Source organism: Tiliqua scincoides, chromosome 5 (assembly GCF_035046505.1).
Source record: "Tiliqua scincoides isolate rTilSci1 chromosome 5, rTilSci1.hap2, whole genome shotgun sequence".
Taxonomy (NCBI): Eukaryota; Metazoa; Chordata; class Lepidosauria; order Squamata; family Scincidae; genus Tiliqua; species Tiliqua scincoides.
In genome coordinates this window covers 104,087,564-104,159,423 of record NC_089825.1, presented here as the reverse complement: position 1 = coordinate 104,159,423, position 71,860 = coordinate 104,087,564, and the positions used below count along the sequence as shown (strand labels likewise).

At 44.2% G+C, this 71,860-nt stretch overlaps 5 protein-coding genes across 5 annotated transcripts in view; all 5 read left to right on the top strand.

Annotated features, from left to right (window-relative positions):
- LOC136652804 (olfactory receptor 5AN1-like) overlaps window positions 1–2,217 on the top strand; it is a 4,701-nt gene extending 2,484 nt beyond the window's left edge. The window contains exon 2 of the mRNA XM_066629728.1: window positions 1,237–2,217. Coding sequence (XP_066485825.1) covers window positions 1,237–2,217 — 981 coding nt within the window. The remainder of the gene's footprint in view (window positions 1–1,236) is intronic.
- A 3-nt stretch (window positions 2,218–2,220) lies between these two features.
- Window positions 2,221–17,414, top strand: LOC136652803 (olfactory receptor 13G1-like). The gene is made up of 2 exons (XM_066629727.1): window positions 2,221–2,343; window positions 16,455–17,414. The coding sequence occupies exons 1-2, from the start codon at window positions 2,221–2,223 to the stop codon at window positions 17,412–17,414; spliced, it is 1,083 nt and encodes a 360-aa protein (XP_066485824.1).
- A 30,920-nt stretch (window positions 17,415–48,334) lies between these two features.
- On the top strand, window positions 48,335–49,177 carry LOC136652802 (olfactory receptor 13A1-like). Its single transcript, XM_066629726.1, has one exon. It carries the CDS (start codon window positions 48,335–48,337, stop codon window positions 49,175–49,177), a length of 843 nt encoding a protein of 280 aa, XP_066485823.1.
- Window positions 49,178–51,047: 1,870 nt separating this feature from the next.
- On the top strand, window positions 51,048–53,398 carry LOC136652801 (olfactory receptor 13G1-like). Its single transcript, XM_066629725.1, has 2 exons — window positions 51,048–51,053; window positions 52,439–53,398. The coding sequence occupies exons 1-2, from the start codon at window positions 51,048–51,050 to the stop codon at window positions 53,396–53,398; spliced, it is 966 nt and encodes a 321-aa protein (XP_066485822.1).
- Window positions 53,399–70,087: 16,689 nt separating this feature from the next.
- On the top strand, window positions 70,088–70,930 carry LOC136652800 (olfactory receptor 13A1-like). The gene has a single exon (XM_066629724.1). The coding sequence runs from the start codon at window positions 70,088–70,090 to the stop codon at window positions 70,928–70,930; it is 843 nt and encodes a 280-aa protein (XP_066485821.1).
- Window positions 70,931–71,860: the final 930 nt, after the last annotated feature.

Sequence of the window (71,860 nt, the reverse complement as noted above, 5' to 3'; positions counted from 1 at the left end):
GGAAAAGCAATTGTCTGCATTCACTCCTGCAGGACATCTTTTAATTAATGGATGTTTGCTGATGTTTCTTTGGCATCTTTTGTTGGATTGTGATTCCTTCTTCGGGAGGGAACCATTTCATAGCTTATTTTACCATAAAAATCTCTTGTGGTCTTCCTAAATTGAAGAGCAGAATATTAATATTCTTCATATAATTATAACCATCATCATAACTGCTACAATGTGTTACTAAATGATAAAAATGTTGGCAAATAGAGATTTTATAGAGATGAATATTAATTAATAAATGTTTGTATTTATATATAAATAGATTAATTGAGAAAATATTTATCTATAAAGTTTTTATAGCATATATCATTAACAGCACAATTCTAATTTGCATTGTAACAGGCAGGCCAGTGGACCTGCGCTGTATACAGCACAAGTTTGGGGCTGACTGTGGCTACTGTGACCCTGGGGAAAGCCTCAGCGGCCCCAATAGGTCTACTCATGTCTGCACCATCTGATGAGGTGACGCAGAGCCAAGCAGAACAGAGAAGCCAGAACTCACTCCACGCTGCCCAGGAATGGGGGCTAGGATTTGGCATAGCCAGGAGTAAGTCCCATTGACTATCATTGTTAAAAGAATATACAAAGTAGCCTGTTATAAATACAGATCTGTCACATTTCCCCAAATGCAGTCACATACAACGGTAGCATCAAGTCTAATATATTAAAAATAAAATATTGAAATGAATGGGGACTTACCTGAAATTGGCTCACGACCCAACTACTGGATCCCAACCCATAGTTTGAGAAACACTGCATTAATGCATGACATAAATGTTGGCAAAATTTGGGAATTTTAGGAATGTGCAGAAGTTGAACCCTTTGAGATTTGTTCTATAAGAACTCCTTTCACTTTCCTTTGAAAATCTCATAGGGGTGTGTGTTTGTGACAGACAGACAAACAGACAGAGATGTAATCTTTGCTGAGAAATTCCCCCACAAAAGATGTTTGACGCAGAAATTGGAGAAAAATGGGCCATGATTAATTGAAACTACAATGCCAGCTGCTTTCTGATGCAGCTGATTGAAAAGTGCCTGCTGGAGAACTTGGCACTGCAAGTTCTTCTCCTTCTGGTCTGCTCAGTGGCAGCATGGCATGACATGCAGGGGGATGGAAAATAAGCAAGGAAGCCTCCTCCCGCATTTGTGGATGGAGCCCTTTTAATGAAATACTGTATATCTGTTTAGGTTACTACCACTGGAGATGCTGCAATCAAGAATCAATCAGTTAGTGAATTCATACTGGTTGGTCTAGCCAGTTCACCTGAAATGGAGTCACTTCTCTTGGGGGCATTTGCCTTCATCTACACTATGGCACTAGCTGGAAATTTCCTCCTCATCCTTGCCATATGCACTTGCAAGAAACTCCACACTCCCATGTACTTCTTACTCATCAACTTGTCCTTAGTGAATGTGTTGTCCATCTCAGTTACAACAACCAAAATGCTCCAGAATCTTGGAACACACAGAAAAAGCATCTCCTTTTATGGCTGCTTTGCACAAGTCCATCTCTTTGTATGGGCGCTAGTGACGGAAACTCTCATTCTAGCTTTTATGGCTTTTGACCGCTATGCTGCTATCTGCCACCCTTTGCAGTACACACTCATCATGAGGAAGGAAATATGTGTTGGAATAACTGTGAGCATTTGGTTTGTTGGACTGGCCCATTCTACATTTCATCTTGGTCTTTTGCTTCAGTTGCCCTTCTGCAGCTCTAATATCATTAATCACTTCTTCTGTGATATTCCCCTGGTATTGAAGCTCTCCTGCTCAGACACCAGCCTGAACGAGAGTCTGACTTCTGTGGCAGCTGCCGTGTTTGGAATCTGCAACGGTGGATTGACTTTAACTTCGTATTTTTTCATCGTGAGGACAGTATTCAGAATCCCTTCCACTCAAGGGAAGAAGAAAGCCTTCTCAACGTGTTCCTCTCATCTCATTGTAGCTAGTTTTTATTTTTCCTCAGGCACTTATAATTACATCACACCCAACTTTGGTTCTTTTTCAGAAAAAGATAAGTTCATTTCTCTCCTTTATACAGTGGTAACCCCTGTACTTAATCCCATTGTATATTCTCTGCGAAACAAAGACGTGAAAGAGGCACTCAAGAGCCTTAATGGGAGAGGTCTGCTGTTGCAGAGACCACAATGGATCTCGAAAAATGTCTAGATCATGATCACAAATATATTGAAGAGGAAGGACATTGTTGAGTTGGTGACAGTAGCGCAGTCTAAGGGTGTACCTGCAGTAGAGATATGTACACATTGTGACAGAAAAGTGAATATTGGTGACCAGGTAACATCTGAATAAGGAAAGCTTCTGCTTGTAGCCATGTTGCTAGGCCTGGGTATAAGGCCCCAGCTGTAACCAACTTCTAATTAGTTCATATCAGATCTGGGAGAACTGTGGAGGAGGCCACTTCACAGGGCCCTCAGATACTGTACCAAGCGGGCTTTAAGGCCAACCCGATTAACAGCAAGGTACAGCTGTGAACTTCTCAGGTTGGGAGGGGGATTCCACCATGAGCAAGGAGGCTTGTGGCACGTCCACCCCTAGAATGTTCGGCAGGATCCGAGTTCTGACTGGTGGAGGGGTCAGGAGACCTATAAAGGTGAAAGGAAAGGGCTTTCCTTTGTTCTAACTTTGTCTCTGGCTAAGGGGGCCTGAGCTTTGACTATTCTGACAAAATGAACCTGCCTTGACTGCAGCAGGGACTCTGGAAATGTAAGACTTTGGTGAGTGATAGTTAGAGTTGGGAGTTAGCTCTTTATTGTTTTATTAGTGCTGAGTATTGTATTGTATTGATATGCTCTACCCTAAATTCTGAAATCTTTGACTGATGCAGTGCTGCATCAGTATAACTATTCTTTAAATCTATATTCAATAAATCCTATCCATTACAAATGACTGGACTATTGGGACTGATGGAACAAGGGGACTTGGTTGTGGGAGCTAATCCAGTGTGACTGAGTTGGAACCTGGAGACTGTAGTGACGGGAACCTGCTCCTGGGCTCAAGTTGAGTCAGAGGGGCTCGGGCTGGAGCACGGTTCAAGGGGGTTCCCCAAAATTGGCCTGGCTACCAGGATTGAAGGCTCTTATGGTTGAAGAGTAATTGGCAACTGAAACTGGAGCGGCCTTAGGGATGTTAGGTGTCTGGATAGGTTTATGGCCACCTAATTACTTCTAAGGGCAATAAACGGATTACACGGCCCTCAAGGGGGAGGGTCGTGCTGAATGTCACACGCATCACTTTCTTGTTAATAAAGCTGAGGTTCACTTTTAATCCATTTCCTGTGTGTCACCTCTTACTTCTGGGTGTGGTTGTGTTGGGCAAATGTTGGATTGTCCCAGAATTGGCTCCTGAGAAAGGTGTAACGACAAGAACTGCACTGAGGCAAGGTTAACAATAGATAGAAAAGTGTATTAACTAGGAAAAAGATTTTAAGGTCTTTAACAAAGAAAAGAACACACAAAGAGTATGGTGTATTACTCTTACAGATAGAAAAGACCATCTTCAAAAGATGGTCTCAGCTATGCTAGCTACACGCTACCATGCATATTTCCTTCTCTTCAGCAGATGCCCAGGATGAAGCAGTAGAACAGGCAAGCAGGTCAAGGTGTAGTGTGTGCAGCTCAAGGTGTCAGGAAGTTTGCTAAAAGGCTGGATCCAAAGTTGGATCTTAAGCTCTTTCTTTCATGGTGGTATTTCAGATCTCTAAGTTCACCTCTCTTGTCAAGATCTGCCACTCAGGCTGCACCTGAAGCCTTTTAAAGACCTTGCAAGGCCTTCTTTGTGGACCTGAGAAACCTAGTCTTCAGTCAGGTCAGGGTTGATTGACAGGTGCTGGTTACTGCATGAACTCTTTTCTTTCAGGTGGAATCATGCTACCTACTCCCCCAGTAGAAGATGCAACTAAGAGTGAGGCAAGGTTACCTTTGACCAGTGGTGGGATTCAAATAAATTAACAGGTTCTATGTCCTAATGAGCAACTCAGCTTCAATTGTCTGCCGCAAAGGAAGTTGAAAGACTACGGCTGCACTCCTATACTGTACAGTACACACTTTCCTGGGAGTAAGTCCCATTAAACATAATGGGACTTACTTCTGAGTAGACAGGCATAGGCTTGCACTGTAAGTTTAACCAAGTTACTGTAACTTTAACCCAATGTCTAAATCAAAATTGCAAGGCTGCAATTCTGTCCTCCATAGTCATACTTACAGGCCTCTGGCCACTAGTTTCCAAGGAGGATAAACATGTGGCTGAAATGCACACTTCAAATGGACATTTTTTTCTTGAATTCTCAAGGCAGTTGTATAATGAAATAAGGAAGGCACCAAGAAGAGGAGGTGGGAACTGCCAGGGCTGCAGGCTACCAACTTCTGGAAACACCACAGCAGCATAGCACCTTCACATCTGCACAAACCAACTTGCTGCACTGGGCTTTGAGCTGGGCCACCTTCCTTCTCAGTGGGAACTTGGTGATTTTTACCAGAGCAGTCAATCCTCTCAAGGATCTGGTTCACTTTTAGTGGTGAACATCTGGTCAGCAAAAGTGCACTGAGCACATAGTCTGACACCTCATCAACCAAAAGCAACAACAGCATAGTAACATCTTTACATCTCCCCTTCTTTTTTGTTCTATTACAGCATTCCTCAGCATCTGCCTCTCACCCGCTGTGCCATTTTGCATGGCCCACCTCTAGGAAGTACAAATGGAAGTAACTGGAATGACTTTATCACCAGTTATTTCCATACTAAGAGGCCAGACATGATGCAACAAACAATGGTAAGAGGCTCAGGCTACAATCCTATCCACTTTTTCCTGGTAGTAAGTCCCATTGACTATAATGGGACTTACTTCTGAGTAGACATGCATAGGATTGGGCTCCCAGGGTAGATGGGAGGGCTTTTTTGAGTGCAAGAAAAGCAGAACTGAGCCTCCTACCACTGTTTGTTGCATCGTATTGCTGGTTTCAATGCCAGGCAGTGGAGGTCTGGGGGGGGGGGGTCCTGCCATGAGTACCACTGGGCACCACCTCAAGTACCACTGGTGGTATGAGTACTACTGGTTGAGAAATGCTGCTCTATTGCTTTTACCACCCAGCCCCCAAAAGAATTCCAGTGAACTCTAAAGCTTCCCCCTCTAACTTCCAACTCTGCAATCCAATGCACGTCTACTCAGAAGCCCAACAAGTTCAAGGGGAGTTGTTGACTTCCAGGGTTTGAGAGAGAATGGCAGCCTTGAAGGACAGTTTCACTAATGAGCAAAAAGGTACTATGAGGGGACTGTTCTTCTAGGTTGCTTTCTGACAGGCAACAGCAGATACCCATCACTTTGGTCTACTCTAGTGGCGATTCTCCCACAAGTTTGAGGGCTGCTACTGACCAGGTAGTGCAAAGCAGGGGCCTGCAGTGGGTGGGGAGGCAGGTGAGGCAGAACCTCCCCACCACAGTCCTTTGAAAGTGTTGCAACTGTGTAGGTGCCCAAGCACCCACAATCCAGCCTAAAAATGAAAATTAACAGCACATGTAACAAGCCTTGCAGGTTTTGAGGTTTACCCTGATCACAAGTTCTTCCCAGTGCTTCTCCAGTTCTTCTTCATTAGGTGATAAGACCTAAACCCAATTGGCAAACTTGTTCAAAAAATTTTCAATTTCTAGTCAGCCTGCCATTTGGGGGGGGGGGGGGTAACCTAAAGGAACTTTTCTGCTAGAGAAGGAGCAATGCTAACTGTACCATCCTCAGCACACTTACCTAGGAATAGCAGCCCAATCCTATGCAAGCCTACACAGGAGTAAATCACATTATATAGTCAATTGGGCTTGCTTCCCAGGTGTGAGTAGGATTGCAGCCTAAGGGCTATCCAACTTTCCAGAGCCAATGCAGCCACAAGGTAAGGGAACAAACATTCCCTTGTCACAAGGAGACCTCCAGGACTTGGTGCTGGAAAGTTACAGTTAAGAGGACTTAGGACCCAATCCTATCCAATTTTCCAGTGCAGCTGTACCAATAGCGCATGCACTGCATCCTGTGGTGGGGGGCAGGGAACATTTGTTCCCTTCCCTCAGGGCTGCATTGTGACTGCACAAGTGCTAGAAGAAAGCCTCACTGAGCACAATAGGACTTACTTCTGAGTAGACATGCATAGGATTGTGCCCTAAGGCTGCAATCCTACTTCCACTTTCCTGGGAATAAGCCCCATTGGCTATAATGAGATTTACTTCTGAGTAGATATGCATAGGATTATGCTCAAAGGCTGCAATCCTATCCACACTTTCCTGGGAGTAAGACCCATTGAACACAATAGGACTTACTTCTGAGAAGACCTGCATAGGATTGTACCCTTAATGAAGTAATGTTTTGTGCCACATTCCTGCCTTTTTTTAACTTGAGGAATTTCAGCTGTGGGAGCATCGCCTCTATGTGTCTGATAGTGTATTATACAATCGTTGTGTAACAACACGTTGTTTTGCATTGAAAAGATCCCAGGCACAAAACTGCATTCCCAAACCCCAAGGATAAAAACCAACCCCATGGTGCAGTCCTGTGCTTGTGGGAAGTAAGGGCACAATCCCTATGCCCGTCTACTCAGAAGTAAGTCCCATTATAGTCAACAGAGCTTACTGCAACATGAGAGCCCAAGCCTATGCATGTCTGCTCATTATAGAGTCTCATTATAGCCCAAGGGGCTTACTCGCAGGAAAGTGTGGCTAGGAATGCAGCCTTTGAGCACAATCCTATGCATGTCTATTCAGGAGTAAGTCATTATAGCCAAAGGGGCTTACTCCCAGGAAAGTGTGGATAGGATCACAGCCTCAGTGAGGAGGATGAGATGCTTCCTTCTTCACCTTCTGATTGACAGTCGCTGCAATCCTAACCATACTTTCCTGAGAGTAAGCCCCATTGAACAAAATAGGAGTTACTTCTGAGTAGATCTGGTTAGGATTGTGCTCAGTGCCTACCCAGAGGTAAGTTCCATTGCGTGTCCATGGACAGATGGGGGCGGTGGAGGCTCTTTGGGCGGGAGCTGCTCCGGCACCCTCCTCTTTGTCCCGATGGCACCCCCGACCCACCAGGAGAGCTGAGCCCAAGGAGCCTCCAGGCGCAGGAGCAGTCTACTCACCAGTTGGCCAGCTCAGCCGGGGAGGGGAGGCGCGGGGTGGGCAGCTGGGCTGCTTCTCTCGCCCTCGTCAGCAGGGAGCTCGCAAGGGCTGGTGAGCGGCAGCCGGGGGAGACTCCAGTTGGCCGCGTCCAGCTCGCCCCAGCAGCCTCGGCACCTGCTGGGAGTGACCCCCTTTCCCCTGGGATGGGTTGGCCCCACACGGCTGCTGCCCCCAGGAGGGTTAGCCCTGACATTTCAAGGCGCGAGCTCCCTGGCCAGCTAATGGTTCTTAGAACCAACAGCTGGATTAGGTAGGGGTTCTATAGAATAGGTGAGAACTGGCTGAATCCCACCACTGACTTTGACCCTAGACTATAAAGCCACTAGATAACCCAGTCATACTATAGCATACACACAATGGTAAAAAGCTGCTTGTTGTTAAGAAAGAATCATTTTGCAAAATGTCTAACTGAAGCTGGGACTTTGGGGCCTCAAAGGCTGTGTTATATGGCGGAAGGTGACAGAATAACCAGGGTGACAGCAACCTGGGTAACATACCATTTGTGCAAAAGCTTAAAAGCCACATTGCTAAAGCATGGAAACACAGAGAATGGTAAAAAGTTGTTTGACTTCATTTAAAGCAGAATTGTTAGTCTCACAGAAGCTGCTCACAGAAGCTGTTTAGGCCTCACAGAGTAAACACTCTGGAATGTGGGAAGAGATAACGAAGCTAGGCAACAAAGAGATAGGCTTCATTTTGGCAGAAGTACACACGTTTTAACAAGGACATTCACTCTGCCTGTATTTACTTATAACTTATATTCTAAATTCATGCTTTCAGAGCAAAAAGCACATGTAGGCAAGAGCTAGGACAAAATAGTCTTTGCCCTAAATTGTAATTCACATATGGGGACATAGTAGCCATAGAAGTAGTTCTTAAGGAACCAAAAGGTTGCTTGATTTTAGAAAAGTCTTAAGAGACACTTAAGAAAAGACAAGAAGCTTTTAGTTTTGCAGAGAGGCTCCACAGGTGTTTAATGTTTGGATTAACACAGGAGAAAGGTATGCTGATAAGATAATGGTACCAGGCAGAAGTACATTGTGTCATCTCTTTTAATGAGGAGACCTGTCAAATTAATTTTAATTGAATTGCTGGATGTGAATAAGGTTTAACACTGGGTAAATGGTATTGTAGCACCCCCTACCGGTTTTCGAAAACTTTGTAATTCAATATGTTTAAATGCCTAATTTTACCTTTTATGGAAACCTGTAACCTATTAGTTCCAGGTTTCCTGTAGTTCCAGTTTCCTTTTATAGAAACCTGTAACAGCCTATTAGGAGTTTGCCCCATCTATGATGTGGATTTTCAGCGAATAGGAAGCCTAGATTTTCAGACAAAGAACCGAGAATTGTATAAAAGTTCTGGAAACTCCCAAAACCAGGCTCTCATGCTTGGAGACATTAGTCCCATGAGATGCCCATTGCTTGCAATGAAATAAAGCCTGCAGACCTTCACTCCTGAGTTATTCTTGAGTTGCCTTTCAACCTTGCAACAAGAGCACAAAGGTAGTTTACACAAAGTTCCTCAGATCATGGCTTGTGCTTGTTTGGAAGTTTTAATATCTTTCCCTGTGAACCAAAACAAAACACAAGAGGTCTCTATTCCAACCTTCTATACCCAATGGACACCTAAGCAAGCATAGGGGCTTTTGTGGGGTGATCTCATCAAGGGCCTTGATTTGTACATTGATGGCCCTTCATTTCTCCTACTCGGCTAAAGATTGGTGTTTCTATTATTTTGCGTGCTGCCAAGCATGAAGCAACTAACTTGATTCATCTAGAGGTCATGGCCTCAGGAGACATTCAACTTGAGATTAGATTTAGCTTACAGAGTTTGTGGTGGCAGCCAGGATTGGGGACCAATCTTTGCTGTTACTAACAACTTTGTTTACTCCAAGTCTGGAAAATTATTGGACATGGAGTTTTGGCCTTATCCTACGCAAGCCTTAAGCTACTGGAATATTCGTAAGTCCCTTTATGGTTGTTGCAAAAAGTGACATGCCATTCAGTGGGGCCTGGCTGTGGCCACAAGATGCAAGTGGCCAGCTCCACGTGCCAGTGAACCAGAGATGCCTGCCAGTGCCAGTATGTTTGCAAAGGGGGTAGGAAGGAGGTGGGGGTTAGCAGAATGGGGCCAGATGGGGGAACAGGACGGTGATAGGGCCGGGGAGAAGGCAAATTGGGACTGCAAAGGGGGAAAAGACACTTCTTTATGCCAAATTATGCCAAAAAATGTGTGGGTCAGCAACCATTTTATGGGAACCCAACTCACTGGTGTTATTTTTTCAGCTGTTCTTAAAGAAATATTATACACAGGCCTCTTAAATTTCACAAAATGGTTAGCAAGCCAATGGCAAAGCTCACGCCGCACAGTTCATATACAGGCATGCAACACTTAACAACGGTGGTCAAAGCACAACAGAGAGGCTCTTAATGAGGCAGTCAGTTCTCCCAAAGTCTGCAGCAGAGTGTCTGTTTACACAACAGAGAACAGGTTCTTAATAAGGCAATCAGATCTCCCATAGCCTGCAGCAGAGTGTCTGCTTACACAACAAAGAGGCTCTTAATGCAAAAAAGAGACAATCTTATCTCCAGTAGCCTGTGCAACCAGCTAGTGTCTGGCAGGGAGAGTCTGTTTACAGAACAGGTTGGGCTGAATGTTTGCTTAATGACCTAATCACAAAGCAACTGAGATTGGAGGACATATCCCTGTTGTTAAGGGGCACACGCCTGTATAGTAAACATATCTCAACCAAGTAAAAATACATTACTGCAAAATACACCAGGTCAGGATCAGAGTACCATACTACCATATTTTTGCCATAGATTTGTAATTTAAAATTAAACATCCATATTATCCTTGTTATGCAAATTAAATTATATAATGTTGACCTGAGCAGTAAGTGTTCTCTGCCTCCCCAAATCACCCATTGTTCAGAAATGACCTCCAGAAGCCTACTGACATGCCTCAAACACAATGTATCTACCTACTGTCAATATGGCTTAATTCATTCTTCAATTAAACAAAAGACAAGGCCAAAGCCTAATCCCAAGCAACTTTAGCATCTTCTTTTTTTTCAGCTTGTAACAAGGAAGAGGCTACATGAATTTTACAATAGAACAGTATTGTAAAATTGACTTTCTTGACTTAAGAATGGCTCCCTCTCTTGAGACTTTTCGGCGAGGCATGAAGACCCTTCTGTTTAAACAAGCCTTCTGAGTTCTCGGCCTTTTAAACATTTTTTCAACATCTTTTAATTTCTTACAGGCCTGATTATTTTATGACTTGCTGCTCTATGCTCTTTTTACCTTTTTATTACTTATTATCTGACTACTGTTTTTATGATATGTGTTAATATGCTTTTATCTGTTTCTAAATTATGTTGTTAATCTGTTTTTTAACTATGTTGTTTAATCTGTCTTTAACCTGTTGTAAGCCGCCTTGAGTCCCTTCGGGGAGAAAGACGGGGTAAAAATAAAGTTGTTGTTGTTGTTGTTGTTGTTGTTGTTGTTATTATTAACAGTAAAACTAGTGACATACCACATAAGATATATTCATACATGAGAGAGCTCAGGGTCACTAATGGTCACAATATTTGTGAGCCACCTTGAGTGCCCTTTACTGGGATAGAAAGGAGGGAAATAAATAAATAAATAAATAAATAAATAAATAAATAAATAAATAAATACATACATCTGTTTTTGTGCCTTCAGTTTCCATGACAGTCTCCCTTGAGGTCTCTGTGATCCAAACTCTCTTGCCTCTTGCTCAGTTCAAATGTCTTGAGCCTGACCTGGGTCAGCTGACATGCACCAAAGGAAACAAATGTACAGATAAAAGCCTATCAAGAAAAACCCTCACCTCAGAGAGAAAAAAGTCACAAAAGCCACACTGGTCCTCCAAAGGGCTAGATCTTCTATGGTTTGGAATATCCCATTGGGGAAGTGCTCAAGAATGGAATATGATGTGCCTGCTTTGTGTGTATAGAAAAGCACTATGGCATTTTCCATTAAAACCCACTATGTGCAGACTTGTTTGCATTTCTTCCTGCACAACTCTTCCTGCATGAAAACTCTGGCATTGCATCCAATCAGGCAGGAAGGTGGAATCTTCCTATTTCTGGAGGCACCAAGGGAGAGGAACAAGGCAGGGATTAGCACTACCCACCTGGCATCATATTCTGGGTGCAGAGGCAAAGCAGCCATACGGAAGTTGATGGCATAGGCTTCACTTCCAGACTCTAAGGAAGGATACTTACCAAAAAATCATATACGGTTTTACTCAGAAGTAAACCCCAGTGTGTTCAGTGAGGCTTACTCTCAGGTAAGAGTGTATAGGATTGCAGTCTTAGGCCCAATCCTGTGCTGGGCCAGCACCTGCCACACTACCCCAGCAACCACTACAGTGAAAGAGCAGTAAGGCACTTTCCAGGCAGCGATGAGGCCGCAGCAGCGGTACTGAGGTAGCGCCATTCAGTGCTGGGCCTCAATGCCAAGAGGACAACAGTGGAGCACAGTTGGCAGTATCGTCACCACTTGGCAGTGAGGCTTTTCAGGGTGGGAGGCAGGTGGGAGGAAGGCAGGGGAGGAGGAACTGGGAAGGAAGGTTCAGTAGAGGGGGCAGAGATAGCAGTAGACTCTGCTGCCATATCCTATGCTCCCTCTCTGGCCAAATAGACCTACATTGGTCTCCTCAGTTCTGCACCACCTCAAGAGCAGACACAGCTGTGGGAAGACCCATTGGGGCTACGGCACCATTACCTGGAGTCTGTCCCAGCACCATAGGATGTAGCAGTAGCCATTTTGGTGCTGCTGGTCTTCTGGGCCCTGGGACAGCCTAGGATTGGGCAGCCCATGTGTTTCCAGTGAGAAGTGGTGTGGCAGGAATGGAGATATGTATAGCAGTTGGGTCTGAAACAACTTTGTGGCTCTTTCTCTCTCTCACCCAAAGAAAATTACACTTGGTAGCACTGTCCCTGGAAGTCCTCACTGCTCAAGGAAGTATGAACACTGTCACAAAGCTATGCAGTAATGAAATGTACACAGCCAATTAAAAAGACAAGCACAACAACAGCTATCAAAGCAGGGTTCCAAAATCTAACTTGCATCATGAAAAAGATCAGAAACCTGGACTGCAATACGTTCTTTCCTGATGATGTCTCAAAACTCCTGTTCCCAGAGGCCCCCTCATTTGCATAAAGAGAGATCTGAAAGTGGAGGATCAGTAAATGACTGTGAATCCTCAGATGAGTTATCCTTGGGCTGACAAAACACAGTTGCATGTCCGACTTGTCAGGTACCAGATACCAAACCGAAAATAATTCAGTGACCTGAGAAGGAGTAAAGATTTCAGGAAGATCCACCCAGAACAAACAGGAATGAAGGTAAGTTATTAATGCCATCTGTTTTCCCTGCCCCGGCTTCTTCCTTACATCTGAACAATATGGGAACCGGCCATTTGAATTCTGCCAAGATTAAAAAACTTTGCAAATTAACATTGGAGATAAATATTCCATCATATTAGACTAGATAGATAGATAGATAGTGATACTAATAACTGCGGCAATGTGCTAAAATATGGAAATGTAGGCAAATTGGATTGTTATAAGGCTGAATATTTATTTGGAGATATGCCTATAAAAATAGATTTTATAAAGTATTTATCTATAATGGATGTATAATTATATGTATATAATTAAGGGCACAATCCTAACTTTCTAGCACTGACATAAGGACGATGCAGCTCTGAGGTAAGGGAACAAACATTCCCTAACTTTGATGAAGCCTCTGTGAGTGACAGCCAACTGCAGGATCCATCACATGTCCCATTGGCACCGCTATGCCAGTGCTGGAAAGCACTGACATAAGGGGTTAGGATTGCACCCTAAATAAATTAAATTTAAATTATAATTAAAATTTACATCTTTAAATTAAATATTCATCATAAAATTATTATTCATAAAAGGAGCGGTATCACTGGCGGGCCTGGGTAGGGGGCAGATGGGGCAAAAGCCCCAGGTGCTGAGGCCAGGCAGCCTGGAGGGGGCACTGAAACTGCGTTCCCCCCACGCCCCCCTCTCGTGTTTCACTTTAAAGAAAATGGGGGCTTTTTCCGAGCCTCCATGTGTTGGGGAGGATGGGCTGCTTCCCTCCGCCCCCTGAGCTCAGTGCCCAGCCCCGCATCCACTGCCCTCCTCTCCCATCACTCCATTGCCGTCCCACCTGCTCCAACTTTTCCTTTTCAATTGGCTCCTGGTTTTCTTCTTTGGAATGGCTCAGGGCACTTCACGGGCTGATCCTCAGCCAAGCATGAGCCACCCTCCTCCTGTCGCCTTCCCCCCATGCATTCATTCTCTATTCCCATCATGCTGGCTGCCTGCCTGCCTGCCCCTGACACCAGCCAGATCTACTCAGAAGTAAGTCCTATTTTGTTCAGTGGGGCTTACTCTCAGGAAAGTGTGGGCAGGATTGCAGCCTCTCTTGGCACCAACTGGAGGGTAGTTTAAACAAAAACCTTCCTATTGCAAGTACTGCTTTGCTCAACTACAAGGGGGGGGGGAAGAGAATGGAATTATTTAGCTTTCGGAAAAAATACAACCTTATATATATATATATATTCTTGTTTGAGAAGTGAATAGTACAGCACCTGCTGGTCATTAATATAGACCATGAACATTTATAACTTGGGGAGGAGGGATGCAGAACTAGATTATTTAGCTTTTTTTAAAAAAAAAAAATTCTTGTTTGAGAAAATGAGCAGCGGCCAGGTATTGCAGCCACCCCCTGCCAATATTTCTTTACCCAGCATTTAATTAGTCTGTGGAACTCCTTACTTGCTGTTGTCTTGTGTGCTCTCTGAAGCATCTGGTGGGCCACTGTGAGATACACTGTGAGATAGATGGGCCTCTGGCCTGATCCAGCAGGACTCTTCTTCTGTTCTTAATAATAGAAGCCACTAAACTTTCGTAGTCTGCTGAGAGGCAGGGAATTGGGTGTGTGTCATTACACTGTTATTCTGTGCTACTGTTAATCATAAGAAACATACAGTATATGCAGTAAAAAATGAAGACCTGAACTGAATGAGTACTGCTGCTGATCAGGGCCTAGGAGAGGGGGATAAAGGGGGTAATTTGTACCTGGGTCCAGGGTCAGAAAGGGGGCCCAGGAACCAAAAAGGGGGCCCAGATAGTTCTTGGGATATTATGTTTTCCAATCTCACCCAAACGCACTGCCTGCACATGATATTGGGGGCACAACCACAGGCATGAAGTGGCAACCGCTGCTACAAGCCATGCACACTGGGCCCAGGAATGTATCCATGACCCTCCCTAACAGAATCAAATCTGGGAGCAAACTGTCCTGCTACAGTAGCTTTTTGGCCTCTGGATCCCATAACCATGAAGGAGTGAATAGGGCAGTAGTTTTCAACCTTTTCCATCTCACGGCACACTGTCAAGGTACTAAAATGTTCAAGGCACACCATCAGGTTTTTGATAATTGCCAAGGCACACCATGCTGCCAATGGGGGGCTCACATCCCCATTGGCCCTACTAATAAATGACTTTCCCCCAAATTCCTGTGGCACACCTGTGAACCACTCACGGCACACCAATGTGCCATGGCACAGTGGTTGACAATGGCTGGTATAGGAGTTCAGGGATACATTTGAGGGGCTATGGCTGCTGCAGAAGTTCACTTTGGTGCTTACATCACACTGTCCATTCTAGTGCAAGCCTAACTATGATGGTGCTAATTTTCTGCAATGGGTTTTCTATATTTCAAAGATTTTAGAGGGACTGAGGAGTGTGTTTGGGTTTCCATATTACTTTATCTAGCTGCCAATGCCGCATGGTCAGGTAGACCTGGGCTTCACATCAAGAAGCCTGGAAGACCTGGGCTCCAAAGACTGTTCTGGCTGACAGCACCCTCCCCCTGGCTTTTTTGGCCCCCTGTTCTGACTGCCCCCCTCCTCCTTTGGGAAGGGGCCCAAAAGAAACTTTGTACCCCCGATAAAATTCTTCTCAGAGGCCTTGCTGCTGATGCTTTATTCTAATGCTCTAATGCTCCTTACTGTTGTTTAAAATAAACAAATCATGCATTTGCTTGCTACAGTGCTGTGTTCAGTAATATGCTATTGTGCTATCCTGGCCTTCACTGTTATTTAGTCTACCACTTAGGCAGCTGTCTGTGGGAAACAGAGATAAAGAAAGCAGGACTAAATTGGCCTTGCCTTAGGTTGATTCACACATGTCTCTTTTGCTGGCCTTGTGGTTTTCACCACGCCAGAAATATGGGTTTGCTTGCTACAGTAGTATAGCCTTGAAATCATTTATCAGATGTGAGATGGCTAATGCTGCTGTATTGTGCCGCTTCTCCAATGCAGTGGTGTCTGCCCTGCTTTCTCTGGGAAGCAGAGATGCTAGATTGGCCCTGCCCTGGCCTGTTTCCAGTATGGCTAGTTTCCATGCTTTCTTGTGAACCACTCACACAAGTCTCTTTTACTTTCAGTGAACTCACATGCATATATCTATTTTGCTGTCAGTGTCTCACTAATGCTGCAAATCTGGTCTTGTGGTTTTATGCCATAAATATCTACGTTGCTCTCAGTGTGTTCTGCAGGGTTCTTCCCTGTGCTCTCATGGATGAAGGGCTGACCTAAAATGCCTCCCCTTAAAATTTACGACCCCATTTACAGAGAGTAACTCTGGGGTATATGTGTGTGCACATATCTACAAATGCAAAAACACGAGTTGCCAGGGGCACACTGCCTGACAGCGGTTCTGTTTGCTTGTTTGTTTTTTTAACCAGTGCTGCAAATTGAGCCTTCTGTGCGACATTAATATGCTGCTGTGCTGCTTGTCCAATGTGGTGCTGTCTATCTTAAGCAGCTGTGTGTCAGGCAGCTTTTTAAAATCACATAGTTTTGCAAATAATAAATTTAATTAATTTGTTAATTAATTAATGAGGGCGCCAAAATTTTAGTTTGCCCCAGGTGACAGATGGCCTAGGTATGCCACTGAGTGGTATTAACATTAGTACAGGTGTTATTACTCTGAAACATGTTCTAATGAATGTCATTTCACCTTCTTTGGAAAGTTGCAGGGGTGTGTGTGTGTGTGTGTGTGTGTGTGTGTGGGTGTGAGAGAGAGAGAGAGAGAGAGAGAGAGAGAGGAAGAGGGAGAGAGAGGGGCACAATCAACCTTCTAAACTGAATCCACATTATCCAATTTGTCTGTCCAGGTTCTCACCATTGGAGATCCTATAATTAAAAATCAGTCAGTTAGTGAATTCATACTGGTTGGTCTAACCAGTTCACCTGAACTGGAGTCACTTCTCTTGGGGATATTTGCCTTCATCTACACTATGGCACTAGCTGGAAATTTCCTCCTCATCCTTGCCATATGCACTTGCAAGAAACTCCACACTCCCATGTACTTCCTGCTCACCAACCTATCCTTAGTGAATGTGTTTTCCATCTCAATCATAACACCCAAAATGCTCCAGAATCTGGGGACCCACAGAAAAAGCATCTCCTTTTATGGCTGCTTTACACAAGTCCATCTCTTCGTATGGGCATTGGGGACTGAACTTTTAATTCTCACATTTATGGCTTATGACCGTTATGCTGCTATCTGCCAGCCTTTGAAGTACACACTTATCATGAGAAAGGAAATGTGCGTTGGAATAACTATAAGCATTTGGGTTTTCACCCTGGTCCATTCTACATTTCATGTCAATCTTTTACTTCAGCTGTCCTTCTGCAACTCCAGCATCATCAATAATTTCTTCTGTGATTTCCCAGCACTTCTCAAACTCTCCTGCTCAGACACCAGCCTGAATGAGACTTTGACTTCTGCAGCAGCTGTGTTCTTTGGGGTCTGCCTCTGTGGATTGACTTTAACTTCCTATTTGTTCATCCTGAGAGCTATCTTCAGAATCCGCTCCACTGAAGGGAAGAAAAAAGCCTTCTCAACATGTTCCTCTCACCTCATTGTAGTTATTTTTTTCTTTTCTTCAGTCATTTATAATTATATCAAGCCCACTTCAGGCTGTTCTGTGGAACAAGACAAGCTAGTTTCTCTCCTGTATTCGGTGGTAACCCCTGTTGTCAATCCCATCATATATTCTTTGAGAAACAAAGATGTGAAAGAGGCTCTTTGGAGCCTTACTAGGAGAGGGTTGCTTTTCCAGAGACCATAAGTGCCCAGTCCTATCCAACTTTACAGCACCCATGCAGCCACAATGCAGCCCTGTAAGGGAAGAAATATTCACTCAGCTTGAGAAAGCCTTCATGACTGCCCCCGCCCCACCGCAGGAGGCAGCATACGCCTCATTCACTCTGCTCCATTGGTGCTGGAAACTTGAATAGGATTTAGCCCTAAGTCTATCCTCTAAAAATGTCTAAATTTCCATTAGAAAAATAAAAAGGGGGAAGAGCAGTATGGAGTTGGTGACATTGCTTCATGGTAATGATATAGGTTTTGTAAAGATGAGTTCATGGCACATCTGTTCATAAAGATACAGTTCACTTTTAACCCACATCCTTTGTTTCATCTCTTTTTTTCTGGGTTTGGGTGTTGTGAGTGTTCCTCCATGCAGAAGATACAGCGAAAGAGAAAGGGTAGCTAACCTCCTGAAGTTCCTCATATCTTGGCTTAGTTCAGTGGTTTTCAAATTCTCAAAGAGGGTTTGAACCACAGCAACTCTTGGTGGGGGCAGGGGGGAGGCAGCGATGTGATCCTCAGGATCACGTCACTAACGGGGCTGCAGGAACTGGAATGCACTCACCAGTCCCTGCAGCAGCCGTCCTGGGGTGCGGGGAGCCCTGCGCAAGCGTCTGCAGGGCTCCCAGGTCATCAAAGTGAAAGTGGAGCATTTGTGCTCCACTTCCACAAAACCAGAAGCCCAAGTTTGAAAACCACTGACTTAGTTGGAAATTTATACAGGTTGTGCCTTGTTATCCACTAATTTGGTAGCCCAGTGCCAAGCTCAAAATGCTATAAGAAAATAAGAACATAAGAACAGCCCCACTGGATCAGGCCATAGGCCCATCCAGTCCAGCTTCCTGTATCTTACAGCGGCCCACCAAATGCCCCAGGGAGCACACCTTATAACAAGAGACCTCATCCTGGTGCAAGGGAGGGCATTGGTGCAAGGAAATCTGGCATTCTGACATAACCCATTTCTAAAATCAGGAGGTTGCACATGCACATCATCGCATGTAACCCGTAATGGATTTTTCCTCCAGAAACTTGTCCAATCCCCTTTTAAAGGCACCCAGGCCAGACACCATTACAACATCCTGTGGCAAGGAGTTCCACAGACCAACCACACGCTGAGTAAAGAAATATTTTCTTTTGTCTGTTCTAACTCTCCCAACACTCAATTTTAGTGGATGTCCCCTGGTTCTGGTATTATGTGAGAGTGTAAAGAGCATCTCCCTATCCACTCTGTCCATCCCCTGCATAATTTTGTATGTCTCAATCATGTCCCCCCTCAGGTGCCTCGTTTCTAGGCTGAAGAGGCCCAAACGCCGTAGCCTTTCCTCATAAAGAAGGTGCCCCAGCCCCGTAATCATCTTAGTCACTCTCTTTTGCACCTTTTCCATTTCCACTATGTCTTTTTTGAGATACAGCAACCAGAACTGGACACAATACTCCAGGTGTGGCCTTACCATAGATTTGTACAATGGCATTATATTAGCCGTTCTGATCTCAATACCTTTTCTAATGATCCCAAGCATAGAATTAGCCTTCTTTGCTGCCGAAATTGAGAGGGAAATTGAGAGGTGGAGTATAGGGATATTTAAGTTGCCCATGTATTTGGCCTTTTTTTACTGATACAATAAATGGATTTTATGGACTCCATCTGGTTGGCATTTATTTGGTGTTGAACTGATGTTTATTTGGTGTTGAACTGGCAATATAATACAAGATAAGAAAAGTAACAAGCGATAACCTAAACTTATTCATAGCCAAATTGGAGGTATGGGACAATAATTCAAAGATTTATGGAGGGAAAATTCAGGCAGAAACTAACCAGAACAAATAGGAATGATGGTAAGTATTTAATTTCATCATTTTCCTCTCGCCCAGGTTCTTCCTTACATCTGCAAGTTACAAGGACAGGCTATTTGAATTCCAGTGAGTTTAAAATGTTTTGCTAGTAAAGTAACTTTAGAGATAAATACTATCATCATTTTAGATTATGCATCACCGTTTATCACTATTTGCACATATACTTATGTGTGTGTTAATTCTGTTAATCATCATCATCAAAACATTTGGCAAAGTGTTAGCTGCAACTTGATTGAAAATTATTCCTGCCTAGTGGAGAATGAGGGACCATGTAAAGTCCTTTTTCTCTTATACTTAGCAGAAGAGAAACAAATGTCAGTATTACCCCTGCAGAATATTTGCTTACCTCTCTTTGTTAGATAGCAGTCTTTTTTAGATTGTTATCCCCTCTTGATCAGAGAACCATTTATTTATTTATTTAGCCCCATAAATGTCTATGATTTTTTTTTTTTAAATGCATAGTTGCATTTCAATAATCTTCAAGATATTCTTTGTGATTCTTTGTGATCACTGCTTCTTGGCCCAATCCTATCCAATTTTCCAGTGCCGGTACAGCTGTGCCAATGGGGTACACACTGCATCCTGCAGTGGGGAGACAGTCACAGAGGCCCCCTTAAGGTATGGCAACATTTGTTCCCTTACATTGGGGCTGCATTGTGGCTGCACCAGAGCTGGAAAGTTGGATATAATTGGCCCCACACAGGGCTACTAAGAGCCCAAGTCCCATATAAGCCTATGAGAGAGGGCCTTCTCACAACCCCATCACTCTCTGACATTCTTACTTTGAGTAGTGCTACTGTTGCTCACCCTTAAGGTGAACATGCACAATGGTCAGAGTCTGAATTGAGCCAATTTCCACACCTGAGATCAGAGAAACTGTATCCTTTATTCAGAACAAAGGAGGTACAAGGCGGGAGAATGCACAACACTATTGCATTTCTTTTCTACTATCTCAACAAAGTACCTCTTCCTCAGCTCATTTACTTTTTTCTTCTAATAATGCAGGAGCATCCAATGACTGGCTTTCACTATCTCTCTTGTTATTATGAGATGATTTTGAAACACACCCCAGGTGAAATAAACTTGCCTAACCTTTTAAAAATTTCTTTCTCTCTCTCTCTCTCTCTCATGGTCCACACTTATATTTGTTCTCCATACTGTAAATTTCTCTTTCAAACAGTGTCAAAACACATACAGACTTGATCCAATGTCATGTGTTCTCTACACACACACTAAACTGGAAGAAGGAATGGAGCTTACTATTGGGGCCAGGGAATTCTGTGAACTGAAGTGGGGGTGACCTACTGCTGGGGCTAGTAGTTCTGGTCTGAAGGTTTAAGTTTCACTTTTCCATGTTTGATTTGTACTACTACGTGTTGGTGTTTAAAGAGAAGACCTGGGCTGAATTTGCACTACAGCTTTAATCCAGTTTCAGTGCACTTCTATTCCACCAATGCATTCTGGGGGACTCTAGTTTTTAAGGAATATGAGAGCTGTTACAGCTACTCTTAACAGACTACAGTCTCCAGCAAGCATCAGGGTAATAGAAGTGCATTGAAACTGGATTAAAGCTGTAGTGGAACTGCTACAAGTTTATTATATTTGTAATTTATTTTAACACTTGTAATCTGCATTTATATACAAATTACTTTCACAATTAATAATAATAATAATAATAATAATAATAATAATAATAATAATAATAATAATAATAATATACTGCTTTTTAACAAATTACAAAGTGGTATACAGAGAAAACTCAAATAACTAATGGTTCCCTGCTCCAAAAGGGTTCACAATCTAAAAAGATGCAAAAGAACACCAACAGACAGCCACTAGCAAAGACAATGCTGAGGTGGGGCGAGCTAGTTACTTTCCCCCTGTTAAAAAGGGGAGCATCCACTTGAAAAAGTGCTTCTTACCCAGTTAGCAGGGGTTTATTTCTTCATTTAATATTATACATAATATTTATTACATTGAATATTTATTACACTTGTAATTTAGCATTTATTACATTTGGATTCAAGTTGTAGTGGAAACACAGCCCTGGATAGGGGTACCCAAATTTATTTTGTAATGTCAAGGCCTCCCCCCCCCAACCCAGAAGCCAGGGTCCCAGATATTTTGCCCCTGCTGCTACAATAGGCCTGCTGCTACAATACAGTAATAAATGACATCAGTTTGGCAAAATCTGGGAACTTTAGGAATGTGCAGAAGTTGAAACCTTTGAGATTTGTTCTATGAGAACTCCTTTCACCTTCCTTTGAAAGTCTCATAGGTGTGTGTGTGTGTGTGTGTGTGTGTGTGAGAGAGAGAGAGAGAGAGAGAGACAGACAGACAGACAGACAGAGTCAAAGAAGTAATCTTTGTGCTTTCTGATGCAGTTGAGTGAAAAGTGCTTGCTGGAGAACTTCGCACTTCAACATAGCCTGCCTGGACCTGTCTTACACTGGTATGCTCAAGGCAGCATGGTGGGGTGGAAACCAAGCAAAAAAGCCTCCTCCCACATATGTGGACAGAGCCCTTTTAATGCAGTACTATATATCTATTTAGGTTACCAGCTTTGGAGATGCTGAAATTATGGATCAGTCAATTAGTGAATTCATATTGGTTGGTCTAACCCGGGGGTCGGCAACCTGTGGCTCCGGAGCCGCAAGCGGCTCTTTCAGCCATCTGCTGCGGCTCCGTGCGGGTCCAACTTGCCCTGGCAGCCTCAGCACCCATGGGGAGCGACCCCCTTTCCCCCTTGGGACGGGTTGACCCCGTGCCCGCGATGCGGCTGCTGCTCACCAGCCCGAGCGCATGCAGCTTGGACACCTCCTGCCTGCCCCACACCTCCCCTCCCTGGCTGAGAGGGATGGGATATGCTGCTCAACCTCTTTCCCCCTCAGAGTCATGCCCCGCCCATGGCATGTGCTGCAAAGTAAAGCCTTTGAAGTCCCCTCCACACCACAGTGGCGAGAGGGGGACGTCTCCCGACAAGGCAGCACAAGGGAAGGTGGTGCTGCGTGAACTGCCATGGCCGCCTTCCCACTCACCTCGGCTGACCTCCCTCTCTCACTCCCCCCCATGGCTCTCCCCAGCATGCCTTGGACGGGAGCTGCAGCATTGGCTGCTGCGTGCTGTGTGTTGGCAGCGCCATGCTTGACAGCTCCTCATAAAACAGCTCCTTCAGGAGCCTCCCCCCGCCATTTGCTTTGGCATAGGGCTCAGTCTCCCCTCTGCCTTCAGACATCTCGCAAGCGCCCCTCCCCGCCTTTCCCCTTCCATCGTCTCCCTTTCCCCGCCTGTCTACAGAGAGGGACGGCGTGGGCGGGACGAAGAGGAGGGCCCCGGAGCAGCTCCCACCCAAAGAGCCCCCACCGCCCCCAGGGTGAGCGCCCTCGCCGCTGCGTGTCCCTTCCCGCCCAAGCCACAGTGCCAGCCGCCTGCCCGTGTGGCAGGGATTTACACCCTGACCACCCTTCCCACAAGCAGCCCTGATCCCCCTTCCCACAAGCAGCCCTGACCACTTCCCACAAGCAGCCCTGACCCCCAAGCAGCCCTGACCCCTTCCCACAAGCAGCCCTGACCCCCAAGCAGCCCTAACCCCTTCCCACAAGCAGCCCTGACCCCCCTTCCCACAAGCAGCCCTGACCACCAAGCAGCCCTGACCCTCCTTCCCACAAGCAGCCCTGACCCCCAAGCAGCCCTGACCCCTTCCCACAAGCAGCCCTGACCCCCAAGCAGCACTGATCCCCCTTCCCACAAGCAGTCCTGACCCCCTTCGCACAAGCAGCCCTGACCACCAAGCAGCCCTGACCCCTTCCCACAAGCAGCCCTGACCCCCAAGCAGCCCTAACCCCTTCGTACAAGCAGCCCTGACCACCAAGCAGCCCTGACCCCTTCCCACAAGCAGCCCTGACCCCCAAGCAGCACTGATCCCCCTTCCCACAAGCAGTCCTGACCCCCTTCGCACAAGCAGCCCCGACCCCCAAGCAGCCCTGACCCCTTCCCACAAGCAGCCCTGACCCCCAAGCAGCCCTGACCCCCAAGCAGCCCTGACCCCTTCCCACAAGCAGCCCTGACCCCCAAGCAGCCCTGACCCCTTCCCACAAGCAGCTCTGACCCCCAAGCAGCCCTGATCCCCCTTCCCACAAGCAGCCCTGACCCCCTCTCCCATGCAACCCTGACCCCCTCACCTAAGCAGCATTGACCCCGTCCCACGTGCACCCATGGGTGTCTGGATAATTGATGGGAATACTAGAGGGCGGGGCCTACTGGACATGCAAGTGCAAATGAGGACGCCAATCAAACAGCATTATGGAAATATCATCAATAACAGTTTGTCAGGTATTTAATATTTTTTCATTAATATTTTAAAACTCTTTCTTAAAATCTTTTTTTTATACATAGCATAAAGGTAAAAAAAAAACTATATATGCAGTGCTATCTTAATTTTAGATGTCAAAAGGGTTTTGTGGCTCCCAAGGTTTTCTTTTCTCCGGAAATGGGTCCAAATGGCACTTTGAGTGTTTAAGGTTGCCGACCCCTGGTCTAACCAGTTCACCTGAACTGGAGTCACTTCTCTTGGGGGCATTTGCCTTCATCTACACTATGGCACTAGCTGGAAACTTCCTCCTCATCCTTGCTCCACACTCCACACTCCCATGTACTTCCTGCTCATCAACTTGTCCTTAGTGAATGTGTTGTCCATCTCAGTTACAACAACCAAAATGCTCCAGAATCTTGGAACACACAGAAAAAAGCATCTCCTTTCATGGCTGCTTTACACAAGTTCATCTCTTTTTATGGGCACTAGTGACTGAAAGTCTCATTCTCACTTTTATGGCTTTTGACTGCTATGCTGCTATCTGCCAGCCTTTGCACTATACACTCATTATGAGGAAGGAAATGTGTGTTGGAGTAACTATGAGCCTTTGGGCTGTCGGACTGGCCAATTCTACATTTCATACTGGTCTTTTACTTCCACTGTCCTTCTACAACTCCAACATCGTCAACAACTTCTTCTGTGATTTCCCACCACTTTTGAAGCTGTCCTGCTCAGACATCAGCCTGAACTCGACTCTGACTTCTGGAGCCGCTGTCATCTTTGGGATCTGCAACTGTGGATTGACTTTAACTTCGTATTTTTTCATCCTGAGGACAGTATTCAGATTCCCTTCCACTCAAGGGAAGAAGAAAGCAGTCTCAACGTGTTCCTCTCATCTCATTGTAGCTAGTTTTTATTTTCCCTCAGGTACTTATAATTACATCACACCCAAATCGGCTTCTTTTTCAGAAAAAGACAAGCTCGTTTCTCTCCTTTATACAGTGGTAACCCCTGTACTTAATCCCATTGTATATTCTCTGCGAAACAAAGACGTGAAAGAGGCACTCAAGAGCCTTAGTGGAAAAGGTCTGCGGTTGCAGAGACCACAACTCTAATCTCGAAAAATGTCTAGGGGCTTAAGACAGAGAGGCCCTTGGAAAGCCAGTAAAAACTTTTATGGGCAGTTGGAAACCATTCATGGACTTCCTGTGCATTGAGAGGAAAATGGGCAAAATAGCCTATGGATTTGATGAGTAGATAAGGGATTTAATTTATATTTTTTTTCTCATTTTTCTTTGGTGTTTTGTACTTTCCAATAAGTAATAGACTGTTTAAGATCTGATAGTTAACGTGTTAATATGTTGTATGATTTTGTAGTAGACCAATGAAATGTAGATCGAGATCTCTGCACTTGCCACACAAAAATATTGAAGGAGAGGGACATTGTTGATTGGGTGACACTGGAACAGTCTAAAGGTGTACCAGCAGTAGAGATTAGTTATGTACACATCACTTATTGTTAATAAAGTTGAGCTTCATTTCCTTTTAGTCCATTTCCTATGTGTCATCTCTTATTTCTGGGTATGGTTGTATTGGGCAAATGTTGGCTTGTCCCTGAATAGATTGGCTTATAAGAAAAGCGGAATGACAAGAACTGCACTGAGACAAGTTTAACAATAGCTAGAAAAATGTATTAACTAGTGAAAAGATTAACAGGGCAGTATCCAGTGTCTTGTCAACTTCAGTATGGCTGCTTTGCCTATATATAGAGAGAGAGAGGCAGGCAAAGCAGCCATACTGGAGTTGGCATGACATAGACTTCTCTTCCAGCTTCTGAGGAAGGGTACTTAAAGTATAGTCTTATATAGCTTTACTCAGACGTAAGCCCCACTGTGTTCAGTGAGGCTTACTCCCAGTTCAGTGTGTACTGAATTGCAGTCTTAGGGCCCAATCCTATGTTGGGTCAGCAGCAGTAGCTGCCGTGCTGCTCCAGCAACCACCATTGTGAAAGTGCCATTAGGCACTTTCCTGCTGGTGGTGAGACCACAGCACTGGTGCTGAGAAAGCACCAGTCAGTGCTGGGCCTCGGTTCCAAGGGGACGAAAGTGGAGTGTGGCTGGCAATGAGTATTGATGTCATTCGGCTGCAAGGTTTTTCAGGGTGGGGGGAGGGGGAAGGCAGGGGAGGGTGCAGCTGGGTGGAGAAAGGGCAGGGGAGGATCAGATCCAGGAGGGGGAGGAAACAGTGGGACACTACCACAATAGCTTGTACTCCTTCCCTGAACATGTAGTCCTACACTGGTCTCTGGTTATGAGCCAGCTCAACAGCTGATGCAGCTCCGAGAAGACCATGGCACCATTATCCAGTGGCTTCCCCAGCCCCATATGATGTAGCAGTAGCTGTTTCGGTGCTGCTGTTCCTCTGGGTGCTGGGGCAGCATAGGATGGGGCTGCCCACCTGTTTCCAATGAGAAGTGGTGTGACAGGAATGCAGACGTGTAAAATAGTTGGTTTGAAACAACTTGTGCACCCCCTTCTCTCACCCCCCCCCCCAAACTGTCCCCAAATTGTAGCACTGTCCCTGGAACTCCTCACTGCTCAAGGAAGTTGGAACACTGTAGGTCACAAGGCTATGCAGTAATGAAATGTACCCAATTAAAAAGACAAGCACAATAATGGCTAAACAATAGCAGGGTTCTAAAATCTAACTTGTGCCAGGAAAAAAAAAAATCAGAAACCTGGCCAGCAGTACATTCCTTCCTGATAATGTCTCAAAACTCCTGTTCCCAGAGGCCCCCTCATTTGCATAAAGAGAAATCTGAAAGTGGAGGATCAGTAAATGACTGTAAATCCTCAGATGAATTAAAAACAAAAAAACAAGTTATACAATGGATAACAAGGCACAATTTGACATTCTAACACCCAAGAGAAAAAACTATCAGAAACCTCAATAAATTCCTTCCAGTTGACTCCACAAAGGTCCTTCTCCCAATGGCCCCCTCATTTGCATAAAGAGAGACCTGAAAGTGGTGACAGGGCTTGGATCAGCAAATGAGTATGCCCATGACAGCATGAGATGAGTTCTCATCAGCCATCAGATTGCTGAAACAAGGCTGCATGGGCTGCTTCTGAGGAACCAGATGCAAAATAGAAAATAATTCAAAGATAAATGAAGAGAGATTCCAGGGAAATCTACCCAGAACAAACAGGAATGAAGGTATGTTATGAATGCCCTCCGTTTTTTCTACCCCACCTTCTTCCTTACATCTGCACAATATCAGAAACTGCTATTTGAATTCCAACAAGTTTAAAGAGCTTTGCTAATTAACAAATGTTGGAGATAAAGACATCATCATTTTAGACTGAACATCAAGATAGATAGATAGATAGATAGATAGATAGATAGATAGATAGATAGATAGATAGATAGATAGATAGATTCCTATCAGTGAAGCATTTGGCAAAAGGTCAACTACACTTGCTTAAATTATTCCAGCCAACAGCACACTGAAGCACCTTGTAAATGCTGCTTCCCTTATATTTAGCAAAGGAAAAGCAATTGTCTGCATTCACTCCTGCAGGACATCTTTTAATTAATGGCTGTTTGCTGATGTTTCTTTGGCAACTTTTGTAGGATCGTGATTCCTTCTTGGAGAGGGAACCATTTCTTAGCTTATTTTACCATAAAAAGCCCTTGTTATCTTCTCAAATTGAACAGCAGAATATTAATATTCTTCATATAATTATAATGATCATCCTAACTGCTACAATGTGTTACTAAATGATAAAAATGTTGGCAAATAGAGATTTTATAGAGATGAATATTAATTAATTGTATTGGCAACCTTCAATCTCGAAAGACTATGGTATCGCGCTCTGAAAGGTGGTTCTGGAACAGCGTCTAGTGTGGCTGAAAAGACCAATCCGGGAGTACAATCCCTTCCACACCGGGAGCAAGTGCAGTCTGTCCCTGGTCTGTCTCCCTGGCTATGGGCCTTCCTTCTTTGCCTCTTAGCCTCAGACTGTTGGCAAAGTGTCTCTTCAAACTGGGAAAGGCCATGCTGCACAGCCTGCCTCCAAGCGGGCCGCTCAGAGGCCAGGGTTTCCCACTTGTTGAGGTCCATCCCTAAGGCCTTCAGATCCCTCTTGCAGATGTCCTTGTATCGCAGCTGTGGTCTACCTGTAGGGCGCTTTCCTTGCACGAGTTCTCCATAGAGGAGATCCTTTGGGATCTGGCCATCATCCATTCTCACGACATGACCGAGCCAACGCAGGCGTCTCTGTTTCAGCAGTGAATACATGCTAGGGATTCCAGCACGTTCCAGGACTGTGTTGTTTGGAACTTTGTCCTGCCAGGTGATGCCGAGGATGCGTCGGAGGCAGCACATGTGGAAAGCGCTCAGTTTCCTCTCCTGTTGTGAGCGAAGAGTCCATGACTCGCTGCAGTACAGAAGTGTACTCAGGACGCAATCTCTGTAGACCTGGATCTTGGTATGTTCCGTCAGCTTCTTGTTGGACCAGACTCTCTTTGTGAGTCTGGAAAACGTGGTAGCTGCTTTACCGATGCGCTTGTTTAGCTCGGTATCGAGAGAATGAGTGTCGGAGATCATTGAGCCAAGGTACACAAAGTCATGGACAACCTCCAGTTCATGCTCAGAGATTGTAATGCAGGGAGGTGAGTCCACATCCTGAACCATGACCTGTGTTTTCTTCAGGCTGATTGTCAGTCCAAAATCTTGGCAGGCCTTGCTAAAACGATCCATGAGCTGCTGGAGATCTTTGGCAGAGTGGGTAGTGACAGCTGCATCGTCGGCAAAGAGGAAGTCACGCAGACATTTCAGCTGGACTTTGGATTTTGCTCTCAGTCTGGATGCGCTTAATTAATAAATGTTTGTATTTATATATAAATAGATTAATTGATAAAATATTTATCTATAAAGTTTTTATAGCATATATCATTAACAGCACAATTCTAATTTGCGTTGTAACAGGCAGGACAGTGGACCTGCGCTGTATGCAGCACAAGTTTGGGGCTGACTGTGGCTACTGTGACCCCAGGGAAAGCCTCAGCGGCCCCAATGGGTCTACTTGTGTCTGCACCACCTGATGAGGTGACGCAGAGCCAAGCAGAAGCCAGAACTCACTTCACGCTGCCCAGGAATGGGGGCTAGGATTTGGCATAAGTCCCAGGTCCTGGCCCCGTCTCCCGCTCCCCGCCTACCTGCCCATGGGCCTGTCCGCTGCTCACACTCCCCTCATCCTAAAACGTCTCCCTCCCACTTCCTTCTCGGCCTTCACCCACCCCCCAGACACTTGCCCCAGCTGAACTCAGCTGGCACAGACTTACCATTCTTTCCCACCGCAGAGACAGGATTTGGCCTCTGCAGGCTGGCACACCACCATGCGCTTGCGCGTCTTACTCACACAGAGGTGCAAACATGCTTTCCGGCACGTTTGTGACCCTTCTGGGCTGATGCAAGGGACTTACGCCGGCCCAACAGGCACTTAGGGTTCCGCTCTAAATTAATTATATAATTAAAATAAAAAGAAATTTATTTTAAAAAATATTCACCTCATTACTACTACTACTACTATTTTGAGACATGTGCAAAAGAAAGCCATTTGGTCTTCCTTGGAATGTTGAAGGTGTGTGTGAGTGTTTGTGTGTGTGTTTCCATGTGCATGTGTATGTGTGTGCTTGTGTGTGTGAGAGAGACAGAGAGAGAGAGAAAGAGAATCAACCTACTCTGAAATACCATTGGTCAGTCTAGGTCAACTCAAATGGACATGGAAAAATGAAGAATCAGTCAGTTAGTGAATTCATACTGGTTGGTCTAACCAGTTCACCTGGACTACAGTTGCTTCTCTTATGGGCTTTTGCCTTCATCTACACTATAGCAATAGCTGGGAACCTGCTTCTTATCCTTGCCATATGCACTTGCAAGAAACTCCACACTCCCATGTACTTCCTGCTCACCAACCTATCCTTAGTGAATGTGTTTTCCATCTCAGTGACAACACCCAAAATGCTCCAGAATCTTGGAACCCACAAAAAAAGCATCTCCTTTCACGGTTGCTTTACACAAGTCCATCTCTTCTCATGGACCATAGTGACTGAAATGCTAATTCTCACCTTTATGGGATTTGACCGCTATGCTGCTATCTGCCACCCTTTGCAGTACACAATGATCATGAGGAAGGAAATGTGCATTGGAATAACTGTGAGCTTTTGGATTATAGGACTGGCCAATTCTACGTTTCATGTTGGTCTTCTGCTTCAGCTGTCCTTCTGCAATTCCAGCATCATCAATAGTTTCTTCTGTGATTTCCCTGCACTTTTAAAGAGCTCCTGCTCAGACACCAGCCTGAATGAGACTGTGATTTATGTGGCAGCTGTGGTCTTTGGAATGTGCACCTGTGGGTTGACTTTAACTTCCTATTTGTTCATCCTGAGAGCTATCTTCAGAATCCGCTCCGCTGAAGGGAAGAAGAAAGCTTTCTCAACATGTTCCTCTCACCTCACTATAGTTAGTTTTTTATTTTTCTTCTGCCATTTATAATTATATGAGGGCTGGTACAAGCTCTTCTGTGGAAAAAGCTTGTGTCTCTCCTTTATACTGTGGTAACCCCTGTTGTCAATCCCATCATATATTCTTTGAGAAACAAAGATGTGAAAGAGGCTCTCAGGAGCCTTACTAGGAGAGATCTGCTTCCAGAGACCATAAGGGCCCAGTCCTAGCACTGATGCAGCCATGATGGAGCCCCAAGGTCAGGGAACAAATATTCCCTTACCTCAAGGAGGACCCTGTGACTGTCCTCACTGCAGGATGGAGCCCATGCCTTGTTGGCATAGCTGCATAAGCACTGGCAAGTTGGATAGGATTGGGTCCTAAGTCTGATCTCTAAAAATGTCTAGATCACCATTATAAAAATAACAAGGCAAGGACAGTATTGATTTGCTGATATTGCTTCACTGTAAGTATATAGCTATTGTAAAGGTGAGTTAGCTACATCTCTGTATCATTCATAAAGATACAGTTCACATTTATTCCACATCCTGTAGCTCCTATCTTTTTTTCTGTGTTTGGGTGCAATCAACATTCTCACTGTTCTCCTAGCAGAAGATGCAGCTACAGAAGCAAAGGTCACTGAGCTCCATTAGAGACCAGTTCTGAGCTCGGCGTGCCGGATTCCTGCTGGTGCTCACTGTAGCAAACGGGGCATAGGCCCATATGCGAGGCATACCACCAGGCCAGCACCCGTGCTAGCCCAGCGCTGGGCTACTGCTGGGCGTGCACCCGTCCTCCGCTGCTTGGCGGTCGCATGGACCGCCGAGCCACAGCACAGTAATCGGGGGCGGAGAGGATGCTTTCCGGGGAGGGGGGAGGCAGGCGGAGGACAGAGAGAGGGCAGGGAGGAGGTGTGCCGGGGCAGAGGGAGCAGGGAGGCAGAGAGGTGGGTCCGTTGGAGCTCCGATTCACTGAATCCTGTCCGTTCGTGTAGGGCTCAGCACCCTACATGAACGGCTTTACCTTATGGTCGGCGGTAACTTGTGTAGCCCCATTGTGGGGCTACTTCCCTTACCTGGGACTAGGGATGAAAGTCCCCTTGTCCCAAGGTGCCGCCCGCAGTAACCCGAGGTGGTCAGGATCCGGCCTCAGCTGTTTTCGTTACTGCCGAAGCTGCGCACCCCAGGCAGCTCAGGTTTGGGCTGTAAGTTTCTCAGATCATGGCTTGGTTAGAAGTTTATATGTCTTTATAAGTACTCCCAGTTCAGTGTGTACTGAATTGCAGTCTTAGGGCCCAATCCTATGTTGGGTCAGCAGCAGTAGCTGCTGTGCTGCTCCAGCAACCACCATTGTGAAAGTGCCATTAGGCACTTTCCTGCTGGTGGTGAGACCACAGCACTGGTGCTGAGAAAGCACCAGTCAGTGCTGGGCCTCAGCTCCAAGGGGACGAAAGTGGAGTGTGGCTGGCAATGAGTATTGATGTCACTCGGCTGCAAGGTTTTTTAGGGTGGGGGGAGGGGGAAGGCAGGGGAGGGTGCAGCTGGGTGGAGAAAGGGCAGGGGAGGATCAGACCCAGGAGGGGGAGGAAACAGCAGTAGACTACCACCATATCTTGTACTCCTTCTCTACACTGGTCTCCTTGCTTATGCGCCAGCTCAAAAGCCGATGCTGCTCCGAGAAGACCAACTGGGGCCATGGCACCATTATCCGGTGGCTTCACCAACCCCGTATGATGTAGCAGTAGCTGTTTCTGTCCCTGGAACTGCTCACCGCTCAAGGACGTTTGAACACTGTATGTCACAAGGCTATGCAGTAATGAAATGTACACAATTAAAAAGACAAGCACAATAATGGCTAAACAATAGCAGGGTTCTAAAATCTACCTGTGCTAGGGAAAAAAATCATAAACTTGGGCTGCAGTACATTCCTTCATGATGATGTCTCAAAGGTCCTGTTCCCAGTGGGCCCCTCATTTGCATAAAGAGAGATCTGAAAGTGGTGGATCAGTAAAGGACTGTAAAAAGCATTGCTAATTAACATTGGAGATAAATATTTCAAAATATTGTACGGAACAGTCCCAATCCTATCCAACATTCCAGCACCAATGCAGTCATGTCAACAGAGTGTGGGTTGCATCCTGTGGTGATGGGGCAGTAATGGAGGCCTCTTCAAGGTGTGTGAACATTTGCTGCCTTACTTGGGGCTGCACAGAGGCTGCATCAGTGCTGGAAAGTAGGATAGGATTGGGTCCTATTTACATACCTACCTACCTACCTACCTACCTACCTACCGTGTTTCCCCAAAAACAAGACACTGTCTCATTTTTTGGGGGGGCTCAAAAAACACACTAGGTCTTATTTTTGGGGTAAGTCTTTTTTTTTTTTTTTAATGTACAACAATCCATAGTCATTCATGTACAAAAATATCCCCTCAGCACCCAGGAGGATGCCTGCCAGCCTGTCTACTCAGAAGGCAGCCCCTTTATAGTTAATGAGACTTACTCCCTAGAAAGTTTGGAGAGCTTCAGAGCCCAGTAGGCAGGGTTGCTTCGCTTGCTGCTTCCCGCCTCAGCTCCTCCTCAGCGTCCTCTGCCCAAGGCAGCACAGCAGGCGCTTTCTAGGTGGCGGGTGCAGGAGTGCAGCATTCCTGGCCGCGTTGTCCACTCGCTCCCCCCACCTGACGACCCCTTCCACCACCACCCCGTCCTGGCCCTGATCACAACTAGGTCTTATTTTCGGGGTAGGTCTTATTTTCGGGGAAACATGGTACTTACCTACATACATGCACATTCTTATCAGTGAAGCATTTGGCACAGTGTCAATGACACCTTGATTTACATTATTCCAGCTAATGAGACACCTTGTATGGTGTAAATATCTATCATATATTTATGATTATATCATTTAGGCCCATATCCTAACCAACTTTCCAGCGCTGGCATAGCGGTGCCAATGGGATGTGTGCTGCATCCTGCAGTCAGGTGGCACTCACGGAGGTCTCCTCAAAGTAAGGGAATGCTTGTTCCCTTACCTCAGAGCTGCATTGCCCTTATGTTGGTGCTGGAAAGTGAAAGAGGATTGCACCCTTATACTATTAAATAAGTTATGTAATTGAATTAGTTACAATTTATTGATTTAAAAATATTTAACATAAAGTAGCAGGGGTGTGTTTGGGTGTGTCTGTGGGTGTAGGTGTGTCTGAGAGAGATAGAAAGGGGGAGGAAGAGGAGGAGAGGGAGAGAAATGGACAGAAGTCATCAACCATCTAAACTGACTTTTTAACACCATTTGTCTGTCTAGGTTCCCACCATAGGAGATGCTGTAATTAAGAATCAGTCAGTTAGTGAATTCATACTGGCTGGTCTAACCAGTAGACCTGGACTGGAGTCACTTCTCTTGGGGGTATTTGCCTTCATCTACACTATAGCAATAGCTGGGAACCTGCTTCTTATCCTTGCCATATGCACTTGCAAGAAACTCCACACTCCCATGTACTTCCTGCTCACTAACCTGTCCTTAGTGAATGTGTTTTCCATCTCAGTCACAACACCCAAAATGCTCCAGAATCTGGGGACTCACAGAAAAAGCATCTCCTTTTATGGCTGCTTTACACAAGTCCATCTCTTCGTATGGGCACAGGGGATTGAAATTTTCATTCTCACTTTTATGGCTTTTGACTGTTATGCTGCTATCTGCCAACCTTTGCAGTACACACTTATCATGAGGAAGGAAATGTGCTTTGGAATAACTATAAGCATTTGGGTTGTCACCCTGGTCAATTCTACATTTCATGTCAGTCTTTTACTTCAGCTGTCCTTCTGCAACTCCAGCATCACCAATAATTTCTTCTGTGATTTCCCAGCACTTCTCAAACTCTCCTGCTCAGATTCCAGCCTGACTGTGGCAGCTGTGATCTTTGGGGTCTGCACCTGTGGGTTGACTTCCTATTTGTTCATCCTGAGAGCTATCTTCAGAATCCGCTCCACTGAAGGGAAGAAGAAAGCCTTCTCAAAATGTTCCTCTCACCTCATTGTAGTTATTTTTTATTTTTCTTCAGTCATTTATAATTATATCAAACCCACTTCAGGATCTTTTGTGGAAAAAGACAAGTTAGTTTCTCTCTTGTATTCGGTGGTAACCCCTGTTGTCAATCCCATGATATATTCTTTGAGAAATAAAGATGTGAAAGAGGAGAGGGTTGCTTTTCCAGAGACCATAAGTGCCCAGTCCTATCCAACTTTACACACCCATGCAGCCACAATGCAGCCCTGTAAGGGAAGAAATATTCACTCAGCTTGAGAAACCCTTCATGACTGCCCCCCCCCCCACTGCAGGAGGCAGCATACACCTCATTCACTCTGCTCCATTGGCGCTGGAAACTTGAATAGGATTTAGCCCTAAGTCTATCCTCTAAAAATGTCTAAATTTCCATTAGAAAAATAACAAAGGAAAAGGGCAGTATGAAGTTGGTGATATTGCTTCATGGTAATGGTATAGCTTTTGTAGAGATGATTTAGCGGCACATCTCTGTACTGTTCAAAAAGATATGGTTCACTTTTAACACACATCCCTGTGTCTCATCTCTTTTTTTCTGGGTTTGGGTGCTGTGAGTGTTCCTCCATGCAGAAGATGCAACTAAAGAAGCAAAGGTTGCTGACCTGCACTTCCTCAGATCCTGGCTGAGTTGGATTTTATATGTCATTTCCTGTTAACGAAATACAGGGTCCTTCACTCTACTTTTTATACTGTAATTTCCCATACAAAAGGTTAGGGGCTTTTGTGGGGTGAGCTCTCCAAGGTCCATTCTCTTGTGCCTTGATGGTGAGGCAGTACTGTAAGTCCCGCAGAGCTTCGAAACTCACCATGTAAGAGGCCCACCCCTTGCTCTCGGAGCCTGTCCGGGAGTGAAAGCAACACAGAGGAGATGCCTCCATGTTGCTTTTGCTCCTCAGAATGGCCCTGAGAGTGAGGGGGAGGGGCAGCTTACATGGCGAGTTTCAGAGCCATGCTACACTTAAAGCTATGCCCCCTCTTGCTCCACTATCTTTCATCCACACTTGTTTGGCACTCTACTGAGGGTGCTGCAACCAATTTTATTTGAAATAGAGGCTGCAGCTTCAAGTAACATACTACTCATGGTTGATTTAGCCATGGAATTGGTGGTGATAGCTAGGTTTGGAAACCATTCTTTAGCGTCACTAAAAACTATGTTTACTCTCAGTCTGGAAGGTTCCAAGAGGTGGCTTTTGTTTACAGGTTCAAATCTGCTGTGCAAGGAAGGTGCTACCAGTCCTGGAACTTTCCCAGAGGAAATGAAAGAAAGGAAAGGCTTCTCTTAAGCCAGCCACCTAGAGTGGTGGAGGGAGAAAGATGCTCTGATAGACGTCCTTTGTGGCCTCTTTTGAAGTTTGGGGGGGCCTATAGCTTCTTGTCTTAAGCTCAGTTCTCGATGCCTTGAGACTGGTCGGGATCATGTTCTCCTGCAATGCACCCAGTGCCACAAACACACGCAAAGATAAAAGTTTTATCAGGCAACACCTGATAAAAGGAAAAAAGGAATGGTCTTCCAAATGTCTTGATTTTCCAAAGTTTGGCATTTCTCCTTGTGAAAGTGAAATGATCCTTTCAGTGCACAAGAATGGGATAGAATGCACCTGCTTTATTTGTATAGAAAGCGCTCTGAAGTTTTACATCATGACCCACTTATTTTCCATGATGTGCGTTCATGTTTGAAATTCTTTGTGCACAACTCTTCCTAAGTGAAAACTCTGCCATTGTGTCCAATCAGGTGGGAAGGTGGCATCTTTCTATTACTGAGGCACAAAGGGAGAAAAGCATAGGTAGGGATTAGCACTACTCTACCCCGTTGGCACCACATTCTGGGGTGCAGAAGCAAAACAAGCAAACTGAATATCTCATGGGCAGATCATGATGCTCATGGCTATGGAAGTTTCTGGGGCAGTAGCAGCACAAGCAGCAACATTGGCAGAGGAGGCAGCAAGAGTTTGATCATCTCTGAGCTCACTGCATGACATGGGGGTCTGCATAACACTAGATGGAGGTGGGTGGAGTAGGGGGCAAGGCGTAATATAAAGCATAGGTGGAACCTCAGTATCTGTGGGGGTTCTGGGATGCATTCTGGGGTGTACCTGGAAGGAGCAAGGAGCATCCAGGTGACCGGGAAGTGGGTCTTTCAGCCTGAAGAATAGCACAGGAGGCTTGAAAACGGCACTGTTTTGCTGCACAATGGTAGCAGTTCCAATTTTCATATCTTTTGTTATTTATTTAAACACATTTAGAAACTTGGCTCATACTCTTACCCTCAGCTTCATGCAATAAGAAGGAATTTTCATTGTTACTATGGGAGCCAGGCTGGTGTTGGGTGAAGGTGTTGGACGTGTCCAGTGTGGCATGTATTCATATGTAATGCAGCACAAAAGAAGGGGTTGCTGGTGCGTAACATCCCACCCATATGCTGATTCTTCCCTGATGTGCCCTTTACTCCAATTCAGGATCAGGCCCAGGAGCAGTGGGATTGGCAGTACTGGTGCACATGAAATTCTGTTGCATTTCAGAGGCTTGGAAGCCCAGCACGGGGCAGCTCGGACTTGCGCCAGACATTTGGCAGGAGCAGATCTGAGTAGCCCAGTTACGCAGGCTACTCAAGGCTACTTGGGGTAGGAACTTGCCCTTGCCCTTAAGAGATCTCCATCCTGCACCATCCCAGGTCCTCCTGCACCAGCACTAGTTAGGATTGGCTGTTAGTGTGTTTCTAGTGAGAAGTAGGTAGGCAAAATGGAGATATGTCTTTAATGGGGTTTAAAATCTCTGTCTCTCTCTCATCCAAAGGGAATTAAACTTGGTAGCACCGTCCTTGGAACTTCTTACTGCTCATAGTAAACAACTACTTAAAAAATCAATTAAAAAAAACAAGTAATACAATGGCTAACATAGCACAATTTGACATTCTAACACAAGAGAAAAAGCAATCAGAAACCTCAATAAATTCCTTCCAGTTGACTCCACAAAGGTCCTTCTCCCAGTGGCCCCCTCATGTGCATAAAGAGAGACCTGAAAGTGGTGATGGGGCTTGGATCAGCAAATGAGCATGTCTACAACACATGAGAAGACTTCTCATCAGCCATCAGATTGCTGAAACAAGGCTGCATGGGCTGCTTCTGAGGAACCAGATGCAAAATAGAAAATAATTCAAAGACAAAGGAAGAGAGATTCCAGGGAAATCTACCCAGAACAAACAGGAATGAAGGTATGTTATGAATGTCCTCCGTTTTTTCTACCCCACCTTCTTCCTTACATCTGCACAATATCAGAAACTGCTATTTGAATTTCAACAACTTTAAAGAGCTTTGCTAATTAACTTATGTTTGTGATAAAGATATGATCATTTTAGACTGAACAGATAGATAGATAGATACTTATCAGTGAAACATTTGGCAAGAGGTCAACAACACTTGCTTTTAATTATTCCAGCCAATAGCACACTGAAGCACCTTGTAAATGCTGCTTCCCTTATATTTAGCAAAGGAAAAGCAATTGTCTGCATTCACTCCTGCAGGACATCTTTTAATTAATGGCTGTTTGCTGATGTTTCTTTGGCATCTTTTGTTGGATCGTGATTCCTTCTTGGAGAGGGAACCATTTCTTAGCTTATTTTACCATAAAAATCTCTTGTGGTCTTCCTAAATTGAAGAGCAGAATATTAATATTCTTCATATAATTATAACGATCATCATAACTGCTACAATGTGTTACTAAATGATAAAAATCTTGGCAAATAGAGTTTTTATAGGGATGAATATTAATTAGTAAATGTATTTATATATAAATAGATTAATTGATAAAATATTTATCTATACATTTTTATAGCATATATAATTAACAGCACAATTCTAACTTGCATTGTAACAGGCAGGCCAGTGGACCTGCGCTGTATGCAGCACAAGTTTGGGGCTGACTGTGGCTACTGTGACCCCGGGGAAAGCCTCAGCGGCCCCAATGGGTCTACTCATGTCTGCGCCATCTGATGAGGTGACGCAGAGCCGAGCAGAAGCCAAACTCACTTCATGCTGTCCAGGAATGGGGGCTAGGATTTGGCATAAGTCCCAGGTCCTGGCCCCGTCTCCCGCTCCCCACCTACCTGTCCATGGGCCTGCCCGCTGCTCACACTCCTCTCATCCTAAAACGTCTCCCTCTCACTTCCTTCCCGTCCTTCACCCACCCCCAGACACTTGCTTCAGCTGAGCTTAGCTGGCCTGGAATTACCATTCCTTCCCACCACAGAGGCCGGATTTGTCCTCTGCAGGCTGGCACACCACCATGTGCTTGCGTGGCTTACTCCCACAGAGGTGCAAACATGCTTTAAGGCACGTTTGCGACCCTTCCGGGCTGATGCAAGGGACGCCGGCCCAACCAGCACTTATGGTTCCGCTCTAAATTAATTATATAATTAAAATAAAAAGAAATTCATTTAAAAAAATTTTCATCTCATTACTACTACTATTACTATTTTGAGACGTGCAAAAGAAAGCTATTTGGTCTTCCTTGGAATGTTGAAGGTGTATGTGCGTCTTTGTGTGTGTGTTTCCATGTGCATGTGTTTCCGCGTGTATGTGTGTGCCTGTGTGTGTGAGACAGAGAGAGAGAGAGAGAAAGAAAGATAATCAACCTACTCTGAAATACCATTTGTCAGTCTAGGTCAACTCAAATGGACATGCAGAAATGAAGAATCAGTCAGTTAGTGAATTCATACTGGTTGGTCTAACCAGTTCACCTGGACTACAGTTGCTTCTCTTATGGGTTTTTGCCTTCATCTACACTATAGCACTAGCTGGAAACTTACTTCTCATGTTTACAATATGTACTTGCAAGAAACTCCACACTCCCATGTATTTCCTGCTCATCAACCTGTCCTTAGTGAATGTGTTTTCCATCTCAGTTACAACACCCAAAATGCTTCAGAATCTTGGAACCCACAGAAAAACCATCTCCTTACATGGTTGCTTTACACAAGCCCATCTCATTGTATGGGCCCTAGTGACTGAACTTCTAATTCTCACCTTTATGGCTTTTGACCGCTATGCTGCTATCTGCCACCCTTTGCAGTACACAATGATCATGAGGAAGGAAATGTACATTGGAATAACTGTGAGTATTTGGATTTTTGGACTGGCCAATTCTACTTTTCATGTTGGTCTTATGCTTCAGCTGACCTTCTGCAATTCCAGTATCATCAATAATTTCTTCTGTGATTTCCCTGCACTTTTAAAGAGCTCCTGCTCAGATTACAGCCTGAATGAGACTTTCACTAATGTGGCAGCTGTGATCTATGGAATGTGCACCTGTGGGTTGACTTTAACTTCCTATTTTTTCATCTTGAGAGCTATCTTCAGAATCCACTCTACTGAAGGGAAGAAAAAAGCCTTATCAACATGTTCCTCTCACCTCATTGTAGTTATTTTTTATTTTTCTTCAATCATTTATAATTATATGAGGGCTGGTACAAGCTCTTCTGTGGAAAAAGACAAGCTGGTTTCTCTCATTTATTCGGTGGTAACCCCTATTGTTAATCCCATTGTATATTCTCTGAGAAACAAAGATGTGAAAGAGGCTCTTTGGAGCCTTACTAGGAGAGGGCTACTGTCCCAGAGATCAGAAGGGCCCAGTCCTATCCAGCATTCCAGAACTGATGCAACCACATTGCAGCCCTAAGGTAAGGGAACAAATATACCCTTACTTGTGGAGGCCTCCATGACCCCCTCCCACTGTATGCCCCATTGGCACCGCTACATAAGCACTGGCGAGTTGGATAGGATTGGGCCCTAAGTCTGTACTCTGAAAATATCTTGATCACCATTACAAAATTAACAAGGAGAAGGACAGTACTGAGTTGGTGATATTGCTTCAGGGTAAGGGTATAGGTGTTTTAGAAGTGAGTAAGCTGCACAAATCTGTATAATTCATAAAAACATGGTTCTCTTTTAACTCATATCCCTTGTGCCATATCATTTTTCTGGGTTTGGGTTTAATCAACATTCTCTCTATCTTCCTTGCAGAAGATGTAGCTAAAGGAGATAAGGACACTGTGTTCCTTAAGGTGTTCAGATCATGGCTTGGTTGGAAATTTAGATGTCTTTCCCTGTCAATGAAAGACACACAGGATCTATCACTCAGATTTTTTTACACGTTGCGTACCCCTTATCCGGATTTTCAAAATGCAAAATATTCTGAAGTATAGAATTTGTTGGACAGCCAACATGACTTTTTTTTTACTTCCTTGCCTAACGAAATAAAATGACAAACTGTGTTTCATGCACAAGCCTTGTGTCATGCCGAAAATTATTTAAATATTGTATAAAATTACCTTCAGACTATGTGTTTAAGGGATATATGGAACAAAAATCAATTTTGTATTGAGACTTGGGCCCCGTCCCCAAGATCTCTCATTATAAATATGCAGATATTGTGAAATATGGAACATTCCTAAATCCAAAAGAGGACCGAAGAACTTCAGATAAGGAATGCCCATTCTATACTCTAATTTCCCAAAAGAACACATAGTGGCTTTGGTGGGGTAAGCTCATCAAGGACCTTCCTTTTTGCCTTGATGGCCTTTCACTGCTCATCCCCATAAGATAGGTGCTTCCTTTGTCTTGCAAGCTACCAAGGTTGAAGCAACTAATTCTGTCTGATATGGAGGCCACAGCTTCAAGTCACATAGTACTCATAATTTGACCTGGTCATGGAATTGGTGGAAATAACCAGGGTTGAAAACTTGTCTTTGGTGTCAGTAGAAATTGTTTACCCCATGTCTGGAAAGTTCTGGGATGTGACTTTGTTTACATGTTCAAATTTGCTATGCAATAAAGGTGCTACTAGCCATGCAAATTTCCCCATGGAAACTGAGGTATGGAAAGGCTTTTCTCAAGCCAGCCACCTAGAGTGGTGGAGGGAGGAGGATGCTCTGATAGATCGGAGTTGCGACCTCCCTCGAGGTTTGGACCCAGTTCAAACTCACCTATTTTCCATGATGTGCATACATGCTTGAAATTCTTTCTGCACAATTCTTCCTGCATGGACACTCTGGCATTGTGTCAGAGCTGGGAAGGTGGCCTCTTTCTATTTCTGGAGGCACCAAGAGATAGCAGCATAGGCAGGAATTAGTACCACCCTATCCAGTTGACACCTCATTCTGGGATGCAGAAGTAAAGTGACCAAAGTGAAGTTGACAGGATACCACATGGACAGAGGTTTTTGCTAATGGTAGTTCTTAGAGTTGCACAAACATCAACATTGGCAGAGGAGGCAGCATGAGATTGCTGATCACTGAGCTCACTGCATGAAACGGGGGTCTGCATAACACTAGATCAGGGGTGTCCAAATGTTTTGGCAGGAGGGCCACATCATCTCTGACACTGTGTCACTGGGGAAAGAGTGACACTCTGTGTCAGAGTGTCCATCTCTTGGACACTGGGGAAAAAAATTAATTTACATTCCAAATTTGAATAAATTGACATAAATGAATATATTAGAGATGGAACTTATCTGAATGAATGAAGGTCTTGCAATAGCTCAAGGTCTATAAAAGTGGTAGTTCTTAGAGTGGCACAAACAGCAGCATTGGCAGAGGAGGCAGCATGAGATTCATAATCACTGAGCTCACTGCATGAAACGGGGGTCTGCATAGCACTATATCAGGGGTGTCAAACGTTTTGGCAGGAGGACTACATCATCTCTCTGACACTGTGTCAGGACTGAGGGGAAAAAGAATTAATTTACATTTCAAATTTGAATAAATTGACATAAATGAATATATTAGAGTTGGAAGTTATATGAATGAATGAAAGTCTTGCAATAGCTCAAGGCCTATAAAAGGCCTTGCACAAAGCAAGGCCAGTCTTTCCTTTGCTGCCACTGCTGCATCACAGATGTGAAACAGCATGCAGTGGAGGGAGCCCTCTTCCCACAGCCCATGAGAGAGGTTGAATAGTTGGCCGTCATGCTGAGAGCAGTTGCATCAGGCCAGTGTGGGCTCCAGCAAGTCTCTGGAGGGCCAGAGGCTCATTGAAGACTGAGGCCTCCCTGAGGGCCAGATTGGAAGTCCTCGATGGCCACAAGTGGCCCCAGGAGTTTGGCCACCCCTGCACTAGATGGAAGTTGGTGGGGTATGGGGCAAGGCATGCTATAATGTACAGGTGGGAATTCAATATCTGCCATGTTCTGGGCTTCATTTTGGGGTGAACCTGGAAGGAACAAGGAGCCTCCACACAACCAGGAAGTGGGTCTTTCAGCCCTAAAAATATTGCTGGAGGCTTGGAAAGGGCACTGTTTTGCCTCACAATTGTAGTAGCCCAATTTTCCACACCTTTTTATTTAAATGCCTTTAAAAATTTGGACCCCAATATTCACTGTTATCTCCTGTAAATCAAATCCACTGAGACCAAATCTACTGCTACTTGGGTCCACCCTCCTGGTGACGCCACTGCTCAGACCCATATACCTTCAGCATAATCAATTTAACATATGCCTTCAGGCCATAACTTGGGCATTCTTGTCTCAGGTTCAAATGGGGCCTAACTGAAGAAATCCTGAAGATATTCTCATTTCTCATCAACAGTTGTTACAGAATTGGAGAGCTACACTCCAGTGAAACCACATGTTCTCATTTGAGGCATTTGTATATAAGGAGAAAACAGGTTGTAGGTTTTTTGTTAGTTCGTTTTTAATTGCTGAGGGCAACTGTTAAAATATTTGAGGCACAGCATTTCATGGAGCAAATTTTATTGATACAAATCAAAGCTGCAATTTGGGCTGGTTGCACTTTACACTTTGCTTTTAATTCCTCTGTGTGTACATGTGTGCGTGTGCAAAAGTCCAATGCTAAAATAAATGTTTTAGATAGTGGTTCCCAAAGTTTTTAGCACCGGAACCCACTTTTTAAATGACATTCTGTCAGGACCCACCTAGGTTTACCAGATTTTTTTTCAATATATTTTTTCAAGATTTTTTTTTTTTTAAGTGACAGGTTAATTCTTATAAATAGGTATGCTCTGATTGTCATGTTTTGCTCAAAAATGTGTCCACATCTTACTGCAAAAGACACACTTGCCTTGCTAGCCCCAGTTATACATCTTCAGTGAATACTTTTCACCAATTCCAAAATTCCACTTTCTGAAAATTCACCCCTCAGAGAGTGCTCCAGAATGCCAGGGCTGGCCCAAGACCTCCTAATGCCTGAGGCAGAATGCCAAATGCCCAAAAGTAATGAAGAAGACAACCAGTAAAATGGATTTTAGTATCAGGATTCTAAAATCAAACAGGCATCAGGAAAAACTTCCTGTCCTGCTTCCATAAAGATTTGAAAGCTGTTGACTGACAGCCCAATCCTGAGCTACCCGGGGCGCCCAACTTCGGTGGTGCTGAGAATGGCTGCCACCAGATCCTGTGCGCCTTGGGCTACCGCGAGGCGGTACCTCGGAAGAAGGAGACTTTCATCCCCTTCTCCCGGGTAAGGGAATCAGCCCCGCAAAAGGGCTATTCACTTTACCGCCGACCAAAAGGTCAGCGGTAAAGTAAAGGCGTTTGTGTAGGATGCCGAGCCCCACATGAACGTCTTGAATCCGATGGAGCGGAGCTCCACGGACCCGCCTCCACCCCTCGCTGCTTCCTCCCTCCGGCATGCCTCCTGTCCACCCTCTCCCCACCCCCGCCTCCCCATCACGCCTCCCCCTGCCCTCTCTCCAACCCCCGCTGGTCGGCGATTGGCTAGCACAGGTGGTAGCCCGGCGGTGAGGCTCGCAAACGTGCCTTATGGCACATTTGCCACAGTGCGCAGTGGCACAAAGCTGTGGCACCAAGCCCAGGATTGGGCTCTGACTTGGTTCAGAAAATGAGTGTTGCCAACAACAGCGTCAGTCTTCAGACTGATGAAACACAGTTGCACAGGCTGCTTCCCATTTACTGAAGCAAATGGAAAATAATTCAGTTCAGAATCCTTTATTGGCATATATAACACATACAAGATAAGAAAAGTAAGGAGTGATAACCTAAACTTATTCGTAGCCAAACTTCCTTCCATTCAGTTCCATCGCCTGCTGCAAGAGTATCACCCAATTGACTTTCTCCTTTGAGAAAACACTTAATATATAAGAGACCTTAGCAGAATCGGGGAATCCACTCTCAGTTCTCATCATGCAGTCCAGATGTCTTGAGTCTATCTCGGCATAAAGGGGGCAGTACTGAAAGACACGGATGGTGGTCTCAATACTATCCGATCCAAACGGACAGTATCTATCTGCATTGGGGAATTTTTTGGAATTTTCCAAACAGAACATTAAAACTTGCTAATGAGAAGGCCCTGCATTCCTGACGATACAAAAACTGGAGGTATGGGGCAATAATTCAAAGATTTACAGAGGGAAAATGTGTGCAAAAACTAAACAGAACAAATAGGAATGACGGACAGTATTTAATTTCATCATTTTCCTCTGCACCAGGTTCTTCCTTATAAGGACAGGCTATTTGAATTCCAGTGAGTTTAAAGTGCTTTGCTAGTAAACTAACATTGGAGGTACATACTATCATCATTTTAGATTATGCATCACTGCTTATCACTGTTTACAAATATGCTTTTTGTGTTGATAGTAGTAGTATTAGTAGTAGTAGTAGTAGTAGTAGTAGTAGAAGAAGAAACATTTTGCAAAGTTTTAACTGCAACTTAATTAAAAATTATTCCTGCCTAGTAGAGAATGAAGGATCATATAAAGTACTATTTCTCTTATATTTAGCAGGGGAGAAGGAATGTCAGTATCACCCCTGCAGAATATTTGCTAATCGCTGTTTTTTAGATTGCAGTCTTGTTTAGATTGTTATTCCCTCTTGGTCAGAGAACCATTTTTCTGCCCTATCAATGTCTGTGATTTATTTTTTTTTAAATTGAATAGTTGTATTTTAATAATCTTCATGATATTCTAAACTAAATGAAAACATTTATCAGAATGGGATAATTACCTTGTTTATTAAAATAATATTGTTCACAAACGCAAATGAAAAATAACCAAATCTAGCATTTTGATTATTGCTACATTACTAAACTTCTTAATTATCAATTTCAATATGCTTGATTGAAAACACACTGAGACTGATCAATTTATCTGCAACACATTTAAAGTGTTGCTTTGAGAGCCTTTTTATTTGCAAATGTTTCAGTGATAGCATCACAGTTTAGTTTTATTTATTAGTAGCTAAGATTCCCAAATCTGTGAGGCACTCATGACATGTCATTGACCTAAAATACTTCTTAACATGGGCCAGCGTACTGAATGTCCTCTCTGCTTCAGCCATAGACTCTGGAAAAGTGCAAAATATGCAGAGCGACAAAAACATTTGGAAATAAGCTTGAAGTGTTGAGTTTATTAAACTTCTTTAAGAAGTTCAAGGGTTTGAAGGAAATACTGCACTGGCTGAAGGTGTGTCTGCAAAGCATAGCATAATATTATACATTATTATGTATATTTATATTTAATATGTCATCAAACAATTGAAATACTGGCCTTCATCTAGGCCACTGGTTCCCAACCCATGATCTGTGGACCACAAGTGGTCTGTGAGACCCTGAGAAGTGGTCGGTGAGAGCTCAGAAAAACCAGACTGCCTTTGATCACTTCCAACTTCTTGCTGAGCGAGCACTAACCCGGGGACCACAAGAGAGGACAGGCAATGGACCTCCCGCAACCAGCAACAAAAGCAGCAACCCACAACTCTCCTCTAAAAATATTAAATCTAATAAATCTTCTCTCATTATTATTTATTTAATTGTATTTTTAGAGTGCATGGAGGTGAGAGTTGCATGTGGTCCATGATGATTCCAATTTTTGCCTCAATGGTCCTCGGGCTCCTAAAGGATGGGAACCACTGATACAGACTTTCTGAAAGACTGTACTCTCCCATATAAGCCTGTGTGAGAGGGCCTTCTCTCATCCCCACCACAATCTGACAATCTTACTTTGAGAAGTGCTACTGTTGCACACCCTTAAGGTGGCCAGGCATCATGGTCAGAGTCTAGGTTCCCCCAGGTCTGAATTAAGCCAATTTCTACACCTGAGATCAGAGAAACTGTCTATTCAGAACAAAGAAGGTACAAGGCAGGAGAGCATCTCCAAATTCACACTACTGCATTTCTCTTCTACTATCTTAACAAAGTACCTCTTCCTCAGCTCATTTACTTTTTTCTTCTAATAATGCCGGGGCATCCAAGGACTGGCTTTCACTATCTCTCTTGTTATTATGTGATGATTTTGAAACAACGCCCAGGTGAAATAAACTTGCCTGGCCTCTCTCTCTCCCCCCCCCCCCCGTCTGTTGTCCACACATATTTGTTCTCCATACTGTTAATTTCACCTTCAAACAGTATCAAAACACATGCAGACTTGATCCAATGTCATGTGTTCTCTAAACACGCACTAAACTAGAAGAAGGAATGGAGCTTACTATTGGGGCCAGGGAATTCTGTGAACTGAAGTGGGTGTGACCTACTGCTGGGGCTTGTAGTTCTGGTCTAAAGGTGTATGTTTCACTTTACCAAGTTTGAATTGTACTAATACTTGTTGGTGTTTATAGAGAAGACCTGGGCTGCATTTCCACTACAGCTTTAATCCAGTTTCAATGCATTTCTACTCCCCTATGCATTCTGGGAGACTCTAGTTTTTAAGGAATATGAGAGTGGTTAGAGGTACCATTTACAGTCTCCAACATGCACCGGGGTAATAGAAGTGAATTGAAATCCAATTAAAGTTGTAGTGGAACTGCTACAAGTTTATTATATTTGTAATGTATTTAACACTTGTAGACCACAGCTGCGATACAAGGACATCTGCAAGAGGGATCTGAAGGCCTTAGGAGTGGACCTCAACAGGTGGGAAACCCTGGCCTCTGAGCGGCCCGCTTGGAGGCAGGCTGTGCAGCATGGCCTTTCCCAGTTTGAAGAGACACTTGGCCAACAGACTGAGGCAAAGAGGCAAAGAAAGAAGGCCCATAGCCAGGGAGACAGACCAGGGACAGACTGCACTTGCTCCCAGTGTGGAAGGGACTGTCACCCCCGAATCGGCCTTTTCAGCCACACTAGACGCTGTTCCAGAACCACCTTTCAGAGCGCGATGCCATAGTCTTTCGAGACTGAAGGTTGCCAACAATCTACATTTATATACAAATTACATTCACAATTTAATAATAATAATAATAATAATAATAATAATAATAATAATAATAATAATAATAAAATACCGCTTTTTAACAAATTACAAAGTGGTATACAGAGAAAACTCAAATAACTAATGGTTCCCTGCTCCACAAGGGTTCACAATCTAAAAAGATGCAAAAGAACACCAACAGACAGCCACTAGCAAAGACAATGCTGGGGTGGGGCGAGCTAGTTACTTTCCCCCTGTTAAAAAGGGGAGCATCCACTTGAAAAAGTGCTTCTTACCCAGTTAGCAGGGGTTTATTTCTTCATTTAATATTATACATAATATTTATTACATTTAATATTTATTACACTTGTAATTTAGCATTTATTACATTTGGATTCAAGTTGTAGTGGAAACACAGCCCTGGATAGGAGTACCCAAATTTATTTTGTAATGTGAAGGTCTCCCCCCCCCCCCCAGGAAGCCAGGGTCCCAGATATTTTGCCCCTGCTGCTGCTACTACAATAGGCCTGCTGCTACAATACATTAATAAATGACATCAGTGTTGCAAAAACTGGTAATTTTTGAAATGTGCAGAAATTGAAACCTTTGAGATTTGTTCTACAAGAACTCCTTTCACTTTCCTTTGAAAGTCTCATAGGTGTGTGTGTGAGAGAGACAGACAGGCAGAAAGACAGAGTCAAAGAAGTAATCTTTGTGCTTTCTGATGCAGCTGATTGAAAAGTGCTGCTGGAGAACTTGGCACTGCAACATAGCCTGCCTGGACCTGCCTCCCACTGGTCTGCTCAAGGCAGCATGGGGGGTGGAAGCCAAGCAAATAAGCCTCCTCTCACATATGTGGACAGAGCCCTTTTAATGCAATACTATATATCTATTTAGGTTGCCACCTTTGGAGATGCTGAAATTATGAATCAGTCAATTAGTGAATTCATACTGGTTGGTCTAACCAGTTCACCTGGACTGGAGTCACTTCTCTTAGGGGTATTTCCCTTCATCTACACTATGGCACTAGCTGGAAACGTCCTCCTCATCCTTGCCATATGCACTTGCAAGAAACTCCACACACCCATGTACTTCTTGCTCATCAACTTGTCCTTAGTGAATGTGTTGTCCATCTCAGTTACAACACCCAAAATGCTCCAGAATCTTGGAACGCACAGAAAAAGCATCTCCTTTTATGGCTGCTTTACACAAGTTCATCTCTTTTTATGGGCACTAGTGACTGAAAGTCTCATTCTCACTTTTATGGCTTTTGACCGCTATGCTGCTATCTGCCAACCTTTGCACTATACACTCATTATGAGGAAGGAAATGTGTGTTGGAGTAACTATGAGCCTTTGGGCTGTCGGACTGGCCAATTCCACATTTCATACTGGTCTTTTACTTCCACTGTCCTTCTGCAACTCTAACATTGTCAACAACTTCTTCTGTGATTTCCCACCACTTTTGAAGCTGTCCTGCTCAGACATCAGCCTGAACTCGACTCTGACTTCAGGGGCAGCTGTCATCTTTGGGATCTGCAACTGTGGATTGACTTTAACTTCGTATTTTTTCATCCTGAGGACAGTATTCAGAATCCCTTCCACTCACGGGAAGAAGAAAGCCTTCTCAACGTGTTCCTCTCATCTCATTGTAGCTAGTTTTTATTTTTCCTCAGGCACTTATAATTACATCACACCCAAATCGGCTTCTTTTTCAGAAAAAGACAAGCTCGTTTCTCTCCTTTATACAGTGGTAACCCCTGTACTTAATCCCATTGTATATTCTCTGCGAAACAAAGACGTGAAAGAGGCACTCAAGAGCCTTAGTGGAAAAGGTCTGCGGTTGCAGAGACCACAACTCTAATCTCGAAAAATGTCTAGGGGCACAAGACAGAGAGGCCCTTGGAAAGTCAGTAAAAACTTTTATGGGCAGTTGGAAATTATTCATGGACTTCCTGTGCATTGAGAGGAAAATGGGTGAAATAGCCTATGGATTTGATGAGTAGATAAGGAACTTAATTTATATTTTTTTCTCATTTTTCTTTGGTGTTTTGTACTTTCCAACAAGTAATAGACTGTTTAAGATCTGATAATTAATGTGTTAATATGTTGTATGATTTTGTAGTAGACCAATGAAATGTAGATCGAGATCTCTGCACTTGCCACACAAAAATATTGAAGGAGAGGGACATTGTTGATTGGGTGACACTGGAACAGTCTAAAGGTGTACCAGCAGTAGAGATTAGTTATGTTCACATCACATATTGTTAATAAAGTTGAGCTTCATTTCCTTTTAGTCCATTTCCTATGTGTCATCTCTTATTTCTGGGTATGGTTGTATTGGGCAAATGTTGGCTTGTCCCTGAATAGATTGGCTTGTAAGAAAAGCGGAATGACAAGAACTGCACTGAGACAAGTTTAACAATAGCTAGAAAAAGGTATTAGCTAGAGAAAAGATTAACAGGGCACTATCCAGTGTCATGTCAACTCCAGTATGGCTGCTTTGCCTCTATATATAGTGAGAGAGGCAGGCAAAGCAGCCTTACTGGAGTTGACATGACAAAGACTTCACTTCCAGCCTCTGAGCAAGGGTACTTACAGTATAGTCCTATACAGCTTTACTCGGACGTAAGCCCCAGTGTGTGCAGTGAGGCTTACTCCCAGTTCAGTGTGTACTGAATTGCAGTCTTAGGGCCCAATCCTATGTTGGGTCAGCAGCAGTAGCTGCTGTGCTATTCCAGCAACCACCATTGTGAAAGTGTCATTAGGCACTTTCCTGCTGGTGGTGAGACCACAGCACTGGTGCTGAGAAAGCACCAGTCAGTGCTGGGCCTCAGCTCCAAGGGGACGAAAGTGGAGTGTGGCTGGCAATGAGTATTGATGTCACTCGGCTGCAAGGTTTTTCAGGGCGGGGGAGGGGGAAGGCAGGAGAGGGTGCAGCTGGGTGGAGAAAGGGCAGGGAAGGATCAGACCTGGGAGGGGGAGGAAACAGCAGTAGTCTGCCGCCATATCTTGTACTGCTTCCCTGAACAGGTAGCCCTACACTGGTCTCTGGTTATGAGCCAGCTCAACAGCTGATGCAGCTCTGAGAAGACCAACTGGGGCCATGGCACCATTATCTGGTTTCTTCCCCAGCCCCATATGATGTAGCAGTAGCTGTTTTGGTGCTGCTGTTCCTCTGGGTGCTGGGGCAACATAGGATGGGGCTGCCCACCTGTTTCCAATGAGAAGTGGTGTGACAGGAATGCAGACATGTACAATAGTTGGTTTGAAACAACTTGTGCACCCCCTTCTCTCACCCCTCAAAAATTACACTTGGTAGCACTGTCCCTGGAACTCCTCACTGCTCAAGGAAGTTGGAACACTGTATGTCACAAGGCTAATGAAATGTACCAAATTAAAAAGACAAGCACAGTAATGGCTAAACAATAGCAGGGTTCTAAAATCTAACTTGTGCCAGGAAAAAAAAAAAAAATCAGAAACCTGGGTTGCAGTACATTCCTTCCTGATGATGTCTCAAAGGTCCTGTTCCCAGAGGCCCCCTCATTTACATAAAGAGAGATCTGAAAGTGGTGGATCAGTAAAGGACTGTAAATCCTCAGATGAGTTATCCTTGGGCTGACAAAACACAGCTGCATATTCGTCTTGTCAGGTACCAGATATCAAACAGAAAATAATTCAATGACCTGTGAAGGAGTAAAGACTTCAGGAAGATCTACCCAGAACAAACAGGAATGAAGGTATGTTTTAAGGTCACCTGTTTTCCCTGTTCTGGCTTCTTCCTCACATCTGAAAAATATGGAAATGGGCTATTTGAATTCTGCCAAGAGTAAAAAGCATTGCTAATTAACATTGGTGATAAATATTTCAAAATATTAGAGGGTACAGTCCCAATCCTATCCAACATTCCAGCACCAATGCAGTCATGTCAACAGAGTGTAGGTTGCATCCTGTGGTGATGGGGCATTAATGGAGGCCTCTTCAAGCTGTGTGAACATTTGCTGCCTTACTTGGGGCTGCACAGAGGCTGCATCAGTGCTGGAAAGTAGGATAGGATTGGGTCCTATTTACGTACCTACCTACCGTGTTTCCCCAAAAACAAGACACTGTCCTTTTTTTTGTTTTTTTGTTTCTTTTTTTGGCTCAAAAAAACACACTAGGTCCTATTTTGGGGGTAAGTTTTTTTTTTTAATGTACAACAATCCACAGTCATTCATGTACAAAAATATACCTTACAAAAATATCCCCTCAGCACCCAGGAGGATGCCTGCCTGCCTGTCAACTCAGAAATTAGTCCCTTTATAGTTAATGGGACTTACTCCCTGGAAAGCGTGGAGAGCCTCAGAGCCACTGGTAGGCAAGGTTGCCTCGCTTGCTGCTTCCCTCTTCAGCTCCTCCTCAGCATCCTCTGCCCAAGTGTGCCAAGCAAGCGCTTTCTAGGTGGTGGGCGCGGAACTGCAGTGTTCCTGGTCACGTTGTCCACATGCACCCCCACCTGAGGACCCCTTCTGTCCCCCCCTGTCCTGGCCCTGATCACAACTAGGTCTTATTTTCAAGGTAAGTCTTATTTTCAGGGAAACACGGTACCTACCTACATACATACACATTCTTATCAGTGAAGCATTTGGCACAGTGTCAATGACACCTTGATTTACATTATTCCAGCTAAGAGCAAAATGGGTCACCTTGTATGGTGTAAATATCTATCATATATTTATGATTATATCATTTAGGCCCATATCCTAACCAACTTTCCAGCGCTGGCATAGCGGTGCCAATGGGATGTGTGCTGCACCCTGCAGTCAGGTGGCACTCACGGAGGTCTCCTCAAAGTAAGGGAATGCTTGTTCCCTTACCTCAGAGCTGCATTGCCCTTATGTCAGTGCTAGAAAGTGGAAGAGGATTGCACCCTTATACTATTAAATAAGTTATACTATTGAATTATAGTTACAATTTATTGATTTAAAAATATTTAACATAAAATAGCAGGGGTGTGTTTGTGTGTGTGTCTGTGGGTGTAGGTGTGTCTGAGAGAGAGGGGGGGAGGAAGAGGAGGAGAGGGAGAGAAATGGACAGAAGTCATCAACCATCTAAACTGACTTTTTAACACCATTTGTCTGTCTAGGTTCCCACCATAGGAGATGCTGTAATTAAGAATCAGTCAGTTAGTGAATTCACACTGGCTGGTCTAACCAGTACACCTGGACTGGAGTCACTTCTCTTGGGAGTATTTGCCTTCATCTATGCTATAGCACTAGCTGGGAACCTGCTTCTTATCCTTGCCATATGCACTTGCAAGAAACTCCACACTCCCATGTACTTCCTGCTCACCAACCTGTCCTTAGTGAATGTGTTTTCCATCTCAGTCACAATACCCAAAATGCTCCAGAATCTTGGGACTCACAGAAAAAGTATCTCCTTTTATGGCTGCTTTACCCAAGTCCATCTCTTCGTATGGGCACTGGTGACTGAAATTCTCATTCTTACTTTTATGGCTTATGACCGTTATGCTGCTATCTGCCAACCTTTGAAGTACACACTTATCATGAGGAAAGAAATGTGCTTTGGAATAACTATAAGCATTTGGGTTGTCACCCTGGTCAATTCTACATTTCATGTCAGTCTTTTACTTCAGCTGTCCTTCTGCAACTCCAGCATCATCAATAATTTCTTCTGTGATTTCCCAGCACTTCTCAAACTCTCCTGCTCGGACACCAGCTTGAATGAGACTTTGACTTCTGTGGCAGCTGTGATCTTCGGGGTCTGCACCTGTGGGTTGACTTTAACTTCCTATTTGTTCATCCTGAGAGCTATCTACAGAATCCGCTCCCCTGAAGGGAAGAAGAAAGCCTTCTCAACATGTTCCTCTCACCTCATTGTAGTTATTTTTTATTTTTCTTCAGTCATTTATAATTATATCAAGCCCACTTCAGGTTCTTCTGTGGAAAAAGACAAGTTAGTTTCTCTCCTGTATTCGGTGGTAACCCCTGTTGTCAATCCCATCATATATTCTTTGAGAAACAAAGATGTGAAAGAGGCTCTTTGGAGCCTTATTAGGAGAGGGCTGCTTTTCCAGAAACCATAAGTGCCCAGTCCTATCCAACTTTACAGCACCCATCCAGCCACAATGCAGCCCCATAAGGGAACATATATTTACTGAGCTTGAAAAAGCCTTCATAACTGCCCCCCCCCCCACACCACAGGAGACAGCATACACCTCATTCACTCTGCTCCATTGGCACTGGAAACTTGAATAGGATTTAGCCCTAATTCTATCCTCTAAAAATGTCTAAATTTCCATTAGAAAAATAACAAAGGGAAAGGGCAGTATGGAGTTGGTATTATTGCTTCATGGTAATGGTATAGCTTTTGTAGAGATGATTTAGCGGCACATCTCTGTACTGTTCAAAAAGATATGGTTCACTTTTAACACACATCCCTGTGTCTCATCTCTTTTTTTCTGGGTTTGGGTGCTGTGAGTGTTCCTCCATGCAGAAGATGCAACTAAAGAAGCAAAGGTTGCTGACCTGCACTTCCTCAGATCCTGGCTGAGTTGGATTTTATATGTCATTTCCTGTTAACGAAATACAGGGTCCTTCACTCTACTTTTTATACTCTAATTTCCCATACAAAAGGATAGGGGCTTTGGTGGGGTGAGCTCTTTTGTGCCTTGATGGTGCTCCATTGTTCATCTGCAGTAGCATAGCCAGAGGGGAGGCAGAACTGTAAATCCCGCACAGCTTCAAAACTCACCATGTGTTCTGCCAAATCCCAATCCAATGGGCCTTATGCCCGCTTAAGGCTAATTAGCTTCTCTTGTTAAACTCACAAGTGCATCAGGCAAAAGTCAGAGTCCAGTCCCAGTCCAAGGTCAAGCTTCAGTCAGGTCTCCTCTGGATCAGGTAGCGTCTCCCTCTGGGTCAGGGTCAGGGTAGCTCTGTCTCCTTAGAAAACTGCCTTTTATCCTTGGATGTCTCATGATCCAAATGCAGCTCAGCTGTGAGCTACCTCATTAGCTCCAAATTAGGCTCAGGTGAGCCATCCCTTCAGTCCATGTCCATTCAAAGTCCCATCAAGGTCAAATGAAGCTCAGGTGTCCATCCAGGTCTCCATTGGCCTTGATTGATTACAGCTGTGGAGCCAGCCCTGCCCTTCCCAGAGCTGTCAAACAGCTGTCAAAACAGGGAATCGCTGTCACCACCACATCATCCACCTGATGATCTTCTGATCTTCCATTACACCATGTAAGAGGCCCCACCCCTTGCTCTCAGAGCCTGTCCGGGAGTGAAAGCAATGTAGAGGAGATGCCTCCATGTTGCTTTTGCTCCTCAGAATGGCCCTGAGAGTGAGGGGGAGGGGCAGCTTACATGGCGAGTTTCAGAGCCGTGCTACACTTACAGCTATGCCCCCCTCCTGCTCCACTGTCGTTCATCCACACTTGTTTGGCACTCTGCTGGGGGTGCTGCAACCAATTTTATTTGAAACAGAGGCTGCAGCTTCAAGTAACATACTACTCATGGTTGATTTAGCCATGGAATTGGTGGTGATAGCTAGGTTTGGAAACCATTCTTTAGTGTCACTAAAAACTATGTTTACTCTCAGTCTGGAAGGTTCCAAGATGTGGCTTTTGTTTACAGGTTCAAATTTGCTGTAAGAGGAAGGTGCTACCAGTCCTGGAACTTTCCCAGAGGAAATGAAAGAAAGGAAAGGCTTCTCTCAAGCCAGCCACCTAGAGTGGTGGAGGGAGAAAGATGCTCTGATAGACCTCCTTTGTGGCCTCCTTTGAGGTTTGGGGGGACCTATGGCTTCTTGTCTTAAGCTTGATGCCTTGAGACTGGTTGGGATCATGTTCTCCTGAAATGCACCCAGTGCCACAAACACATGCAAAGATAAAAGTTTATCAGGCAACACCTGATAAAAGGAAAAAAAGAATGGTCTTCCAAATGCCTTGATTTTCCAAGGTCTGGCATTTCTCATTGTGAAAGTGAAATGGTCCTTTCAGTGCACAAGAATGGGATAGAATGCACCTGCTTTATTTGTATAGAAAGCGCTCTGAAGTTTTACATCATGACCCACTTATTTTCCATGATGTGCGTTCATGTTTGAAATTCTTTGTGCACAACTCTTCCTGCGTGAAAACTCTGCTGTTGTGTCCAATCAGGTGGGAAGGTGGCATCTTTCTATTTCTGAGGCACCAAGGGAGAGAAGCATAGGTAGGGATTAGCACTACTCTACCCCGTTGGCACCACATTCTGGGGTGCAGAAGCAAAACAACCAGAGTGGATATCTCATGGACAGATCATGAGGCTCACGGCTATGGTAGTTTCTGGGGCAGTAGCAGCAGTAGCAGCACAAGCAGCACAAGCAGCAACATTGGCGGAGGAGGCAGCAAGAGTTTGATGATCTCTGAGCTCACTGCATGACATGGGGGTCTGCATAACACTAGATGGAGGTGGGTGGGGTATGGGGCAAGGCGGAATATAAAGCATGGGTGGAACCTCAGTATCTGTGAGGGTTCTGGGATGCATTCTGGAGTGTACCTGGAAGGAGCAAGGAGCATCCATGTGACCCGGAAGTGGGTCTTTCAGCACAGGAGAATAGCACAGGAGGCTTGAAAACGGCACTGTTTTGCTGCACAATGGTAGCAGTTCTGATTTTCATATCTTTTGTTATTTATTTAAACGCCTTTAGAAACTTGGCTCATAGCAAATGCCTGATCTCGTCTGATCTTGGAAGCTAAGCAGGGTCAGGCCTGGTTAGTACTTGGATGGGAGACCGCCTGGGAATACCAGGTGCTGTAGGCTTACACCATAGTCTTTCGAGACTGAAGGTTGCCAACCACTATCCACTGGCATCTGTGATAAGCCAAATCCACAGGTGTGTGGATACTGGGATCCAAGTGGACCCAGGAATGGCTTTGGGTATCTGAAGTTCATGGAGTTAAGCTTAATTAACATGAGCTTCCTTACCCATTTCATGTTGATGGAAGCTTAAAACAAACAAAACAATATTCTAACGTACAGCTTCATGCAATCATAAGGAATTTTCATTGCTACTGTGGGAGCCAGGGTGGTGTTGGGTGAAGGTGTTGGACGTGTCCAGTGTGGCATGTATTCATGTGTAATGCAGCATAAAAGAAGGGGTTGTGGTGCCTAACATCCCACCCTCATGCTGATTCTTCCCTGATGTGCCCTTTACTCCATTTCAGGATCAGGCCAAGGAGCAGTGGGATGGGCAGTGCAGGTGCACATGAAATTCTGTTGCATTTCAGAGGCTTGGAAGCCAAGCACGGGGCAGCTTGGACTTGCGCCAGACATTTGGCAGGAGCAGATCTGAGTAGGCCAGTTACACAGGCTACTCAAGGCTACTTGGGGTAAGAACGTCCCCTTACCCTTAAGAGATCTCCAACCTGCACCATCCCACGTCCTGCTGAACCAGCACTAGTTAGGATCGGCTGTTAGTGTGTTTCTAGTGAGAAGTAGGCAGGCAAAATGGAGATATGTCTTTAATTGGGTTTGAAATCAATCAATCAATCAATCTCTCTCTCTCATCCAAAAGGAATTAAACTTGGTAGCACTGTCCTTGGAACTTCTTACTGCTCATAGTAAACAACTATTTAAAAAATCAATTAAAAAAAAACAAGTAATACAATGGCTAACATAGCACAATTTGACATTCTAACACACAAGAGAAAAAACAATCAGAAACCTCAATAAATTCCTGCCTGTTGACTCCACAAAGGTCCTTCTCCCAGTGGCCCCCTCATTTGCATAAAGAGAGACCTGAAAGTGGTGACAGGGCTTGGATCAGCAAATGAGCATGCCCACAACAGCATGAGATGAGTTCTCATCAGCCATCGGATTGCTAAAACAAGGCTGCATGGGCTGCTTCTCAGGTACCAGATGCAAAATAGAAAATAATTCAAAGACAAAGGAAGAGAGATTCCAGGGAAATCTACCCAGAACAAACAGGAATGAAGGTATGTTATGGATGTCATCCGTTTTTTCTACCCCAGCTTCTTCCTTACATCTGCACAATATGGGAAACTGCTATTTGAATTCTACCAAGTTTAAAGAGCTTTGCTAATTAACTAATGTTGGAGATAAAGACATCATCAGTTTAGACTGTACATCAAGATAGATAGATAGATAGATAGATAGATAGATAGATAGATAGATAGATAGATAGATAGATAGATAGATAGATAGATAGATAGATAGATTCTTATCAGTGAAGTATTCCAGCCAACAGCACACTGAAGCACTTTGTAAATTGCTGCTTCCCATATATTTAGCAAAGGAAAAGCAATTGTCTGCATTCACTCCTGCAGGACACCTTTAAATTAATGTCTGTTTCCTGATGTTTCTTTGGCATCTTTTGTTAGACTGTGAGTCCCTCTTGGAGAGGGAACCATTTTTTTGCTTACTTTACCATAAAAATCCCTTGTGATCTTCTTAAATTGAAGAGCAGAATATTAATATTCTTCATATAATTATAATGATCATCATAACTGCTACAATGTGTTATTAATGATAAAAATGTTGGCAAATAGAGTTTTTATAGGGATGAATATTAATTAGTAAATGTATGTATTTATATATAAATAGATTAATCGATAAAATATTTATCGATAAAGTTTTTATAGTATATATAATTAACCGCACAATTCTAACGCGTTGTAACAGGCAGGCCAGTGGACCTGCACTGTATACAGCACAAATTTGGGGCTGACCGTGGCTCAGTCAGGAGCAAGGGGAAACTTTTCCCCTTAGCCCCGGGAGAGCCTCAGCGGCCCCAATGGGTCTACTCATGTCTGCGCCACCTGATGAGGTGATGCAGAGCCAAGCAGAGTAGAGAAGCCCGGACTCCACTCCACGCTGCCCAGGAATGGGGGCTAGGATTTGGCATCTCCCGCTCCCGCTCCCCACCTACCTGTCCATGGGCCTGCCCTCTGCTCACACTCCCCCCATCCTAAAACCTCTCCCTCCCGCTTCCTTCCCGGCCTTCACCCACCCCCCAGACACTTGCGCCAGCTGAGCTCGGCTGGCACGGACTTACCGTTCCTTCCCACCACAGAGGCCGGATTTGGCCTGCGCAGGCTGGCACACCACCATGCACTTGCGTGGCTTACTCCCACAGAGGTGCAAACATGCTTTAAGGCATGTTTGCGACCCTTCCGGGCTGATGCAAGGGACTTAGGCCGCTGGCACAACAGGCACTTAGGGTTCCGCTCTAAATTAATTATATAATTAAAATAAAAAGAAATTTATTTAAAAAAATATTCACCTCATTACTACTACTACTACTACTACTACTATTTTGAGACATGTGCAAAAGAAAGCCATTTGGTCTTCCTTGGTAAGTTGAAGGTGTATGTGTGTCTTTGTGTGTGTGTTTCCATGTGCATGTGTTTCCACATATATGTGTGTGCCTGTGTGTGTGAGAGAGAGAGAGAGAAAGAAAGAATCAACCTACTCTGAAATACCATTTGTCAGTCTAGGTCAACTCAAATGGACATGCAGAAATGAAGAATCAGTCAGTTACTGAATTCATACTGGTTGGTCTAACCAATTCACCTGGACTACAATCACTTCTCTTATGCGTATTTGCCTTCATCTACACAATAGCACTAGCTGGAAACTTACTTCTCATGTTTACAATATGCACTTGCAAGAAACTCCACACTCCCATGTACTTCCTGCTCATCAACCTGTCCTTAGTGAATGTGTTCTCCATCTCAATCACAACCCCCAAAATGCTCCAGAATCTGGGGACACACAGAAAAAGCATCTCCTTTTATGGCTGCTTTACACAAGTCCATCTCTTCTCATGGGCCTTAGTGACTGAATTTCTAATTCTCACCTTTATGGCTTTTGACCGCTATGCTGCTATCTGCCACCCTTTGCACTACACACTCATCATGAGGAAGGAAATGTGCATTGGAATAACTGTGAGCATTTGGATTATAGGACTGGCCAATTCTACATTACATGTTGGTCTTCTGCTTCAGTTGTCCTTCTGCAATTCCAGCATCATCAATAGTTTCTTCTGTGATTTCCCAGCACTTTTAAAGTGCTCCTGCTCAGACACCAGCCTGAATGAGACTGTGACTTATGTGGCAACTGTGGTCTTTGGAATGTGCACCAGTGGGTTGACTTTAACTTCCTATTTGTTCATCCTGAGAGCTATCTTCAGAATCCGCTCTGCTGAAGGGAAGAAGAAAGCTTTCTCAACATGTTCCTCTCACCTCACTATAGTTAGTTTTTATTTTTCTTCTGCCATTTATAATTATATGAGGGCTGGTACAAGTTCTTCTGTGGGAAAGGACAAGCTAATGTCCCTCATTTATACGGTGGTAACCCCTGTTGTCAATCCCATTATATATTCTTTGAGAAACAAAGATGTGAAAGAGGCTCTCAGGAGCCTTACTAGGAGGGATCTAGTAAGGCTGGATCTAGTCTGGATAAGGGCCCAGTCCTAGCACTGATGCAGCCACGATGCAGCCCCAAGGTCAGGGAACAAATATTCCCTTACCTTGAGGAGGCCCCTGTGACTGCCCTCGCTGCAGGAGGGAGCGCATGCCTTGTTGGCATAGCTGCATAAGCACTGGCAAATTGGGTAGGATTCAGTCCTAAGTCTGACCTCTAAAAATGTCTAGATCACCATTATAAAAATAACAAGGCAAAGGACAGTATTGATTTGCAGATATTGCTTCACTGTAAGTATATAGCTGTTGTAGAGGTGAGTTAGCTACACATCTCTGTATCATTCATAAAGATGCAGTTCACATTTATTCCACATCCTGTATCTCATATCTTTTTTTTCTGTGTTTGGGTGCAATCAACATTCTCACTCTCCTCCTAGCAGAAGATGCAGCTACAGAAGCAAAGGTCACTGAGCTCCATTAGAGACCAGTTCTGAGCTTGGCATGCCGGATTCCTGCTGCTGCTCCCTGTAGCAAAAGGGACATAAGGCCCATTTGCAAGGCTTACTGCCAGGCCAGCACCCGTGCTAGCCCAGTGCTGGGCTAGTGCCGGGCGTGCGCCCGTCCTCCGGTGCTTGGCGGGCACATGGACCACTGAGCCACGGCACCTTAAGTGGCAGCAGGGAGGGGTCGGGGAGGAGGCTTTCTGGAGAGGGGGGAGGCAGGGAGAGGGTGGGCGGGAGGCGTGCCAGGGGGAGGGAGTGGGGAGGCAGAGAGTTGGGTCTGCTGGAGCTTCGCTCCACTGAATTCTATCCGTTCGTGTAGGGCTCAGCACCCTACACAAACGGCTTTACCTCACGGTCAGCAGTATCTTGAATAGCCCCATTGTGGGATTACTTCCCTTACCTGGGAGAAGGAGATGAAAGAGTTGCCACCCGCGATAGCCCAAGGGGGTCCGGATCTTGCGGCAGCCATTACCCCCTTACCCCCCAAATAAAGAGACCAGACTTCAGCTTGGATATAAAATGGGCCACTTTATTAAACTTTAACATTAACTGCAACAGGGCAACCTTCCAACAAAACGTGCGGAGTCATATGGGGGAAACGGTCCTAGCCGTCTATCTCCCCCTGCAACTCATAGGGCTTACCTCCTGGCTCAAGGCCCCAGCTGTCAAATAGCCAGCCTAGGTTTCTCAACGCCACCCCCCAAAGGGGGGCAAGGCAGCTGGACTTCAGACCAGCCGCCAGAGCGTCACTGGTCTGACCGTCCAGGAGAGGGGTTTGCCTGCCTGCCTCCTGAAGCCCGTCAGGCATCATGGGAGCGGTTCAGGCTCGCCCCTCACCTTGCTGCCTTGGATGGACACCGAGCCAGATACCTACCTACCCAGCCCCGCACATATCCTGCCTAACCATAAAGTGACCGACCCTCCCAACCAAAAGACCACACCTCCCCTTGCCAGTCTGAGGTAGGCGAAAAAACAGTCATCATGCTGCCAATCCAGATGACTGCAAAAAATTCCTACGCGGCCAGAAAAACGCGACCAGCTAATCCCAGACTGGTTACAGGGAGGGCGGGAGGGGTTGCTGGCTGGGAGCTAACTGCGCTTAGCCCGCATGCGCACTCGGGCAGGCGCTCCTGGCTCTGCCCACCCCTGGCCGCAACAGCCAATTGCGGCCAAGCCTCAGCCTGGCTGCACGAGGCTGGGGGAAGGGGGCAATCCGGTGCTGGCGCCGATCTGGCGCCAACAGCCTTTTTCGTTACTACTGAAGCGGCACACCCCAGGCAGGTCATGTTTAGGCTGTAAGTTTCTCAGATCATGGCTTGGTTGGAAGTTTATATTGCTTTCTCTGTCTATGAAATACACAAAGTGTCTGTCATTCAAATTTTTATACACGTTGCATACCCCTCATTCGAATTTCCAAAATACAGATTTATCTGGAATACAGAACTTTCTTGAGTGCCAGTAATAACTTCTTTTTTACTTCCATATCTAAAGAAATGAAATAACAAACTGTTTCACGCACAAGCCTTGTTTCATGCAGAAAATTTTTTAAAATATTGCATAAAATCACCTTCCGGTTATCTATATATGGGGTATATGAAACATAAATGAATTTTTTGTTGAGACTTGGGCCCCGTCCCCAAGATCTCTCATTGTATATGCAGATATTCTGAAACATGGAACATCCAAAATCCAAAACAGGACCCAAGAATTTCAGATAAGGGATGCCCAATCTGTACTCTAATTTCCCATAAGCTCATCAAGGATGGGATAAGCTCATCAAGGATCTTCCTTTTCGCCTTGATGGCCTTTCATTGCTCATCCCCATAAGATGGGTGCTTCCTATGACTTGCACGCTACTAAGGTTGTAGCAACTAATTTCATTTGATATGGAGGCCACAGCATTGAGTAACATACTACTCATAATCGGGCCTGGCCATGGAATTAGTGAAAATAACCAGGGTTGAAAACTTGTCTTCGGTGTCACTTGAAATTCTTTACTCCATGTCTGGAAAGTTCCAGGATGTGACTTTTTTTTACAGGTTCAAGTTTGCTGTGCAATGAAGGTGCTACCAGCCATGCAAATTTCCCAGTGGAAACGAAAGTATGGAAAGGCTTTTATCAAGCCAGCCACCTAGAGTGGTGGAGGGAGGAAGATGCTCTGATAGACCAGAGTTGTGGCCTCCCTCGAGGTTTGTGGAACCTGTGGCTTCTTGTCTTAAGCTCAGTTCCGATGGCTTGAGACTGGTTGGGATCATGCTCTCCTGAAATACACTCAGTGCCACAAACACATGCAAAAATAAATGCTTCTCAGGCAACACACTCCCACCTGATGAAAGGAAAAAAAAAACCAAAAAAAAACCAAAACTGGTCATCCAAATTTCTTGATTTTCCATGGTCTGGCATTTCCCATTGGGAAAGTGAAATGATGCTTTCAGTGCCCAAGGATGGAATATAATGCACCTGCTTCATGTAGACAGAAAAGCACTATGAAGTTTTACATCACATATTTTCCAAGATGTGCATACATGTTTGAAATTCTTTCTGCACAATTCTTCCTGCATGGAAACTCTGGCTTTGTGTCCAATATGGTGGGAAGGTGGTGTCTTTCTATTTCTGGAGGCACCAAGAGATAGCAGCATAGGCAGGAATTAGTATCACCCTATCCAGTTGGCACCTCATTCTGGGATGTAGAAGTGACCAAAAGGAAGTTGACAGGACACCACATGGGCAGAGGTTTCTGCTAGTGGTTCTTAGAGTGGTACAAACAGCAACATTGGCAGAGGAGGCAGCAGGGGATTGATGATCACTGAGCTCACTGCATGAAATGGGATCTGCATAACAGTAGAGAGACAGACAGAGACTGGTGGGGTATGGGGCAAGGCAGTATCTTGAATAGTGACCGCTTCCCAGTACAGGATGGAGTGCATGCCCCATTCGCACAGCTACATAAGCACTGGCAAGTTGGATAGGATTGGGCCCTAAGTCTGTCCTCTGAAAATGTCTTTGTCACCATTACAAAAGTAACAAAGGAGAAGGACAATACTGAGTTGGTGATATTGCTTCAGGGTAAGGATATAGGTGTTGTAGAGGTGAGTTAGCTGCACAAATCTATCATTCATAAAGATACAGCACATTTAACCGACATCCCATGTGTCATGTCATTTTTCTGGGTTTAGGTTCAATCAACATTCTCTCTATCTTCCTTGCAGAAGATGTAGGTAAAGGAGATAAGGACACTGTGTTCCTTAAGGTGTTCAGATCATGGCTTGGTTGGAAATTTATATGTCTTTCCCTGTCAATGAAAGACACACAGGATCTGTCACTCAGATTTTTTTTACAGGTTGCATACCCCTTATCCGGATTTTCAAAATGCAAAATATTCCGAAATATACAATTTGTTGGACAGCCATCAGGACTTTTTTTTTACTTCCTTGCCTAAAGAAATAAAATGACAAACTGTGTTTCATGCACAAGCCTTGTGTCATGCAGAAAATTATTTAAATATTGTAAAAAATTACCTTCAGACTATGTGTTTAAGGGATATATGGAACAAAAATCAATTTTGAATTGAGACTTGGGCCCCATCCCCAAGATCTCTCATTATGAATATGCAGATATTCTGAAATATGGAACAATCCTAAATCCCAAAGGGGACCGAAGAACTTCAGATATGGGATGCCCAATCTGTACTCTAATTTCCCATAAGAAAACATAGTGGCTTTGGTGGGGTAGGCTCATCAAAGACTTTCCTTTTTGCCTTGATGGCCTTTCACTGCTCATCCCCATAAGATGGGTGCTTCCTTTGTCTTGCATGCTACCAAGGTTGAAGCAACTAATTCTGTTTGATATGGAGGCCACAGCTTCAAGTCATATAGTACTCATAATTTGACCTGGTCATGGAAATGGTGGAAATAACCAGGGTTGAAAACTTGTCTTTGGTGTCTGTAGAAATTGTTTACTCCATGTCTGGAAAGTTCTGGGATGTGACTTTTGTTTACAGGTTCAAAATTGCTGGGCAATAAAGGTGCTACTAGCCATGCAAATTTCCCCGTGGAAACTGAAGTATGGAAAGGCTTTTCTCAAGCCAGCCACCTAGAGTGGTGGAGGGAGGGGGATAATCTGATAGATCGGAGTTGCGACCTCCCTCGAGGTTTGTGGGACGTGTGGCTTCTTATCTTAAACTCAGTTCAAACTGACTTATTTTCCGTGATGTGCATACATGCTTGAAATTCTTTCTGCACAATTCTTTCTGCATGGCATGACACTCTGGCATTGTGTCAGAGGTGGGAAGGTGGCCTCTTTCTATTTCTGGAGGCACCAAGAGATATCAGCATAGGCAGGAATTAGTACCACCCTATCCAGTTGGCACCTCATTCTGGGATGCAGAAGTAAAGGAACCAAAATGAAGTTGACAGGACACCGCATGGACAGAGGTTTGTGCTAGTGGTAGTTCTTAGAGTGGCATAAACAGCAACATTGGCAGAGGAGGCAGCATGCGATTGATGATCACTGAGCTCACTGCATGAAATGGGGGTCTGCATAATACTAGATCAGGGTGTCAAACGTTTTGGCAGGAGGGCCACATCCTTTCTCTGACACTGTGTCAGGAAAAGAATTAATTTACATTCCAAATTTCAATAAATTGACATAAATGAATATATTAGAGATGGAACTTATCTGAATGAATGAAGGTCTTGCAATAGCTCAAGGCCTATAAAAGGCCTTGCACAAAGCAAGGCCAGTCTTTCCTTTGCTGCTGCTGCTGCATCATAGATGTGAAACAGCATGCAGTGGAGGAAGCCCTTCTCCCACAGCCCATGCGAGAGGTCGAATAGTTGGCCGTCATGCTGAGAGCAGTTGCATCAGGCCAGTGTGGGCTCCAGCAAGTCTCCGCAGGGCCAGAGGCTCATTGAAGACTGAGGCCTCCCTGAGGGCCAGATTGGAAGTCCTCGATGGCCGCAAGTGGCTCCAGGAGTTTGACCACCCCTGCACTAGATGGAAGTTGGTGGGGTATGGGGCAAGGCAGACTATAATGTACAGGTGGGAATTCAATATCTGCCGTGTTCTGGGCTTCATTTTGGGGTGAACCTGGAAGGAACAAGGAGCCTCCACACAACCAGGAAGTGGGTCTTTCAGCCCTAAAAATAGTACTGGAGGCTTGGAAAGGGCACTGTTTTGCCTCACAATGGTAGTAGCCCAATTTTCCACACCTTTTTATTTAAATGCCTTTAAAAATTTGTACCCCAATATTCACTGGCATCTGCAGTAAATCAAATCCACTGAGACCAAATCTACTGCTACTTGGGTCCACCCTCCTGGTGACGCCACTGCTCAGACCCACATACCTTCAGCATAATCAATTTAGCATATGCCTTCAGGCCATAACTTGGGCATTCTTGTCTCAGGTTCAGATGGGGTCTAACTGAAGAAATCCTGAAGATACTCTCATTTCTCATCAACGGTTGTTACAGAATTGGAGAGCTACACCCCAGTGAAACCACATGTTCTCATTTGAGGCATTTGTATATAAGGAGAAAACAGGTTGTGGGTTTTTTGTTAGTTCGTTTTTAATTGCTGAGGGCAACTGTTAATTGGGCACAGCATTCGTGACCAAATTTCATGGAGCAAATTTTATTGATACAAATCAAAGCTGCAGTTTGGGCTGGTTACACTTTACACTTTGCTTTTAATTTCTCTGTGTGTATATGTGTGTGTGTGCGCAAAATTCTAATGCTAAAATAAATGTTTTAGATAGTGGTTCCCAAAGTTTTTAGCACCGGAACCCACTTTTTAAAATGACATTCTGTCAGGACCCACCTAGGTTTACCAGATTTTTTTTCAAGATATTTTTTTAAGTGACAGGCTAATTCTTATAAATATGTATGCTCTGATTGTCATGTTTTGCTCAAAAATGTGTCCACATCTTACTGCAAAAGACACACTTGCCTTGCTAGCCCCAGTTGTACATCTTCAGTGAATACTTTTCACCAATTCCAAAATTCCACTTTCCGAAAATTCACCCCTCAGAGAGTGCTCCAGAATGCCAGGGCTGGCCCAAGACCTCCTAACGCCTGAGGCACAATGCCAAATGCCCAAAAGCAATGAAGAAGACAACCAGTAAAATGGATGCATCAGGATTCTAAAATCAAACAGGCATCAGGAAAAACAATCAGAAACCTTTATTATAACTAATTCTTTCCTGGTGATGACGCAAAAGTCCTTCTTTCAATCACCTCATTGTTTCCATAAAGACTTGAAAGCTGTTGACTGACAGCCCAATCCTGAGCTGCCCAGGGCGCCCAACTTTGGTGGTGCTGAGAATGGCTGCCACCAGATCCTGTGCGCCTTGGGCTACCGCAGACGGTGCCTCGGGAGAAGGAGACTTTCGTCCCCTTCTCCCGGGTAAGGGAAGCAGCCCCGCAAATGGGCTACTCACTTTACCACCGACCAAAAGGTCAGCGGTAAAGTAAAGCATTTGTGAAGGGTGCCGAGCCCCACACAAACGCCTTGAATCCGGTGGAGCAGAGCTCCACAAACCCGCCTCCACCCCTTGCTGCTTCCTCCCTCCGGCATGCCTCCTGTCTGCCCTCTCCCCACCCCCCGCCTCCCCATCACGCCTCCCCCTGCCCTCTCTCCAACCCCCGCTGGTCAGCGATTGGCTAGCACAGGCGGCAGCCCGGCAGTGAGGCTCGCAAACGTGCCTTATGGCATATTTGCGACAGCGCGCGGTGGCACGGAGCTGCGGTGCCAAGCCCAGGATTGGGCTCTGACTTGGTTCAGAAAATGAGTGTTGCCAACAACAGCGTCAGTCTTCAGACTGATGAAACACAGTTGCACAGGCTGCTTTCCATTAACTGAAGCAAACTGAAAATAATTCAGTTCAGAATCCTTTATTGGCATATATAACACATATAAGATAAGAAAAGTAAGGAGTGATAACCTAAACTTATTCGTAGCCAAACTTCCTTCCATTCAGTTCCATCGCCTGCTGCAAGAGCATCACCCAATTGACTTTCTCCTTTGAGAAAACACTTAATATATAAGAGACCTTAGCAGAATCGGGGAATCCACTCTCAGTTCTCATCATGCAGTCCAGATGTCTTGAGTCTATCTCGGCATAAAGGGGGCAGTACTGAAAGACACAGATGGTGGTCTCAATACTATCCAATCCAAACGGACAGTATCTATCTGCATTGGGGAATTTTTTGGAATTTTCCAAACAGAACATTAAAACTTGCTAACGAGAAGGCCCTGCATTCCTGACAATACAGAAACTGGAGGTATGGGGCAATAATTCAAAGATTTACAGAGGGAAAATGTGTGCAAAAACTAAACAGAACAAATAGGAATGACGGACAGTATTTAATTTCATCATTTTCCTCTGCACCAGGTTCTTCCTTATAAGGACAGGCTATTTGAATTCCAGTGAGTTTAAAGTGCTTTGCTAGTAAACTAACATTGGAGACACATACTATCATCATTTTAGATTATGCATCACTGCTTATCACTGTTTACAAATATTCTTTTTGTGTTAGTAGTAGTAGTAGTAGTAGTAGTAGTAGTAGTAGTAGAAGAAGAAGAAGAAGAAGAAGAAGAAGAAGAAGAAGAAGAAGAAGAAGAAGAAGAAGAAGAAGAAGAAGAAACATTTGGCAAAGTTTTAACTGCAACTTAATTAAAAATTATTCCTGCCTAGTAGAGAATGAGGGATCATGTAAAATACTATTTCTCTTATATTTAGCAGGGGAGAAGCAATGTCAGTATCACCCCTGCAGAATATTTGCTAATCTCTGTTTTTTAGATAGCAGTCTTGTTTAAATTGTTATTCCCCCTTAGTCAGAGAACCATTTTTCTGCCCTATCAATGTCTGTGATTATTATTTTTTAAATTGAATAGTTGTATTTTAATAATCTTCATGATATTCTAAACTAAATGAAAACATTTATCAGAATGGGATAATTGTTTATTAAAATAATATTGTTCACAAATGCAAATGAAAAATAACCAAATCTAGCATTTTGATTATTGCTACATTACTAAACTTCTTAATTATCAATTTCAATATGCTTGATTGAAAACACACTGAGACTGATCAATTTATCTGCAACACATTTAAAGTGTTGCTTTGAGAACCGTTTTATTTGCAAATGTTTCAGTGATAGCCTCACCGTTTAGTTTTATTTAGTAGCTAAGATTCCCAAATCTGTGAGACACTCATGACATGTCATTGACCTAAAATACTTCTTAACATGGGCCAGAGTACTGAATGTCCTCTCTGTTTCAGCCATAGACTCTGGAAAAGTGCAAAATATGCAGAGCGACAAAAACATTTGGAATTAAGCTTGAAGTGTTGAGTTCATTAAACTTCTTTAAGAAGTCCAAGGGTTTGAAGGAAATACTGCACTGGCTGAAGGTGTGTCTGCAAGGCATAGCATAATATTATACATTATTATGTATATTTATATTTAATATGTCATCAAACAATTGAAATACTGGCCTTCATCTAGGCCACTGGTTCCCAACCCATGATCTGTGGACCGCAGGTGGTCTGTGAGACCCTGATAAGTGGTCGGTGAGAGCTCAGAAAAACCGGACTGCCTTTGATCATTTCCAACTTCTTGCTGAGCAAGCACTAACCCGGGGACCACCAGAGAGGACAGGCAATGGACCAGTTTCAATGCATTTCTACTCCCCTATGCATTCTGGGAGACTCTAGTTTTTAAGGAATATGAGTGTGGTTAGTGGTACCCTTTACAGTCTCCAGCATGCATCGAGGTAATAGAAGTGAATTGAAATCCAATTAAAGTTGTAGTGGAACTGCTACAAGTTTATTATATTTGTAATGTATTTAACACTTGCAATCTACATTTATATACAAATCACATTCATAATTAATAATAATAATAATAATAATAATAATAATAATAATACTGCTTTTTAACAATTACAAAGTGGTATACATAGAAAACTCAAATAACTAATCGTTCCCTGCTCCACAAGGGTTCACAATCTAAAAAGATGCAAAAGAACACTGACAGCCACTAGCAAAGACAGTGCTGGGATGGGGTGAGCTAGTTACTTTCCCCCTGTTAAAAAGGGGAGCAGCCACTTGAAAAAGTGCTTCTTACCCAGTTAGCAGGCGTTTATTTCTTAATTTAATATTATACATAATATTTATTACATTTAATATTTATTACACTTGTAATTTAGCATTTATTACATTTGGATTCAAGTTGTAGTGGAAACATAGCCCTGGATAGGGGTACCCAAATTTATTTTGTAATGTCAAGGTCTCCCCCCCCAGGAAGCCAGGGTCCCAGATATTTTGCCCCTGCTGCTGCTGCTACAATAGGCCTGCTGCTACAATACATTAATAAATGACATAAGAGTTGCAAAAATTGGTAATTTTTGAAATGTGCAGAAATTGAAACCTTTGAGATTTGTTCTACAAGAACTCCTTTCACTTTCCTTTGAAAGTCTCATAGGTGTGTGTGTGAGACAGACAGACAGACAGACAGAAAGAGTCAAAGAAGTAATCTTTGTGCTTTCTGATGCAGCTGATTGAAAAGTGCTGCTGGAGAACTTGGCACTGCAACATAGCCTGCCTGGACCTGCCTCCCACTGGTCTGCTCAAGGCAGCATGGAGGGTGAAAACCAAGCAAATAAACCTACTCCCACATATGTGGACAGAGCCGTTTTAATACAATACTATATATCTATTTAGGTTGCCACCTTTGGAGATGCTGAAATTATGAATCATTCAATTAGTGAATTCATACTGGTTGGTCTAACCAGTTCACCTGGACTGGAGTCACTTCTCTTAGGGGTATTTCCCTTCATCTACACTATGGCACTAGCTGGAAACTTTCTCCTCATCCTTGCCATATGCACTTGCAAGAAACTCCACACACCCATGTACTTCTTGCTCATCAACTTGTCCTTAGTGAATATGTTGTCCATCTCAATCACAACACCCAAAATGCTCCAGAATCTGGGGACCCACAGAAAAAGCATCTCCTTTTATGGCTGCTTTACACAAGTCCATCTCTTCGTATGGGCACTAGTGACTGAAAGTCTCATTCTCACTTTTATGGCTTTTGACCGCTATGCTGCTATCTGCCAGCCTTTGCACTATACACTCATTATGAGGAAGGAAATGTGTGTTGGAGTAACTATGAGCCTTTGGGCTGTCGGACTGGCCAATTCCACATTTCATACTGGTCTTTTACTTCCACTGTCCTTCTGCAACTCTAACATTGTCAACAACTTCTTCTGTGATTTCCCACCACTTTTGAAGCTGTCCTGCTCAGACATCAGCCTGAACTCGACTCTGACTTCAGGGGCAGCTGTCATCTTTGGGATCTGCAACTGTGGATTGACTTTAACTTCGTATTTTTTCATCCTGAGGACAGTATTCAGAATCCCTTCCACTCAAGGGAAGAAGAAAGCCTTCTCAACGTGTTCCTCTCATCTCATTGTAGCTAGTTTTTATTTTTCCTCAGGCACTTATAATTACATCACACCCAAATCGGGTTCTTTTTCAGAAAAAGACAAGCTCATTTCTCTCCTTTATACAGTGGTAACCCCTGTACTTAATCCCATTGTATATTCTCTGCGAAACAAAGACGTGAAAGAGGCACTCAAGAGCCTTAGTGGAAAAGGTCTGCGGTTGCAGAGACCACAACTCTAATCTCAAAAAATGTCTAGGGGCACAAGACAGAGAGGCCCTTGGAAAGTCAGTAAAAACTTTTATGGGCAGTTGGAAACCATTCATGGACTTCCTGTGCATTGAGAGGAAAATGGGCGAAATAGCCTATGGATTTGATGAGTAGATAAGGGATTTAATTTATATTTTTTTCTCATTTTTCTTTGGTGTTATGTACTTTCCAATAAGTAATAGACTGTTTAAGATCTGATAATGTGTTAATATGTTGTATGATTTTGTAGTAGACCAATGAAATGTAGATCGAGATCTCTGCACTTGCCACACAAAAATATTGAAGGAGAGGGACATTGTTGATTGGGTGACACCGGAACAGTCTAAAGGTGTACCAGCAGTAGAGATAAATTATGTACACATCACATATTGTTAATAAAGCTGAGCTTCAATTCCTTTTAGACCATTTCCTATGTGTCATCTCTTATTTCTGGGTATGATTGTATTGGGCAAATGTTGGCTTGTCCCTGAATAGATTGGCTTGTAAGAAAAGCGGAATGACAAGAACTGCACTGAGACAAGTTTAACAATAGCTAGAAAAAGGTATTAACTAGTGAAAAGATTAACAGGGCAGTATCCAGTGTCATGTCAACTCCAGTATGGCTGCTTTGCCTATATATATATATATATATATATATATATATATATATATATATATATATATATATATAGAGAGAGAGAGAGAGAGAGAGAGAGAGAGAGAGAGAGAGAGGCAAAGCAGCCATACTGGAGTTGACATGACATAGACTTCACTTCCAGTCTCTGAGGAAGGGTACTTACAGTATAGTCCTATACAGCTTTACTCAGACGTAAGCCCCAGTGTGTCCCGTGAGGCTTACTCCCAGTTCAGTGTGTACTGAATTGCAGTCTTAGGGCCCAATCCTATGTTGGGTCAGCAGCAGT

Bases quoted from the DNA above. Each gene is read 5' to 3' on its own strand.
- LOC136652803 (XM_066629727.1), top strand. From the start codon at position 2,221: ATGATCACAAATATATTGAAGAGGAAGGACATTGTTGAGTTGGTGACA. The intron at 2,344-16,454 runs GTAACATCTGAA...TTGTCTGTCCAG, and splicing joins AAGTGAATATTGGTGACCAG to GTTCTCACCATTGGAGATCC.
- LOC136652802 (XM_066629726.1), top strand. From the start codon at position 48,335: ATGGCACTAGCTGGAAACGTCCTCCTCATCCTTGCCATATGCACTTGC.
- LOC136652800 (XM_066629724.1), top strand. From the start codon at position 70,088: ATGGCACTAGCTGGAAACTTTCTCCTCATCCTTGCCATATGCACTTGC.